This window comes from Nycticebus coucang, chromosome 9 (assembly GCF_027406575.1).
Source record: "Nycticebus coucang isolate mNycCou1 chromosome 9, mNycCou1.pri, whole genome shotgun sequence".
Lineage (NCBI taxonomy): Eukaryota > Metazoa > Chordata > Mammalia > Primates > Lorisidae > Nycticebus > Nycticebus coucang.
Window position 1 is genome coordinate 46,775,379 of NC_069788.1, and position 72,089 is coordinate 46,847,467.

At 39.2% G+C, this 72,089-nt stretch overlaps 2 protein-coding genes across 4 annotated transcripts in view; one reads left to right on the forward strand and one right to left on the reverse strand.

Moving 5' to 3' along the window:
• Positions 1 to 25,837: 25,837 nt before the first annotated feature.
• Positions 25,838 to 43,888, forward strand: LOC128594937 (H-2 class II histocompatibility antigen, E-S beta chain-like). The gene is made up of 6 exons (XM_053603864.1): positions 25,838 to 25,997; positions 32,351 to 32,620; positions 41,729 to 42,010; positions 42,674 to 42,784; positions 43,248 to 43,271; positions 43,565 to 43,888. The coding sequence occupies exons 1-6, from the start codon at positions 25,898 to 25,900 to the stop codon at positions 43,576 to 43,578; spliced, it is 801 nt and encodes a 266-aa protein (XP_053459839.1). The 5' UTR covers positions 25,838 to 25,897; the 3' UTR covers positions 43,579 to 43,888.
• A 27,547-nt stretch (positions 43,889 to 71,435) lies between these two features.
• LOC128594938 (HLA class II histocompatibility antigen, DR alpha chain-like) overlaps positions 71,436 to 72,089 on the reverse strand; it is a 5,668-nt gene continuing 5,014 nt past the window's right edge. For all 3 annotated transcript variants that reach the window (XR_008382661.1, XR_008382662.1, XM_053603865.1), the window contains one exon: positions 71,436 to 72,089. This exon is cut by the window's right edge and continues 660 nt beyond it. The gene's annotated coding sequence lies outside the window, so the exon portion shown is untranslated.

A 72,089-nucleotide genomic window follows, 5' to 3' on the forward strand; every position in this document is an offset into this window, starting at 1 on the left:
TTTATCACCTTCTTAAAGAAGGTAATGGGCATTTGTCACTTTGTGAAGCCCTCTAGTAACTTATCCTACTGTGGACAAAGGGGGTGAAAACCACCTTAAAAAATGAATGGAACAGTTCATTGACTGAGAGGTCAAAGACCAAAATAAAAACTATTCTGAGATGTGAAACAAAATGAAATGGAGTCCAGGTTCCATGTGGGAACTGTCAGCCTTTATTTCTACTTGGGTGCAGGAGAGCTGAATTTGAGAAGGAAGTCAGCACATGGGTTAAGGTGGATGGGAATTTAGAAGGTCAGAGCGGTAGGGGTTGGCACATTCACTCTTTCCAGGGTGGGACATTCCATTCAGGCTGGTTGATTCTATTTGGGTGGGTTCTTACATTTGACTCTATCATCTTGGTCTTTTTAGTCTATTATAAGGAGGTGGGGTGATGGGCTTGGTGTTTCTGTGACTGCTTCCTGCGGAGGAGGGATGGCATGGGGTACCTGTAAGGAAAATGGGAGGGGAAAGGGATTAATGTTTACAGGAACATTCTTGGGTCTTCAGTTTGAACTGGTTGATATCCACATTGGATGAGGATATGACCGGTTGTTTTTTGGGTGACTTCCTGGTCAACAAATAGGGAGATGAGATGGAGGATTACTGGTCTGAAACTGAGAATGAGAAAGATCATAATTAGGGGCCTTATCATAAACAATAACCAAGGAGGCCATGATTCCAAAAAGGTGGAGTAGGCTGAGGACGCAGTAAATTATCATCAATTCCTACCACTGAGATCTATGTTAGTTTTAGAAGACCTTTATAAGATGGCAGCATGGAAAAGTTGTCCCCATGTCTATCAGAAAAGAGACTGGCTTACCTTCCACTAGCAAAAATACCCAGAGTTCAAATTTTGTGATTGTCCAGGGGACATTCTGATTTTCCAGGGAGCATCAGTCTTTTGCAGGTAGGCTTAAAAAGTCAGGAAATTTCACTAGATCCTGGGAATGGCTGCAAATCAGATCTTCAGAAAAACTTGGGCAGTCAGACTTCCAGTGAGGACCTCTGCAGGCTGGACACGGTTTGAGGGGAGTGTTTGGATCTGGGCACTGTTTTGTCCAAAGGCCTGATTTGCTGTAATGAATCATGGTCTAGGGGGACATTTAGTGATTTTGGAGTGCCCAGATGAGTTTTGAGAAGTAGCCAGGTTTTGAGAAGTAGCCAATAGCAGAAGCCAATAACTGGAGTTCTGAGAGGCACTGCTGCTTTAGAGGTCTCTTCTCTGTTATTCAAGACCTTAAAAGCTGGGTCAATGAGATCTTGCTGTGGGGGAGGGGTCTGAGGGCCTTGGGAGGATTTTGGAGTTTTTTCTGAATATAGTTTCTGACTTATGTGGGACAGGTCTGAGTGAGAAAAAGGGACATGAACCCTGATGATGTCTTCCATTCCAACAACCTCTGAGAGTGTGTATAGTGGTTGTGGTAGTCTGGAAATGGAAGACCCAAAGGTGTGGCTGGACCTAGTATGGGGTGAGGAAATTGGGTCTGTCATGTTTCCTTTCTCTCCCAGTTCTGCCATCTTTTCTGTCTCTACCATATGTGGCAGAGGGCAGGTAGGAGGCAGTGGAGAGAGAAAGGGATGGGGTGGAATTCTGTGCATAGAAATTCTGCTGGTAGAAATAAAGTTGGGGGTTGGGAGGGGCAGAAGGAGAGGGGTCTCTGCTGGGCTGAAGAAGACAATGGAGATTCAGATGGGTCAGGAGAAGCTGGTTTGACCTGGGCAAGGAAAACATGAGAGGGTTCTCAAGACAAACCCAGAGAAGGAATGTTTCTGAGGAGGAGCAAGGCCTGGATGTAGGGAATCTCTGACCATCTGCCTAATCTCTGATAGTAATTATTGAGATCAGTGAGTTCTGAGAGGTCAAATCTGTCATTTTCAGGCCATTGTGAGCCATTGTCTAGTTTGTATACAGGCCAAGCAGTATTACAGAAAAAGATGAGGTGCTTAGGCTTAAGGTCACGGTAGAGCTGTAGCGGCTTGAGGTGAGTTAAAAGGCAGTTTAAAGGTGAAGAAGGGTGAATCTGTGCCTGAGCGGTCCACATATTGGAAACCGGAGGTAAAAAATAAATAAATAAAGTTAAAGCAAGAATGTAAAGAGAGCCTGCGAAGAGGAGGAAGGAGGTGGCTGAGGACTGGTGTCAGGGAGGTTACTAGGCCTCTGCATGTGACCTTGAACCAGCTGGAAAAAAATGGAGGAGGAGGAGGAGGAAGGAGGTGTTTGAGGCTGGGATCAGGGAGGTACCAGGCCTCCACGTATGACTTTAACCAGCTGTAGAAAAGTGGCCCAGGCCCACGGGAGGACATTCCCACACATGAGGCACTGGATAGGTGAGTCTGACTCTCTGGGATTGGGTGGCCTGGACCACTGGTTTTTTGGCCCAGAGTGGGGAAAGGGAAGAGAAGTTAAAAACAATCTCAGAGAGAGTCTATGTATGACTGCTTAAGAGGCCCAGAGATGGAGGGAGAGGGAAAGAGGAGTTGGAGTGGGAAGAAGGAAAATGAAGTTTAAAAAGTTCAGAAAGGGGTTCTAGACAAATGCTCACCTCACCATTAATTGGATGAATTTTGGGCAGGGGTCAGAATTTCCGTTTCCCTTCATCTCGTTGAAATAGGAATCTGTCTAGTTGGGTGTGATGGTGTGTATCTTGGCCCCTCAAGGGGCTTCTCCCATCCCAGTTTTCCGCACCAAAATGAGAGGTCAAAGACCAAAATAAAAATTATTCCAAGACGTGAAACAAAAGGAAATGGAGTCCAGGTTCTATGTGAGCAACATTGGCCTTTATTTCCACCTGGGTGCAGGTGAGCTGAGTTCAAGAAGGAAGTCAGCATGTGAGTTAAGGTGGATGGGAATTTAAAAGGTTGGAGGGGTCAGGGGTGGCACATTCACTCTTTCCTGGGTGGAAGATTCCACTTGGGTGGGTTGATTCTATTTGGGTGGTCTGCTCTATTTGGGCTGGTCTTTATATTTGACTTTATCAGTGACTAAAACATTTAACAAGAACTGGAACTATATATCAGAAATACTGACCCAACTTAACCATCAATCACAGAAATATTCCTGGATCCCTCTGAGTGTGCTTCACTCTGTCCTCTCCTTCAACCATCATATAGCTACAAAAACTATATATCACTGTGTGTGCTCATGTTTCCTAGATTTGCTTGCTCCTTTCCTTTCTGTGACATTAAAGAATCTGAGGGCCCACTCCTCTGTCATTCTTATTTCTTTTCCCTAACTACAAATACTAGAGCTCACCAGTGAGAGGCTCCCAGCATCACCATGACAGGCTCATTTATGTCCTCATCAGGCACTTTGCTGGTACATCCCACAGTACCTGCTATTTGTGCCCAATAATTTCTTACTATTCCTATTTAAATATATTTGTGACTGCAATTTAATCTTCTTGTTTATGATTTTAAATTTTGAATCCTTTTTAAATATGTCTTCCTATTTCAAGGTCATGAAGATATTCTCTAATATCTTCTAGAAGTTTTATTGTATTGTTATTCACATATAGAGATACAATTCTATTGGAATTAATTTTGTATATGATGTGAGATATGTACCCAATTTCATTTTTTTCCTATGAGGATAACCAACTAATTGACCAGTGTTTGTTGACTAGCTCATTCTTTGCTAGCTGCTTAGTTGAAAATACTATAATTAGATCATAAATGAAAACATACCATGATTCAATTTTTATAATATTAGCATGTTAGGGATAATTCAACATGTTTTTTGAAGGTGTACTGAGATGCAAAGAAGTGATTGCTATTAGAGCCTGACAGTGAGTTACGTTGGCAGGAGGGAGAGCAGCGTAGATAAGAAGGTGGCCTGGTAGGGCTTCTGTGTGGAGCCTGTGTGCTCTTTCTTGATCTGGGTGGTATTTCCATGGATGTTGGCATGATAATAATTGATTAAATTGCACGTTTATGCTTTCTGCATTTTTCTACATGTGCATTATATTTCACTATGCAGTGTTAAAAATGCAAAATATTTGGCTTCCTGACCAGACCCAGGTAATCAATATGAATTGAGGCACTATGAAGTGATGAACATTTTTCAATATGCTGGAGATGAAGCAGTTAACTGAAAATATAGTATGATACATACATCTATTGCAGATATGATAAGAATTAAATGAAATAAAGTATCTGGAAGTGCATAACTCAGTGTCTGGTGAAAAACAAATAATAATTGATTATTTAATTTCCCCCTCATTTGTCTGTGCTTAAGCCCATGGCAACCAGAGATGGCATAATAAATCTTTCTCATAATCCCCACCTCTTCTGTAACAGGAATAGTTGGGAGATACCAGCATCACAGTTTTTTATTTATGCTTTTAATATTAGCCAAGCATGGACATATAAAACCAGTAATCATGTCTCTTTCCTTCAAAGTGCTTAGCTCCTCTAATCCTCACTTCACTGTTTGCTCTACTCTGTAAATATTTTTTCTTTCATAATTTATTCCACAGAAGGGAATTTTTAGCCTTTCTTATCAACATCTAATTTAGTCTTTCTATTCTCAAATGACTTTTCTCCAAGACATTACATAAGACCTTCTGGTCAGATGTGTCTGCTGGAGACAAGTGATGCTGCCTCACTCTTTATCCCCATTGGTTACAGAAAAAAAATTTTATCTGAGAAGGGATGGGGATTTCCAGTAATCTTTCTTTTTCTTCTCTAAAATATCCCCCCAGAAGGAAAGAAACAGCACCCAGACTGATAGGAGGGTTGTTTCTGGGTTCTACCTCAAAAGGAAAGAAAATAACATTCTTTGGGAAGACCACCTGTTCCTCCATTATTTATCAAATACCAGTTTCTGATGCACGTCTGGAAATCCAAAAGGAACATGCTATTCCTATTGTACATTCCTATTGCCACCACACTTACTATGTCCAGCTCCTCATCACTGACCTTGGATTGATAAAAGTTTTACTAGTTAATATTTTTTTCTGCCATCCTCATCTTTCTCAAAAATGTAACTTCTTTGCCAAAGTTTCAATGCCTTTTCTAGCGTGGTTCAAGTCTGCACATCCTCTCTGTTCTCCCAGCATTAAGGAGGAATGTCAATTCTAGTCAAACAGGACTCCTCTCTGTCTCCATCCCCTGATCTCCTCCACCGCATGATTTTCATTATAGCTCCCGTTTCCCTGCTAATCTCTAGCCTGAAACAGAACCCTTCCTCTAATTTCTGGGTTTCACTTCTTCTGGAACTCACATTTACACAAGTACTTCCTACTTGTAAATATAGGTTTCACCGTTTCACTTATTTTTCACCGTTTTGTTTTGTTTTAAAAGTTAATGGCATAAATTTGTGTTTTTATAGATGTGCATATTTACAAATTGCCACATATTTTATATTAAATTTTTACTATGGACTCTAGATACCTTGAAAGTAGTAAATAATTCATATACATATTTGTATCCCTAGCTTTAGGATAATCTCTTGCAAATAGGAAGCAATCTGTAACCTTTTGGTGAATTGAATATCCCCAACTAGATTGCATGTGTATGGACATCAATATGTGGTGGATCCTCAATTAAAATTTACGGAATGGCTTGGTGCCTGTAGCTCAGTGGCTAGGGGACCAGCCACATACACCGGAGCTGGTGGGTTCGAACCCAGCCCAGGCTTGGCAAACAACAATGATAACTACAACCCCAAAATAGCCAGGCGTTGTGGCAGGTGTCTGTAGTCCCAGCTACTTGGGAGGCTGAGGCAAGAGAATCATTTAAGAGAGTTTGAGGTTGTGTGAGCTGTGATGACACAGCACTCTACTGAGGGCAACATAGTGAGACTGTCTTAAAAAAAAAAAAATAAATAAATAAAATTTAAGGAATGGTAAGTGTGGTTTCCATCATTGGAGTAAAAGATATGAGAAATCAAAGTTTTTGTTTTCTGACCATGAGAATTTAGATATGTGAAAGAGGGACAATCCCTTTTCTCAAATTGCTGTTTACTGTTACCACCCTGTGTGGCTCCCACAACAAATTCTCCTATGTAGAAACATATACCTATTTTTTCCTAGAAAATGGGAGGATGAACTACCAGTGGTCAAGAGGTTAACCAGCCTCCAAATCATGTTCCAAATGATACCAAACAGTTCTCATTTCATAATTTAATTATCAGTCAAAAAAGATCTTACAGATGCTGTTTGTGCCTTTAGGAACTCCTTTATTTATGCTCTTTTCCTCATGACAGTACAAAAAACCCCATACAACCACAATAGTGAATACCACTCAGCAAGACACTGCCTCATGCACACACAAAAAGAACAGTGAGCCACTGATATACCAAGGGTATGAAACCTTACCAAGTGATTGCACAGCGCTGCTGGTGTAAGTGCACGGTGGCAAGTTTGCAAACTTAATCGTTAGAGCCTGGCTATTATAAATAATGCTACAATGAACATGGGAGTACAGGTATCTGTTCAACACACCGATTTCATTTCTTTTGGATCTACACTGAGAATGTGGATCCCTAGATCATACTGTAGTTCTATTTTTAACTTTTTGAGGATCTTCCCTACTGTTTTCCATAATTACTATATTTACATTTCCACCAATAGTGTGCCAGGGTTCACACCTTCACCAACATTTGTTATCTTTTACCTTTTTGATAATAGTTATTTTAACAGACATAAAGTGATATATCATGTATCTTTGACTTGCATTTTCCTAATGATCAGTGATATTGAGTATTTTTTCCAATACCTACCTATTGGCCATTTGTATGTGTTCTTTAGAGAAATGTCTGTTAAGGTTCATTGCCCATTTTTAATAGGTTTGTTTGGTTTTTTAACTAATGAGTTTTTTAAATTCTTAACATATTTTTAATATTGACTTTTTATCAGATGTATTATTTGCATATATTTTCTCCAGATCTGTAGCTTGTCTCTTCACTCTGTTAATCCTTTCCTTTGTTGTGCAGAAGCTTTCTGGTCTGATGTAATTCCATTTGCCTATTTTTTATTTTGTTGCCTGAACTTTTGGGGCCATTCCAAAAAAATCATTGCACAGACCAGTGTTGTATAGTTTCTCTTTCTGTTTTATTCTAGCATTTTTACAGTTTCAGGTCTTGCGTGTAACTCTAATCTATTTGAATTGATTTTTGTATATATTATGAGAGAAGAGTCCTATTTCATTTTTCCGCATGTGGATATCCAGTTTCCCAACATCCTTAATTGAAGAGACTGTCCTCTCCAACTGTGTTCCTGGCACCTTTGTTGAAAATCAATTGAGGGGCGGTGCCTGTGGCTCAAGGAGTAGGGCGCCAGTCCCATATGCCAGAGGTGGCGGGTTCAAACCTAGCCCTGGCCAAAAACCAAAAAAAAAAAAAAAAAGTTTTGGGACTTTACCTAACAATTGCAATCAGTGTAACTGGCTTATTGTACCCTCAATGAATCCCCAACAATAAAAAAAAAGAAAAATAAAATAAAATAAAATAAAATTTGACTCCCTAAAAAAAAAAAAAGAAAATCAATTGATTGTAAATGTGTGGGTTTTTAATTCTGGGCTCTTTATTCTGTTTTGTTGGTTAATGTATCTATTCCCAGGCCATTGACATGCTATTTTAATTATTATAGTTTTGAAATATGTTATAGTTTGAAGTTAGGGAGTGTGATGCCTCTAGCTTTTTTCTTTTTGCTCATAGTTACCTTGGCTATTTGGGTTTTATTTGTGGTTCCATATGAATTTTAGAATTTGTTTTCTATTACTATGAAGACTACCATAGGGATTTTGACAGGCATTGCATGGAATCTTTTGCTTTGGATAATATGGACCTTACAACAATATTAATTCTAATTCATAAACATGGAGTACCTTTCATTTATTCAAATTCCTCTCACCAAATTGTGTAGTTTTCAGTGTGAAAACTATTGAAAAAAATCTGTTATCTTTCACCTCCTTGGTTAAATTTATTCCTATTTAATTTTGTTTGTAGGTATTGTAAATGGGATTGTTTTCTTCATTTCTTTTTCAGATAGGTCATTGTTAGTGTATAGAAACACCTGATCTTTGCATGTTAGTTTTATATGCTACAACTTTAGTATATTAATTAGTTTGAACAGTTTTTTGGTGGGGTCTTAAAGATTTTCTACTTATAAAACACATTTTTCTCAAGCACACGTTGAATTTTCTCAGGATGGATCATAGGTTAGGCCACAAAACAAGTCTGAACAAATTTTGAAGTATGCAATACTATTTTGAAATGTGCAATAGTATTAAATTTCTAGGCTAATTTGTCTTTAGCTTGTGATAAATTATCACAGTCTGTATAGATGAAAGACTATACAGTTTACTGCATTTACAGTAGATCTCTAGAACTAATTCATCTAGCACAACTGAAATTCTGTACCCTTTGAATGAAAATTCTCCATTTACCCCAAACCCCAGACCCTGATAACCACTGTTGTATTCTCACTTCTATGGATTTGAGTATTTTATGTACCTCATATAAGTAGAATCATGCAATATTTGTCCTTTTTTAACTGCCTTATTTCACTTAGCATATATAAGACTGGAAAGCTTTTGCATAGCAAAGAAAACAATGAATAGGATGAAAAAGCAGCCTACAGAATGGGAGGCAGTATTTTCAAACCATATAATGATTAAAAGATCAATTTTAAAAATATATAAGGAACTCCTGCAACTCAATAGTAAAACAAAACAAGAAAAAACCTGATTAAAAAATGGTCAAAGGGCTTGAACAGACATTTTTCTAAAGAAGATGTTGTAGACTTAAGTGTTTGTGTCTCCCCACACCAAATTCATATGTTAAATGAATTGGATAATATGGACCAATTAGGAGGTGGGGCTTGTGGAAAGTGATTAGGTCTTGGGAGTGCAGTCCTTACGCATGAGATGAGTGCCTTCATAAAGAAGATGCCAGAGAGCTCCCTGTCTCCTCTACCATGTAGAGACACAGTAAGAAAATGGTCACCTATGAACCAGGAAGTTGGCCCTTATCAAGCACCAAATCTGCCAACACTTTGATCTGGGCCTTCTCAGGCTCTAGAACTGTGAGAAGTAATTGTTTATTATTTAAACACCCCAGCTCATGGCATTTTATTATAGCACACTAAATAAACTAACACGTAAATTATAAAAATAGCCAACAGGTATATGAAAGAATGCTGAATATCATTATCAGGGAAATGTAAATAAAAACTACAATGAGATATTACTCCACACCTGTTAGGATTGCTATTATTAAAAATAAAAGATAACCAATGTTGGTGTGGTTGTGGAGAAATTGGGACCTTGTCGACTGTGGGTGGGAATGTGAAACAATGAAGTAGCTATGGAAAACAGTATGAAAATTCCTGAAAAAATTAAAAGTAGAACTACCATATGACCCAGCAATCCCACCTCTGGGTGTACAACCAAAAGAATTGAAAGCAGGGTCAGAGAGATGTCTGCACTCCCATGTTCATTGAAGCACCCTCTCCAGCAGCCAAGATATAGAAACAACCCAAGTGTCCATTAAAAGATGAATGGGGGCAGTGCCTGTGGCTCAAAGGAGTAGGGTGGCAGCCCCATATGCCGGGGGTGGTGGGTTCAAACCCAGCCCTGGCCAAAAACTGCAAAAAAAAAAGATGAATGGATTAAAAATATATGGTACATATATACAAAGGGATACTATTAAGTCTTGCAAAAAAAGAGAATTCAGTTTATTGTGATGACAGATGAACTTGGGGACATTATGCTAAGGGAAATGAACCATCCATATGTTTTGTCATGCACAAAATCTTGTATCTTTTTTACTATGTTCATTTTGGAGGTTTTATTTTTCTTATCAAATTTCTCTCTTTTTTACCTGGAACAAGATTTAATTGATTTTACTCACTGTGATAAAAGACTATTCAGTTTACTGTATTTATTCACATGGCTTTTTATTTTTATTTATTTATTTTATTTATTTATTTATTTTTTATTGTTGGGGATTCATTGAGGGTACAACAAGCCAGGCTACACTGACTGCAATTGTTAGGTAAAGTCCCTCCTGCAACCATGTCTTGCCCGCATAAAGTGTGACACACACCAAGGCCCCACCTCCCTCCCTCTGTCCCTCTTTCTGCTTCCCCCCCATAACCTTAATTGTCATTAATTGTCCTCATATCAAAATTGAGAAGGATGAATCCTATGTACTCAATTTTGATATGAGGCTTTTTATTTTTAAAGGTATAAACTCAAGTTATTTGATTGAAGGATAAATACTCTCCCATGCAGAGAAATGAATTAGAAGAAAGAGACTCGTTTTGTTTTCCTACTTCTCCCTCATTTTTCAATATTTAAAAATATTAATTAAGGTCCGTATACTGTATAAGTTAAGAATTTAATTCACCTGCTAATAAGGTAATCTCAGACATGTAATAATTGTATTTTAATATAATAATAATATTTAAAATTATATATTATTTAATGGATTTGCTTTATATTATGTTAAAATATTTTAACAACATACATGCAATTATTGCTTAAATTAATATTTTTGATAAATTACATTATGGAAGAAAATTATCACAGGCTTGGATAAATAGATCACCTTATGAAATGTATTCCCTGAATTATATTTTCACTTCATATGCTAATCTTTCAAAGAATATTGCTACTTTAAATGTTTCTATTATTTCTAAAAAGTAGTTGTGTCATTCTTCAACATTTTGAGTTATTCATATAATATAATTTTAAATTGGAAGCATAAAAATAAATACCCGTTGAAGAACTAATATGTTTCTATGAATGGGAAAATCCAAACTTTGTGAAGTAAAGAGGTTTATTACGAGCCCACATGAATGCCTGCAGCCTGGGGAACATAAGTCTCCAGAGGTCCTGAAAAAATGTGCCCAAGGTGACTCTGTTACAGTTTGATTTTCGACATTTTTAGGGAGACAGAAATTGCAGGTAAAATTATAAATCAGTACTTGTAAGTTATGTTAATACAGTGGTCTGGTCTGAGAAGGTGGGGACATTTTGAAACGGGGCTTGCAGGTCATAGATAGATTCAGAGATTCTTTGATTTGTAATTATTTAAAGAAATAAAGCTTTGTCTAAAGGTTTGGAATCAGTAGAAAGGAGTGTTTTAAAAGATGAGGAAGCTTGTTCATCATAGAGCAAATCACAGTATACCAACTCAAAGTGATCCGTTGAACAAATTGATGGCCTGTAGGTGTGATTTAACCTTTGCCTTGTATGGTTTTAGGTCCTGTTTGTAATTTAGTATCTTATTGCAGCAGAGAAGCTGTTTGTTAGTCTTAAGATACGTATTTTAACATTAATACTGATCACTTGTGTCTAAACCACAAAAAGGAGAGAGAAGGAGGCAAGTCTGAACTCCCTTTTGGTAATGGCCATAAACTCAGTTTTAAGGTTTTTCTGGCATCCCCTTGGCTAGGAGGGGGGTCTGTTCAGTCAGTGGGGAGCTTCTTATGATTTTATTTTTATTTTGTATTTTTTTTATATTTTGGCCAGGGCCAGGCTTAAACCCGCCACCCCCGGTATATGGGGCCAGCGCCCTACTTCTTGAGCCATAGGCACCGCCATGATTTTATTTTTAGTTTAGACCTTCCTTGATAAGAGAATTTTCATAATCCATAATACTTTCCTATTTTATTTGATCCCCACAGATTTAAGAGCTAAAGGCAAGGCTCACATAGTAATTCTATGATCTTTACTTTTACTGTGTTTATGGAGTGGTTCAATAATAAAATTGATGCATGTTCATTGCAATAATGTAAGCAAGTCAGAAATGTGTGATTTAGAACATAAATGCCTCATCCTGAAGTTCTGATTCTGCCTTCTCAGAAGAAAGCATGGCTAAAAGCTGGAGAGAATACATCCTTTTCCCATATACACAATGCCCTCATCAGCCCCTCCCTCCAGCCCGAAGTGTTCTTTAAAGATAATTGTCTTTACCTTGTTTTTCTCAAAATAAAACCAAACATATGTACTGGGTGGTGCCAGTGGCTCAAAGGAGTAGGGCGCCAGCCCCATATACCAGAGGTGGCGGGTTCAAACCTGGCCCTGGACAAAAAAAAAAAAATTACTTTACAACATCTAGCAATATTTATACTGCCTTTTCATTTCTCCCTATTATCTTTTATTTTACAGTAAATATAAGAATCATTTTTCAATATTTTTTCCCACTCATAGAATATTTTTGAGCTCTGTCCCTGTCCCTCACATGCCCTGTAAGTCCGCCCCCACCAAACATCTATTCAAAAGAGAAGGTTAAGCCTGGAGTTTAAGTTGTACAGTACCCCTTTCCAAATGAATAGCTGTTACTGACATTATGCACCAGCCAGATTCCCACAGGAAGGTAAAAGGCCTCAGGTATGTGCAAAGGACTGCCCCCACAGATCATTCTTAAGTAAATTCTTTGCTGGCCTCTTATAAACAAAGGCATGCCAGTTGTTAACTTTAGACCTACAGTCTAAGTTTAGCTTCGAAAGGTTTCTAAAATAAATCCCATTGATTTAAAAAAAAGAAAATAATGACTAATTCTCACATAAACTGGATTTAATTTTGACCAAGGATTTTGAAACACAGATCTATTTTCTTATGTGCGTGAGAAAAAAGCAATCTAAGTTGTTTGTTAGCTGAAATTTGTAAAGTATCATTTGCAAATAAAGAGAAAAAAATCTATTTGTGAACTGTCTTCCAAATAGTTTGACAATTAGACGATTTGAGGAAAAAGATTGGACCATGAAAGGAAGGTCACTTTATTGCTCCAAAGAGTTTAAAAAGAATGAGTTTTTAACTTCTTTTTAAATTTTTAAATTATTATTGGTATATGATAGCTGTGCATTTTTATAGGGTACATTGGATGTTTTGATACAGGTATATGATGTGAGTTAGTCAAATCAGGGTAATTGAGGTATGCGTAATCTCAGGCATTTATCATTTCTTTGTGATAGGAACATTCCAATTCTACTCTTCTAGTTATTTTAAAATATCTCCTAACTTACTGATGCTTATAGTCATCCTGTTGTGCTATCAAATATCGCTCATTCAATTTAACTATATTTCTGCACTCATTAACATCCACACTCCTCCCTGCCCCTGCTACTACCCTTTCTAGACTCTGGTAATAATCATTCTATTCTTCATCCATGTGACATCAATGGTCTTTAATATTTAGCTCCCACATATGAGTGAGAACGTGTGAGATTTGCCTTTCCGTGCCTGGCTTATTTCACTTAGCACAATATTCTCTAGTTCCATCCATGTTGTTGCAAATGGGAAGATTTCATTCTTTTTTGTGGCTCTGTAATCCTCCATTGTGTACATGTACCACAATTTCTTTATCTATTGGTCTGTTGATGGACACTTAGGTTGACTCCAAATCTTAGCCATTGTGAATAGTGCTACAATGAACATGAGAAGGAAGCTATATATATTTTATATACTGAATTCCTGTCCTTTGGATATATACCTAGCAGTGGGATTGTTGGGTCATATGGTAGTTCTATTTTTAGATTTTTGAGGAACCCCATAATGTTCTCCATAGCCTAATTTACATTCCCATCAACAGCATATTAGTGTTATTTCTCTACATCCACGCTATCCACGCCATAGCCTAATTTACATTCCCATCAACAGCATATTAGTGTTGTTTCTCTAGATCCACGCCAGCATTGGTTATTGACTATCTTTTTAATATGTGTAAAAGCTGTTTTACTGGGGTCCGATGAAATCTCATTGGAGCTTTGATTTGCATTTTTCTGGTGGCTAAGGATGTTGAGTATCTACCAGTTGACCGTGTATATGCCTTCCTTTGAGAAATGTCTATTCAGATCCTTTGCTCTGTTAATTGGATTATTTGATTTTTTTCCTTGTCAATTTGTTCAAGCTACTTTTACATTGTAGTTATTAATCCCTTGTCAGATGGGCAGTTTGCAAATATTTTCTCCCATGATGTGAGTTGTCTCGTTTTGTCGATTGTTTCCTTTGCTGTGCAAAAGCTTTTTGGCTTGATGTAATCCCATTTGTTGAATTTTGCTTTGGTTGCCTGTGCTGTAGGGGTATTACTCAAGAAGTACTTGAATAGACCAATGTCCTGAAGCATTTCCGAGTGTTTTTGTTTAGTAGCTTCATAGTATCAGGTCTTACATTTCAGTTTTTAATTCATTTTTATTTGATTTTTGTGTGTGACAAGAGATAAAGGTCTAGTTTCATTCTTCTGTGTATGGATATCAAGTTTTTCCAGCACCATTTTTTAAATACACTGTCCTTTCCCCCCATTGTATGTGGTTGGCACCCTTGTTGAAGATAAGCTTCCTACATAGATGTGTGGGTTTATTTCTGGGTTCTCTATTCTCTTCTGTTGGTCCATGTGTCTGTTGCTCTGTCAGACATACTTTCTTGGTTACTGCAGCTCTGTAATATGATTGGAAGTCAGGTAATATGATGCCCCCAGTTTTGTTCTTTGCATTCAGGATGTCTTTGGCTTTTCTGAGTCTTTCATGGGTCCGTATAAATTTTAGGATGATTTTTTCCTTTTCTTTGAAAAGTGCCATTGGCATTTTGATTGGGAGTGCATTGAACTGTAAATTGCTTTGGGTAGTATGGACGTTTTAACAATATTGATTCTTCCAATCCATGAACATAGAATGTCTTCCCTTTTTTTGTATTGTCCTTAATTTCTTTCATCAATGCTTTACAGTTTTCATTACAGAGATCTTTTCACTTCTTCCGTTAAGTTTATTCCTAAGTATTTTACTTTCTTTGTAGCTATGGTAAATGGGATTACTTTCTTGGTTTCTTTTTCAGATTGTTTCCTGTTGGCATATGGAAATGCTAGTGATTTTTATATGTAGATTTTGTATCCTGCAAATATACTGAATTTCTTTATCCATTCTAATAGGTTTTTTAATGGAGTTCTTGGATTGCTCTAGATATAAGATCATACCATCTGCAGACAAGGACAATATAACTTTGCCTTTCCAATTTGAATCCCTTGTATTTTGTTGTCTTGAATGGTAGCTCCAGCTGGAACTTCCAGTACCATGTGGAATAACAGTGGTGAAAGTGAACATCATGTCTTGTTCCAAATCTTAGGGGAAAGGCTTTCAGCTTTTCCCTATTCAGAATGATACTAGGTGTGGGTCTGTCATATATGACTTCTATCTTGTTTTGGTAAGTTTCTTCTATACTCAGTTTTTCGTGAGTTTTTATTGTGAAACGATGTTGAATTTTATCAAATACACTTTTGGCATCATTTGAAATGATCATATAATTTTTGTCCTTTATTCTGTTGATGTGATGTACCACATTGATTGATTTGCATATGTTGAATCATGCTTGCATCCTTGGGGTTAAATCCTACTTGATCATGATGAATAATCTTTTTAATGTGTTGTTGAAATTGTTTTGCTGGTGTTTTGTTGAGGATTTTTGCATCTATGTTTATCAGAGATATTGGACTATAGTTTTCCTTTTTTCTTATGTCCTTGTCTGGTTCAGGTATCAGGGTGATACAGGCCTTGCAGAGTAACTTTGGGAGTATTCCCTCCTTCTTGATTTTTTTGGACTAGTTTAAGTAGGATTGGTATTAGTTCTTCTTTGAATGCTAGGTAGAATTCAGCAGTGAAATCATCAGATCCTGGACTTTTTTTGATGGGAGACTTTTTATTACTGCTTCTATCTTATTACTTGTTGTCAGTTTATGCAGGTTTTGGGTGAACTGAGAAGAAACCCAGGATGTGTATGTGTCCAGGAATTTATCTGTTTCTTCTAGGTTTTCTTCCGTATTTGGCATATAGTTGCTCGTAGTAGTCTCCAATAATCCTTTGGATCTCTGCCATAGCAGTGGTAATGTACCTTTTTTCATCCCTGATTTTATTTATTTGTGTCTTCTGTTAGATTTATCTTTGCTTATTTGTAAGCAGAGTTGCACATGTTTAAAACAATTGGTTTTAAAGTATTTTATTGCAAGCATCATGGTAATCTTAAATCAAAAACCCTACAAGCGATATACAAAAATAAAATGCAAGAAATTAAAACATATTACCAGAGAAAATCACTTTTAGCAAAGGAAGACAGAAAGGAAGGAGGAACAAAAGAGAGAGGACCACAAAGCAGCAGAAATCAAATAATAACATAGCAGTAGTAAGCCCTTACTTATCAATAATAATACTGAATGTAAATGGCTGTTACCAGTGAGTTGGATACCTTCAGATAATTTCTTATTGTGCATTAGTGTCTTTTTCTTTTAGAGTGAAGAACTCCTTTTAACCTTGTTGTAGGACAAATTCAGTGTGGATGAGATCCCTCAGCTTTTGTTTGTCTGGGAAAGTATTTCTCCTTCATGCTTGAAAGATACTTTTGTAGGATATAATATTTAAGGTTTAGGGTTTTTTTTCCTTTAGCACTTTGAATATGTCTTGCCTGACAGGTAAGGTTTCCACTGAGAAGTTTGCTGCCAGACATGTTAGAGCTCCATTATGTTATTTTTTTCTTTTTTCTTGATTCCCTTAGGACCTTTTCTCTGCCTGTGACCTTTAGAGGCTTGATTATTAAATGCCTTGCTATAGTCTTGTTTAGTTAAGTCTGCTTGGTGTTCAGTAACTTCCTGTGCCTGATTGGTATCTTTCTCCAGGTTTGGAAAGTTCTCTGTTGTTATTTATTTCAGTAAACTTCCTACCCCAATCTCTCTTTTTCTTTCTCTCTCTCTCTCCCTCCGTCCTCTTTAAGGCTAATAACTCATATTTTGCTCTTTTGGGGTTATTTTCTAGATATTATAGGCATGCTTTGTTCTTTATTTTTTTTTTCTCTCTTCTGACTGTGCATTTTCAAAAATCCCATCTTCAGGCTCACTATTCTTTCTTTTGTTTGGTTAATTCTGTTGATCAGAGATTCTGAATCATTCCTCAGTTAGTCAACTGAATTCTTCAGCTCCAGCATTTCTGCTTGATTTATTTTTATTATTTCAATCTTTGTTAAATTTCTCTGATTCCTCTGTGTTGTCTTAAGTTCACTGAACTGCTTCAGGAGATTTTGAATTCTTTTTCTGAATTCTTTTTCTGAAACATCTTATGTCTTCATAACCCCAGGTTTGGTCATTTAGTTGCTTTTTTTTTTTTTTTTTTTGAGACAGAGCCTCAAGTTGTCACCCTGGGTAGAGTGCCGTGCCATCACAGCTCATAGCAACCTCCAACTCCTGCCTCCACCTCCCAAATAGCTGGGACTACAGGTGCCTGTCACAATTCCCGGCTATTTTTTGGTTGCAGCTGTCATTGTTGTTTGGCGGGTCCAGGCTGGATTCGAACCTGCCAGATCAGGTGTATGTGGCTGGCACCTTAGCCTCTTGACTACAGATGCTGAACATTTTTTTTGAGACAGAGTCTCAATTTGTCGCCTTCAGTGAGAGTGTGGTGGCAGGCATCACAGCTCACAGCAACCTCAAACTCTTTGGCTCAAACAACTCTCTTGCCTCAGCCTCCCAAGTAGCTGGGACTACAGGTGCCCACCACAAATCCTGGCTATTTTTAGAGATGGGAGGGGTCTCACTCTGACTCAGGCTGGCCTTGAACCTGCGAACTCAGGTGATCCACCCACCTTGGCTTCCCAAGTTCTAGGACTAAAGGTACGAGCCACCATTCCCAGTCCTCATTTAGTTCATTTGATGAGGTTATGTTTTCCTGGATGTTCTTGATGCTTGTGGATGTTCATTGATGATTAGGCATTGAAGAAGTAGGTATTTATGTTAATCTTCACTATCTAGGCTTTTTTGAACTTATCCTTCTAGAGAAGGTTTTCCAAATATTTGAGGGACTTGCTTCATGTCTTTGGTCACTGTAGTCATATCAGTACTGTGGTTGCCTCAAGCCCAGTAAGATTCCTTGCAGATTCCTGATGGTATTGCCTCGGTGAACTTGTATAAGGTATGAGAGGATTCCCTGGATTACCAGTCTCTCACTCTCCTCCATCATTTTCTGTGCTGGGCTATTGGAATTAGAAGAGGAGTGATGTGGGCATTTCTTCATGACCACCACATCCCTGAAGCCAATCCAGTTTCACCTAAAGCTTGTAGTCACAGTTGTCTGGCTACCTCTGACTTTTAGTGAGAAAGCTCATGGGGGTCTTTAGTCAGCAGGTAGTGAATCCTGCCAGGACTGGGCCCTTCCCTTTGAAGCAGCATGTTTCCTCCTGGCCCAGGGTGGGTCCAGAAATGCCATCTAGGAACCAAGACCTGGAGTCTGTGTCTTTAGGAGTCTCTATGGTACTTTACTTTGTTGTAACTGAGCTGGCACCCAAGTTGCAAAACAAAGTCATCTGTATTTTTCCCTTTTCTTTCCCTCAGTGGAAAAAGACTCTCCCTGAGCCACTCTGCCTATAGTTGGGGGAGAGCTGGTACATACACTGGCTTACTTGCTCATGTGCACCCCAAGTCCACTGACTCTGAGCCAGCACTGCCATAGGAATTGCCCAATGTCTGCCTGATTTGTGGCTTGACTGCTTTGGGGATTTAGTTCAGGCCTCAGGCTGGTGGTGGTATATAGCCAGAACTCAGTTCTCAGGGAGGATAATTTTCTTCTGGCCGGGCTAGTCTAAATGCTCAGAACGTGGCCGCCAGCGTAATTCTGCCCTGTGCTGTGTTTCCCTGTGGCAGGGTGGCCCTAGTTTTAGTGCTGAGTAACACAATCACTTCCCTCCCCCTGGGCACACAGACTCTCCCTCCACTGTGCCTGCTGGGGCAGCGCTGCAGGGCTGGGGAAGGGCTGGTGCACGTAATGCAAGACTGTCCTTCCTGCCTTCTCCAGCGCCTCTTTCCTTAATATCATGTTAAAACCAGGTAGTGGGATTGTTCATGTGATATTTGGTTCTTCTGAAGATGCTTGTTTATGTGAAAGGTGTTGAATTTGTTGCTTTTGTGGAGGATAATCACTGCGGATTTCTATTCAGCCATTTTGCTCCATCCCTTCTCCTAAGGTCATTTTTTTTTTTTTTTTTTTGTATTGAGGTAGTTGCAATTACAAATATTTTTGTAATCTTTTCTATTTTTCTGTATTAACATACTACCATTTTATTTTCCAAACAGCGAATCATAAATCATATTAGGTTATAAACTTATAATATGCATATTTATTCATTATTTTTTGAGTGTAGAGACCCTTGGGCAAAAGTAAAAGAATGAAAGAATGAAACAGTAAGAGGTATGTTGTGTTTGTAAACTTCTATATTACAACTGGTGTCCAGATTGGTTAAAGTTATTTGATTTCTTTTTCTGTTGTATCTATCATTAAAGGACTGATCCATGGAGATGTAGAATGCAGATAAGAATAAGTATAGCTGAGTGATGTAAATATTAAAAATTTCCTTATTTTCTTCTACATGTTAGGGAGTTCTACACTGTTTCAATTTTTGGTGGTCACTGCAGAAAAGACAACATACACATTTGAGTCCAAACTGAATCAGGATCTTTACCCAAATCTTGCAAAACGTAAGGATCTTAGAATGCTTTTACTGCCTATCCATTTATACATTATTGTTTAATAATATATTAAAAATATTTCATTTTATAATGTAATAGTATAATTGCTATCTATGTCATCATATTAATTATATATTATTTTTTAAGTTCCACAGAATAATATTACTACTGCTTTATAAACTGGTGTATTTATAAGTTGATAAATTTTAAAATGACCCACATATTTACCACTTAGTTCTTCATTTCTCATTTCATCCCAGAATTTCCATCTGAGGTCTCTTTTCTTCTGACTAAAGTACATCCTTTAGAATCGTCTTCATTAAAATCTCTTAGTAGCAAATAATCTTGATTTTTGCTCATCTTAAAATGTTTTCTCCATTTTTTTTTTTTTTGAGACAGTCTCACTTTGTCACCCTTAGTAGCCTGCTGTGGCGTCATAGCTCACAGCAACTTCCAACTTGTGGGCTCAAGTGATCCTCTTGCCTCAGCCTCCCGAGTAGCTGGGACTACAGGCACCCCCCAGAACAGCCGGCTATTTTTAGAGATGGTGTCTCACTCTGGCTCAGGCTGGTCTCAAACCTGTGAGGTCAGACAATACACCCACCTTGGCCTCCCAGGGTGCTGGGATTACAGGCATGAGCCATCATGCCCAGGCTTCTCTTCTTGATATATATACGGTATATAGTCTCTGGGTATTAAATTCCAAGTGGGCAGTTATTTTCATTGAGCATACTGAAACTATCACTGCACTATTTTTGGCTTCTATTATTGCTGCTGAAAAGTCATCAGTTAGTTTAAATTTCACTCATTAAAACTAATCCTTACTTCTCTCTCTTTGGCTACTTTTAAGATATTCTCTTTGTCTTAGGTAGTTTTACTATAGGATGTCTAGTGTGTTCTCCTTTTTTTAATACTGCTTGAAATATTTTAAGTTTCTCGACTATGTGAATTGGTGTTTCATCAGGTCTGAAAGCTATTTCCAGAAGCAGTAATCAGCATTGTAAATGCTCATGAAGTGCTCGTCATACTCTTCAGTACTTGGCACTAGCATCTGGCTAGCTGAGGTACAGATTTGGTTTTTTCTAGAAGGACAGTTAACCTATTACCAGCAGTTGGGTGCCATGATACCAAATGGACTTCTGCACCTTCTATTGGATGGTGGTTGTAGATGGCTGTAGGATACCGATATAGCAGGCTTTTTGTGCCACTGGATGGCTCATGGCTCCTGTTTGGGGGTTGGTGCTTTAATGATTACTGGTAACAAATTACCTTGGAGTTTAATGGCTTCTTTTTCATTAAAAAAAAAATGCCACATCTGCTACTATGAAAATATCAGATAACAGGTAAGCTGGATCAAAGAATGACATTTGGAAGTTGAAGAAGCCTCCTGTTACTGACTTAGCTGGTGCCATGGTATAAGGAAACCTGTGAAGAGTTTATTTCTTCACTTTAGAGAAGTTTTATATTCAGATTTCATAGGTGATATTCTAACAGTGATCTGTCAGAGGTGTTCCAAACAGTCCTGCATGCCACAAATTTCTGTCAACATTTCATGACCCACTTGAACATCCTTGAATCCATCTAGCTCACGTAGCAGTTTTAATACTTACCATGGTAGTGACTCTGTCTTGAACTAATTAAGAGAACAACTAGAGGTACTCTTAAAAGGCCATCTAGGTAAACGTGTCAGTGAATTGCCTACATGGAGCACAACAAGTTTGTTTTTGATGGTCTGAAGTTAAGTAGCTATAAAACCATAGTCCAGATTAATGATATTGCAATTTGTGTCAGCAATAGTTAGTACTGGAGGAAATGTTGAGAGTTAAAAGAATTTTCACTGGAGGGAAAATAAAATAGCTGCTATTTATTTTTCCTAGCTGGCAGAACCAGTTGCCTTCAGGACAGATTCCCCTGAGGAAGTAAGTTCTTATTTGACCCCTCTCACATATGACAGAGGTTGAGAGGACTGGTCTGTTCCTTTAAGTGAAGAAGTTCGGCCTAGAGATCATTTGACCTGGAAGAGTGGTGATTTGGTGACAGTTGTTACCAAAAGGATCCCTGAGCCATCCTGACATTGAATTAATAATGAAGAAAATTGTGAAATATTGTTAAAATAGCTATTATAAACTGCACATGACACTCTGTATAATATCTAAAGAAGCACTACCATGGTTTGAATGTGTCCCTTCCAAAGTTCAGGTGGTAGTATCGAGGGGTGAGGCCTTTAAAGGTGATTTATGATTTAAGTCATGCGGGCTCCTCCCTCATGGATGGATCATGACCCTTATAATAAAGACTTCACACGGCATTCAGTTTCTTGCCCTTCTGCCTTCTGCCCCGTGAAGATAGGGTTCTCCCCTCAGGAGGATACAGCGGCAAGGCACCATCTTAGAAGATGCCATGTCCCTCACCTGACATTGAATCTGCCAGCATCCTGACCTTGAATTATCCAGTTTCCAGACCATAAGAAATAAATTTCTTTTCTTTAAAATTACCAAGCTTACAAGGGATCCTCCTACCTCAGCCTCTTGAGCAGCTACGACTATAAGCATGTGCCACCACACCCACTTATTCTTTTATTTTTATGTTTATAGAGAAAGGGTCTCACTGTGTTGCCCACGGTGGTCTCAAACTTCTTGCCTCAAGGAACTTTTCCACCTCAGCCTTCCAAAGTGCTGGAATCGTAGGAGTGAGGCATCATGCCCAGTTGTTTGTAAATTTTCAAAATAAGGTTTATGTTTTTGTTTTTTTGAGACAGAGTCTCCCTTTGTCTTCCTGGGAGCCTAGCTTACAGCAACCTCAAATTCCTGGGCTCAAGTGATCCTCCTGCCTCAGCTTCCCAAGTACGTGGGATTACAGGTTAATGACATGATGACACCCAACTAATTTTTTCTATTTTTAGTAGAGAGGGGGCTGGTTTTGAACTCCTAAACTCAAGTGATCCTCCTTCCTTGGCCTCCCAGAGTGTTGGGATTATAAGCATGAGCCACTGTACGTGGCCTAAATAAGTTTTTAAATGAATAAGTGATTATAAAGTGTTCTGTACTATGAAGAAAACGAATAAAGCCTATGTTAGAAACTAATAAATAAAAGAAAATTAGCGAGCTTATAGTATTTTGTTATAGTAGCACAAACAGATTAAGACATCTTTGTTACCATAAATGTATACATTTAGTTCATAGTTGTTGACCATTCTTTACAAATTTGTATGATTTATAAATTACATGTCAAATTTATAGGAATGAGTTTTGAAAGTGCTCTCTTCATTATTTCAGTATGTTCTTGGTATAGAATTACTACTTTTTGACACTCTTTTGTCCTATAATGCTGAGGTGAACCTTAGCTTGGCTTTCCTAGATTACCACTTATCACAATTAGTTAGTTTCTGAGTAAATTATTATTTTCTGTTTGTTGAATTAAATATGATATTCTCTTACAATATCATATTTAATTATAACTGCACAACTTCTAATAGTGTGAACTATCAATAGGATATAGGGACATAGTTTATTTTCAAATCCAGGAACTACAGTAACTTATACCCAATCTCTTAAAAATTTTTTGAACTTTCGACATTAATAAGAATGTATTAACACTTTCCTAATGTGAGACACTATTCCTACTGCAAGATGATCAAACTTGTGCAACATTATGCTGAGAAATCTGAAATAACGATTGAGAGCAAAGCATTGGATTTGGGAATTTTGAAGCCATTGCTCTCTTTAGTAAGAAAGATCTGTACAGAAGATATGGGTGTCAATGCATAAGATAAATGCAAGTTGTTTCATTTCCAGAAAAGCGTTACTATAGTGATGAGGGGAATCTTTTGAAGGAATGAGAATTGTTATACAGTGTCCACCCCCAAATTATATAAAATTCTGCCATTCATTAAAAGAGTAGTCTTTTGATATGCCTATTCATGAATTAAGGTGATAAAAATAATTTTAATGTAAGGGACATCATTCTCTTAAGAAATTGAATGTGATATACTTATGATTAATGAATGAACGTGAGAAGTTTAGAATCACATGTAACTTGGTTCAATCTGGAGTGTGCCATTTAGCAGCCTTGCATCCTCGCAGAAGTTACTTCATCTCCATCATTTTATTCTCTCCACTTACAGGGAAGAAAAGTTATTTATCTCACTGGACTGAGAGATAAATTTTTTTTCTATGTCATCTATCAGTACTTTATTAGGAATTGACAATTTTCACTAGAGACTGCTAAAGGAAATAAACTTAATGTTTCAATTTTAGAACAAACTTCCTGATAAATTCAATTCCCAAAGGGCAGGTGAAAGACTCTTCAGGACACTGTTTCTCACATTTGGCTCTTTCACAGACATACTGGGAGGGGCGGGCTCCAAGTTTTCAATGATAACGGCCTATACCTTCTGCTTTCATTTTGCTGACGATCTAAATTAGCACCCAGTGGCTCAGGATCACCTGTCTGAATAACTACCTTACACTGACTGTGGCCCCGTGACCACGGCCTCTATGCTGGTGCCTCTGGCCCCCATGGCACCTGTGAAGCCCGACCCTGCTTCACTCTGTATGGTGAAGGACAGACCTTTCACACAATGGTGGGGCATTTCCTCAGGATGTCTCAGAGGGCCAGGTTGCGAACATTGTTTCAGACCCATAATTCTCAAGGTGGGTGGAGGGACCCATGTAGTTTGAAAGAACACATTCAAAATAACCCCCTCCTCCGATTGCATAACGCCAATTCCATAAAGTCAAGCTCAACAACATAGTTGCAGCTGATGGGCAGTGGCAGAAACTGAGCGCAGGTCCCTCCCGGGCAGGTCTGGACAAAGGTGTCTGAGAAATGCTGTCTAACAGGGAGAGGTTTGCCAACACGCAGTACTGATGTGAGAATTAAACAAAGATGTGATGTATAGGAAGCCCTTAATACAATTCTGAGTAGAAAATAAAATGCTCAGAAACCACTCAATAATTTCAATCATTTCTTGCAGCAGGATGACTGTCCTGTCACTAGAAATAGTAAGGCGCATAAAGAACGGCTGCTTATCACCGTTGTGGTAGAAGGTGAATTAATGCAGAACTTCATGCGTATACTTGTCCTTTAAAGTCCACCCTGAATCTGAGACACAACATTTATATTAATCTACTGTGTAATATAATAATTATTTAAAAGTAGATTACATGTTTAAAATTATACGATTACATTAAGCAATTAACTCCTAGTTTTTTCTATAGCATTCTCTTTTGTGAACACTATGTAATTAACTCATTAGCAAAGTCTTCTTATATCGTTCCTTCAGATAAAAGGAGAGAAGGGCGCAGCCTTGATAAAATGAGGAAAATATAATAAGAACCAGGATTAAGGGATTGAACACTTGCAAACATAAAATATTGATTATTTCAAAGCAGAGTTGTGTCAAAGGCTGACTTTGAGTCTTTCATCAATCTCTCAACTCCCTGCATACTTTGATTTGCACAGTTGCCTTATCCTATTGTTTGTTAAGTGCTATACAAAGGTACCTTCAAGCCTCAGCATTTCACATAGATGGCTCTTCTAAGTCCCTCACCTGTGTGTGTTCTGGAGTTGTCACCAAACTTGGTGAAAGCCTCAGGAGACAAACTTGAAAAAACCTGTGTACTCAGATTAAATTATTAACTAACATTCAATTTCCTTTAGCTTATCAGAGACCTCTCAACCTATAAAGAAGTACTGATTGTATTCTCCAATTAGTGGCCATAATTCTGTCGTATCATCAGTTACTAGGGGCTGCTGCTTCTTGACCTGTCCACAGAATCACAACATCTTCCAGTATTGAAATATCTGAAAGATCACAGTGCCTTCATTTCAACTGTGTGAGGTTAAGTAATTTTCCCAAATATAAAACACTAAATAATGGTGTGATAAGGACCAGATGATAGATTTCCCGACTTGCAGTCATTTTTCCTCCATCCCTTTCCTTCTAAACACACACACATATACACAGACATATACACACACAGACACACACATTTTTGTCTGAAGTGTGTCTGTGTGTCTTAGAGTGGGAGATGATTGTTTTTACAAGGCTCAAACTTGTGAACACATCACTGACTAGCCACAGAGCTGGCTCACAATAGGGAGCTCTAAACATCAATTAAAGTGTTTCAGATGCAACTAGATTAAACCTTTAAAGTACTAAATTAAAACAATCCCTTCATGAAGGAAAATCCAAGTTTCAGAAGAGGCTCTTCATACACAATCTCTGACCAGTAACTGCTGATGCTATTCACCTTTGATGCTGATTGGTTCTCTCCCACTGAGATTACCCAATCAAGGAGCAAAGAAATGAATACCTTGGTCCCTATGATTTGGGGTTTGGGTGGAGGAGGGTCATAGTTCCTACTGAGTGAGACTTGCCTGCTCCTCTAGCATCTATTCTTTCCTGTTCTCCTCATGGTGCGACTGTACTTCCCTGGAAGCTCCTGGATGGCGGCTCTGACAGTGGTACTGATGGTGCTGAGCCCTCCCCTGGCTTTGGCCAAGGACACCCAACGTAAGTGCCCACATGGGATGCTGGGCTATTGCGGGTTGGGGAAGAAAGGGAGTTAACTTTGTCTCTGTGTCCAGGTTATGTTCCTTAAAAAATTGTGACATTTTCTTCAGGGACCACCTATCTTTATCATATGGCTCCCAAGTTATTTCCACAACAAGCCTGGCTACTTGCCTTTCCTGTGAGACCTGTGTCTTCTCAAATCTCCTTCAGTAAGACCTCTTCAGCCTGTATCACATTTCCTCAAGGTCTTGAGAGGATTTAAAAAATAATGCTATTAAAATAAAGTCCCCAAGTTATGCTAGAAAAAACAGAGGTTCCTCTGAAAATTGTATGGGCAGTCAAAAGCAACTCAGAAGGTCTCTCCTAGAAGATCCTGAGTTAGGTCCCTGACAGGATCTATGGTGTTGGTGCCTCTCCTTGATGTGTGAGGATGTATGTGTATCAAAGGCCTCTCCCATTATCCCTTTTCTTTTTTCCCCAAATGCCAATGTTTATGAAGCCCTTTATAACTCAAAAAATAGTCACCCATTGGCAATTTCATGTGAAATTTCAAACTACATGCCTTGAGTGGGGTTACAGGGAAAATGAGAAGGTTTTAAGGTTTCATCCCATAGGGCTGAAAGTCAATAAGCAACATAAGGGAGCTCATTGTTCTACTGGGGTCTTGTTCCAAATTTCACAAACTCAGGTTTACTCATCATGCTTTCTATTTTCTATAACTAGTCATGTCTGGTTACCTCTACCTCCGGGACATAACATAGGACCGTCTAGGAGAGACCCTATTTTCTCTATTTTTCCCCCACCTATGCCACCATCATTACTGAAAATCCCTAAAGTTTGCATAGACCCTGAGTGCTATGAGATCCATCAAAAGAGATGAAAATTAAAATTTCTCTCTTCCCTAAAACACCATTTCCTCACCTGTGACTCTTCCTTCCAGTAGAAGGAGGAGAAAGAGGAAGTTTGCCTGAATTTCTCACAGGGAGTGGAAGGGATTTAGTGTGTCATCACAATAAAAGAGTGTTGGAGCTTGAGGCCCTTCTTGCTTTCTAAGATCTTCACATTGATCAATTTCCAGAACCCTAGGTTATTAACTTAGACCACAAATATATTTCTGAGCAACTGTTGTGGTTAGGCTCTGTTCTAGGCTCAGAGAATTCTATTTGAATAAGATAGAAAAGGTCCTTGCTCTAATGGAACTTACCTATCAGAGAAGACAGAAAATAACCCAGTAAATATTCAATAAAATAGAAAATTTCATACAGCATTAAGTTCTCTGAAGACAGCAGGGTGATGGGGCAGAGAGTGTTGGATTCACCCAACTTCAGTTCAGGTGGTTAGTGCGTTCTCCCTAAAAAAGTTACATTTCCCTGAGAGAAGAATAATGACAAGATAGTCATGTGAACTTGTATAAGGGACAAGAGTTCCAGGGAGATGGAGCAGGGGAAAAGCCAAAGTTGTGTGCTGTGTTTAAGAGACAGAAAGAAAGCTAGAGAGGCTGACATGTATGTAGTAAAGGGGTGAAGTGGCCTGAGATGAAGGATGATGGAGAGGAAGCCACGAGCCTCATCACAGTAGGCCCTGATGGCCTAGGTAAGACATTTGAATTATATTTAAACAAACATGGGAAGCTACTGGGACATTACAAGGAAAGTCAACTTATACTCAATTAAAAAGAATAATTTTAGCTACTATATGGAGATTGGATAGTTGGGGATTATAAGCAGACTCAGGGAAACCTTTTAGGAGCACAGCAGAATTCTCTAGGGAAGATAGGCTTGTGGCTTCATTTAGTGTACTAGTGACAAGGACAGATATAAAGATGAAGTGGACATATTCAGAGTAAGTTTTTGTATAACTTGTGAATGGATTAAATTTAAGTGGAGTATAAAAATCAAGCTTATTTCTATGTATTTTGTCTTAATAAATAGGTGGATGGTGGTGCTATTCACTGAGATAGGAAAGAATGTGGGAGGAAATAACCTTAAGTAGGTGGTTAGAAATACAGGCTTTGGCGGCGCCTGTGGCTCAGTCGGTAAGGCGCCGGCCCTGTATACCAAGGGTGGCAGGTTCAAACCTGGCCCCGGCCAAGCTGCAACCAAAAAATAGCTGGGCGTTGCGGTGGGCGCCTGTAGTTCCAGCTACTCGGGAGTCTGAGGCAAGAGAATCGCTTAAGCCCAGGAGTTGGAGGCTGCTGTGAGCTGTGTGAGGCCATGGCACTCTACCGAGGGCCATAAAGTGAGACTCTGTCTCTACAAAAAAAAAAAGAAATACAGGCTTTGTTTAAGTTTCAGGTGATTTTTTTGACATTTATGTGAAGCCATCAGGAGGTCAGTTGCATATAAGAGACTAGAGGTCAGGGTGAGGCCAGGGCTGGCGGTATTTATGATGGCATCATCCTCCCATGTACTGTGTTAAATTCCAGAAAAAAAGAATAGGTTACATAGGGAAATAGATTGTGTGTAGGATAAGAGAAGAGGTTTGAGGACCAAGGTAGTGGCCCAAAGGCCTGCAAAAAAGGAACTGAGGAGTCCAGTGATGCTGAATAAAAAACAAGAGAACATGATGTGTGCAAGTCAAGAAAAATATTTTTTTTTTCAAGGCAAGCGAACGGCCAGTTGTGGTGAGTACCATTAAGTAGGTGAGGTGATAACATGAGACAGAAGTGAGCACTGGGGTTAGTGGACTTGACATTTGCTGTCAATGCACTATACAAGATGAAAACTGGATAGACTGTCTGAAGAGCAATTAGAAGTGAAGGCAAGATTACAGTTAGCTCTTTTGAGTAGCTGGCCTCAGGAATGGAGTGTGCTCTGGGATCAGAAAGCCAGATGGTCCAGATGGTCCTAAAGGATAATAATAAAGAAGCTGAAGAGAAGTGGGTGGACTTGAGACATTGAGGCATTAGCAAGGAAGTGCTGGATGGCCCTTGTAGACAGTGATGATGGGATATGTAAAAGGTCATTAATTCATACACCCAATACATATTAGTGACTTAGAATTCACCAGATGTTACTCTATGTGATGAAAATGGAGTTACGGGTGGCGCCTGTAGCTCAGTGGGTAGGATGCTGGCCACATACACCCATGGTGGCGAGTTTGAACCCAGTGCAGGCCAGATAAACAACAATGACAACTTTAACCAAAAAAAAAAAAGAAATAGCTAAATAGCTGGGCGTTGTGGCAGGCACCTGTAGTCCCAGCTACTTGGGAGGCTGAGGCAAGAGAATCACTTAAGCCCAAGAGTTTGAGGTTACTGTGAGCCGTGACACCACAGTATTCTACCAAGGGCAACACAGTGAGACTCTGTCTCAAAAAAAAAAAAAAAAAAAGAAAAGAAAGAGAGAAAATGGAGTAATAAACAAAATAAACTTTATCTCTATCAGCATGGAATATTGCAGTGACTATATACCAGGCCTATAAGTTTTGGCATGCACTTCTAATAACTATCCTATCTGTTGCATTTAAAAATAAACACATCTGCAGAATCTAAAATTCAAAGGTGTATGTAACTTACCCTGTTCACAAAGTTAGAGGTAGAAACGAGATTGCCATGTAAGTGAGTGTATAGAAAGTCCCTCTCTTCTATGTCAGCCCATTCTTTTTGTGTTAGGTTTAGATATTGCATTGTTATACATAACCAATGTTTGGACCCTTATGTGTTCAAAAAGACAATTAGTGATAAAATAGAAGACAATTGTCAAATCATGGTATCATTTGCTTTAGGGGTAAGAAACAGAAAGGTAATGTAAGCGTGCATTTACAGGAAGTATACAAATTAAAATGGAAATACACATTTGAGTGTATTGTGTGATCAGCACTAGGAAGAGTTACTACTTGATTTTACACTTAATAATAATCTTGTGAGAAATACGCTACTATTAAGTCCATTTTATAGGTAAAGAAAAAAGGCTCATGATTGTGAAAAATTAACCTAAGTAGAAATGATCATGGTTAAATTCATATTTTCTGATTTTAGAGCCTGATATTCTAAACACCATTAGCGAATGAATTACCAATAGAATTTCTGATGTTCAGATGTGCCAAGGTGTGTTTTAGGATATGAGAAAGATGCAAGGGATGCTAGTTCCAATATATAGGAAAAACCTTAATTCATTTTTCATTTATTATTTGAAAAGTTCCATATGGGTTCACGCTATGTGCAGAATGTCATGGGCACGTGTTGAAGAACACAAAGAAGTAGGAAGTTCATTTTTTCTTCTGAGGTTTTGCTATCAAGTTGAGCTAGTGCTGTCAAATAAAATACAGGATGCTCAGTGAGATCTGAACTTCAGATATACAAAAGTTTATTTGAAATGCAAATTAACAGAGCATCCATATTTTTATTTGCTAAATCTGGCAACCCAAAGTTGGGCCCATGAGCATGTCACTACAGTGACAGCAAGTTCACTTATTTTTATTTTTTAATTTTCTCATCTGTGAAGAAGGTACCTAGAAAAGGGCTCGTCTGATCCAGAGAACACTCCTCTTGGCCATCATCTCCACAAAGTACAGGGCCCTGCTCATTTTTTGTAAACTGTTCTATGAAAATGCCAGTGTCTTAGTTTCTCCTCTTTTGAGGGGATTTAACTACAGAAATGAGAGTTCTACATCTGGCCAAAGCTGGTAATTTGATGCCTATTTGTATTGCTGAGAGCAGGAGATTGAAAGTTAGAAAATGACTTAGTTGGAGCCTGGCACAGGAATATAATGGCTGTGGCTGTAGTTTATCACTACAAATAACTAGCAGACCAGCAGCAGAGAAATTAAGAAGGAAAATGATAGAAAAGACAAACTGTATGACTTGGTGAGAGATTGGCAAGGCAGAGAAATCAATGAACCTTGGTTCTGAGCAAATTTATTTTATTGGTAAAAATAGCTCTGCTCTGGGACCAGATTCCTAAAAAATGTAATTTTTATGTAGGACCAAGACTTTTAACAGATGTAAAACTGGCTGATTTTTGTAATTCTCAGCAGCTCCATAACGAATGGCTTGCTCACCACAGATCTTTCAGAGGGTTTACACCAGTGGTTCTCACCAGGGATAGTTACCTTCCGCCCTCCCTTCTTTCCTCCTTCCCCTCCTCCCCTCTCCTGGGGAACTTTGGCAAAGTCTAAAGCCATTGTCAGTTGTCACACCAGGGGTTTCTTCTGACATTTAATGAGTAGAGGCCAGGGACACCGGTAGACAGTTTTCTCCCCAGCCAAAAATTATCTGGTCCGAAATGAGTTCTCCGTCATCACCATTAACTTTCACTAACTTGCCATTATAAGTCATAAATAGTGTTGACTGGTGCAAATATTTTCAGTAGAATGCATCAGATTTCTCAATAATTCTACATACCATAATACTGATGATGCAAGATGCTTCCATGTATTCATCTCACTTTTATTAATCACAGAGATTACTCTTTAACTTTCTGACATTTGCAGTTTGACTTAACATAAAGACAAAAATACAGAACATGTACATACGCATAATTTACACATATACTGAAGCTACAAAAGCACATATGGCCAAAAAAGCCCAGAGACACCTTTGACCCCTCACCTCTACAGGTCAGATTTGCCAAATGAGTCTTGGCACCAAATTAAAAAAACAACAATTGGATTCCTGTGCTTTCTGGATTTAGAAAAACAGAAAGGGATTTGCGGACCTGTACTGGAATCGTGGTTTCAATGTCCTTCAACTTCGTCAGTGTAAATCCAAGATCCTAACACCGCGCGCGGCTTTTTTCCCTAAGCGCCCGTCTTTTCCTCTTTCTGTGATTTCTCGGGTCTGATCTCACCCTCCCGCCCCCTCACTCCGCGCTTCACCGAACTTTCTTCTGGTTTCTGGAAGAAGCGCAGCAATTCTCAGCTTCTGCTGGTGCTTCACCCTCACCCGACGTCCCCGCCGCGCCCCTCCCGGTCCCCCACATCTTCCGGCCGCTCTTCCCAGAGCCCCTCTCGCTACTCAGACACCCCACTATTCTGTCACCCACCGCCAACTTCTCCTTCGGGTCCCTCAGTCCCGAGGGGTTGTGCCGTCACTGTGACCCCGCGGCAGTTGCAATGGCGGGGTCGGGGGTCGATCCCCGGGACCCGGCACGCGCCGGGGCTGAGCGGGGCGGGGGCGTTTGGGAGCCGGAAGGAGGGCGGGGCGGGGGATCCCCCACGGCTCGAGGTCACGTTCCGGGTCGGTGGGTTCCCCCAGTCCCCGTCGAGCGGCCCCGGCCGAGGGGACAAGAGCCCGCGGGGCCCCGAGCCCGTCCTGGCGCCCCCACCCCGCCCCGGGCGCCGGGACCGCGGGCTTCGCCTACGGCGTCTTCCCAGGAGGCCGCCGCGTGACCGGGTCCTTCGTGTCCCCACAGCACGTTACTTGGAGCAGTTTAAGGGGGAGTGTCATTTCTATAACGGGACGCAGCGGGTGCGGTTCCTGGCCAGATACTTCTACAACCGGGAGGAGTACGTGCGCTTCGACAGCGACGTGGGGGAGTTCCGGGCGGTGACGGAGCTGGGGCGGCCGTCCGCCGAGCGCCTGAACAGCCAGAAGGACATCCTGGAGCGGGAGCGGGCCGAGGTGGACACGGTGTGCAGACACAACTACGAGGGCTTAGACCGCTTCCTGGTGCCGCGGCGAGGTGAGCGCGGGGTGTGTCAGAGACCGGGGGGAGAAGGCGGGAGAGGGGGGTCAGCCTCGTGCCTGCTGTGAGAGGTTGGGGTGCGGGGAGGCGGCGGGGTTCCGGCCTGTTCCTGATGGGCCGGGCTGGAGCGGTGACGGGAGGCGGCGGCGGTAGGTCGGAGGGGACCGGGACTGCAGCGGCCCTGAGACATACCGGGAGGGCAACGTGAGGCACTCGGGGCTGGGCTGGGTGTTTAGGGGAGGAGAGAAGAGTTGGGGCTGAGGAGGCGGATCTGGTCCAGACTGTCCCGCACACGCGCCCTTCATGGCCCCGACACCCCCGAAAGGAAGGTGTGCAGAGTCTGTGTGAGCAGGTGGTTCACGGAAGGTGGGAGACTAATTTTCGCAGGAGACTCCTGAGACAACTGTGACCTTTCTGAAGCCTCTTTCACGTCTAAATTCGTCCTTTTTTCTTTTTTCCCCCTAGTGTATACATTTTTTATAGACTGTAGTCGAAATGATTGGGGATCTAGCATTTGGAATTAAAATTTTGTTAACATACTGTTACCATTTTGTAGCAATGCTAACAGTATTTATATAGTTACATGTTATTACTTTATATAATTGTGACAAAACGTGGCTCACATTCCCTTTTGTTGATTTTTTTACAATGTTGCGTAACAGTTGAAAATTTGTCTCTTTTTAATTTTTTTTCTTTTTTTTGATTGTTGGGGATTCATTGAGGGTACAATAAGCCAGGTTACACTGATTGCAATTGTTAGGTAAAGTTCCTCTTGCAATCATGTCTTTCCCCCATAAAGTGTGACACACGCCAAGGATCCATCCCCCTCCCTCCTCCCTCTTTCTGCTTTTCCTCCCCCCATAACCTTAATTGTCATTAATTGTCCTCATATCAAAATTGAGTACATAGGATTCATGCTTCTCCATTCTTGTGATGCTTTACTAAGAATAATGTCTTCCACTTCCATCCAGGTTAATACGAAGGATGTAAAATCTCCATTTTTTTTTTTTTTTTTTGTAGAGACAGAGTCTCACTTTACCGCCCTCGGGTAGAGTGCCGTGGTGTCACACGGCTCACAGCAACCTCTAATTCTTGGGCTTAAGGGATTCTCTTGCCTCAGCCTCCCGAGCCGGGACTACAGGCGCGCGCCACAACGCCCAGCTATGTTTTTTTTTTGTTGCAGTCTGGCCGGGGCCGGGCTTGAACCCGCCACCCTCGGCATATGGGGCCGGCGCCCTACCGACTGAGCCACAGGCACCGCCCCGAATCCCCATTTTTTTTAATAGCTGAATAGTATTCCATGGTATACATATACCACAACTTGTTAATCCATTCCTGAGTTGGTGGGCATTTAGGCTGTTTCCACATTTTGGCGATTGTAAATTGAGCTGCAAGAAACAGTCTAGTACAAGTGTCCTTATGATAAAAGGATTTTTTTCCTTCTGGGTAGATGCCCAGTAATGGGATTGCAGGATCAAATGGGAGGTCTAGCTTGAGTGCTTTGAGGTTTCTCCATACTTCCTTCCAGAAAGGTTGTACTAGTTTGCAGTCCCACCAGCAGTGTAAAAGTGTTCCCTTCTCTCCACATCCACGCCAGCATCTGCAGTTTTGAGATTTTGTGATGTGGGCCATTCTCACTGGGGTTAGATGATATCTCAGGGTTGTTTTGATTTGCATTTCTCTAATATATAGAACATTTTTTCATGTGTTTGTTAGCCATTCGTCTGTCATCTTTAGAGAAGGTTCTATTCATGTCTCTTGCCCATTGATATATGGGATTGTTGGCTTTTTTCATGTGGATTAATTTGAGTTCTCTATAGATCCTAGTTATCAAGCTTTTGTCTGATTGAAAATATTCAAATATCCTTTCCCATTGTGTAGGTTGTCTCTTTGCTTTGGTTATTGTCTCCTTAGCTGTACAGAAGCTTTTCAGTTTAATGAAGTCCCATTTGTTTATTTTTGTTGTTGCAATTGCCATGGCAGTCTTCTTCATGAACTCTTTCCCCTGGGCAATATCTTCCAGCGTTTTTCCTATGCTTTCTTTGAGGATTTTTATTGTTTCATGCCTTAAATTTAAGTCCTTTATCCATCTTGAATCAATTTTTGTGAGTGGGGAAAGGTGTGGGTCCAGTTTCAGTCTTTCACATGTAGACATCCAGTTCTCCCAACACCATTTATTGAGTAGGGAGTTTTTCCCCCAAGGTATGTTCTTGTTTGGTTTATCGAAGATTAGGTGGTTGTAAGATGTTAGTTTCATTTCTTGGTTTTCAATTCTATTCCAAGTGTCTATGTCTCTGTTTTTGTGACAGTACCATGCTGTCTTGACCACTATGGCTTTGTAGTACAGACTAAGATCTGGTATGCTGATGCCCCCAGCTTTATTTTTATTACTAAGAACTGCCTTAGCTATACGGGTTTTTTTCCGGTTCCATACAAAATGCAGAATCATTTTTCCAAATCATTTTTTCCAAATCTTGATGTTGGTATTTTGATAGGAATGGCATTGAATAGGTAGATTGCTTTGGGAAGTATAGACATTTTAACAATGTTGATTCTTCCCATCCATGAGCATGGTATATTCTTCCATTTGTTAATATCCTCTGCTATTTCCTTTCTGAGGATTTCACAGTTTTCTTTATAGAGGTCCTTCACCTCCTTCGTTAGGTATATTCCTAGGTATTTCATTTTCTTTGAAACTATGGTGAAGGGAGTTGTGTCCTTAATTAGCTTCTCATCTTGACTGTTATTGGTGTATACAAAGGCTACTGACTTGTGGACATTGGTTTTATATCCTGAAACATTACTGTATTTTTTGATGACCTCTAGGAGTCTTGTGGTTGAGTCTTTGGGGTTCTCTAAGTATAAGATCATGTCGTTAGCAAAGAGGGAGAGTTTGACCTCCTCTGCTCCCATTTGGATTCCCTTTATTTCTCTGTCTTGCCTAATTGTATTGGCTAGAACTTCCAGCACTATGTTGAATAGTAAAGGTGACAGAGGACAACCTTGTCTGGTTCCAGTTCTAAGAGGAAAAGCTTTCAGTTTTACTTCATTCAGTAAAGTCTTAGCTGTGGGTTTGTCATAGATAGCTTCAATCAGTTTTAGAAATGTGCCACCTATGCCTATACTCTTCAGTGTTCTAATTAGAAAAGGATGCTGGATTTTATTAAATGCTTTTTCTGCATCTATTGAGAGGATCATATGATCTTTATTTTTGCCTCTGTTAATATAACAGAGGATAACGTTTATAACGTTTATGGACTTGCGTATGTTAAACCAGCCTTGCATCCCTGGGATGAAACCTACTTGATCATGATGAATGACTTTTTTGATGATAAGCTGTAATCTATTGGCTAGGATTTTGTTGAGAATAATTGCATCTATATTCATGAGTGTGATTGGTCTGAAATTCCCCTTTTTGTTTGGGTCTTTTCCTTGTTTTGGTATCAGGGTGATGTTTGCTTCATAGAATGTGTTGTGGAAGATTCCTTCTTCCTCAGTTTTTTGGAATAATTTCTGCAGTACAGGAATAAGCTCTTCCTTGAAGGTTTGATAGAATTTTGGTGTGAAGCCATCTGGACCAGGGCATTTTTTGGTTGGAAGATTTTTTATTGTTTCTTTGATCTCAGTGCTTGAAATTGGTCTGTTCAGGAGCTCTATTTCTTCCTGGCTAAGTCTAGGGAGAGGGTGTGATTCCAAATATTGATCCATTTCCTTCAAAGTGTCAAATTTCTGGGCATAGAGTTTCTGGTAGTATTCAGAGATGATCTTTTGTATCTCTGCAGGATCAGTGGTTATTTCCTCTTTATCATTTCTGATTGAGGTTACTAGAGATTTTACTTTTCTATTCCTCGTTAGTCTGTCCAATGGTTTATCTATTTTATTTATTTTTTCCAAAAACCAACTCCTTGTTTCATTAATTTTCTGAATGATTCTTTTGTTTTCAATTTCGTTGATCTCTGATTTGATTTTGGATATTTCTTTTCTTCTACTGAGTTTAGGCTTAGATTGTTCTTCTTTTTCCAATTCCATAATATGGCTTGTGAGATTGTTGATGCTCTCTTTCTGTTTTTCGAATGTAGGCATCTAAAGCGGTGAATTTTCCTCTCAAAACTGCTTTTGCAGTATCCCACAGGTTTTGGTAGCTTGTGTCTTCATTGTTGTTATGCTCAAGGAAATTAATGATTTCCTGTTTTATTTCTTCCTTCACCCATCTGTTATTCAACAGAAGATTGTTTAATTTCCATGCCTTTGGGTGGGGTCGAGCATTTTTGTTAGAGTTGAGTTCCACCTTTAGTGCCTTATGGTCTGAGAAGATACAAGGTAAAATTTCAATTCTTTTGATTCTGTTGATATTTGTTTTGTGTCCCAGGATATGATCAATTTTGGAGAATGTTCCATGGGGTGATGAGAAGAATGTATATTCTTTATCTTTGGGGTGGAGTGTTCTATATGCGTCTATCAAGCACAGTTGTTCTAGGGTCTCATTTAAATCTCTTATATCTTTGTTTAATTTCTGTTTAGAGGATCTGTCCAGCTCTGTAAGAGGAGTGTTAAAGTCCGCTGTGATTATGATGTTATCAGATATCATATTGCTCAGACTGAGTAACGTCTGTTTCAAGAATCTGGGAGCATTTAAATTGGGTGCATAAGTATTTAGAATTGAAACATCTTCTTGTTGTATTTTTCCCTTGACCAATATAAAGTGACCATCTTTGTCTTTTTTGACTTTAGTTGCTTTAAATCCACATGTATCTGAATATAAGATTGCAACTCCTCTTTTCTTCTGAATTCCATTTGCCTGAAAAATTGTCTTCCACCCCTTGTCTCGGAGCTTTAATGTGTCTTTTGAATCTAGGTGTGTTTCTTGCAGACAGCAAATGGATGGCTTGTGTTTTAATCCAGTCAGTCAATCTATGTCTCTCTTCAGTGGGGAATTCAAGCCATTAACATTTATTGAGATAATTGATAAGTGTGGTAGTATTCTATTCGTCTTTTTTGGTGAGAGTCCATTGCTTAATTTTATCTTTTGCATCAGTGTAGAGGTTAGGTTCTGTCCTTTAATTTCTGAGTTCTTACTTTGCTGCTGATCCATTGCGATGGTCAGTATGCAGAACAGATTGAAGTATTTCCTGTAGAGATGGTCTTGTGGTGAATTTCCTCAATGTTTGTATATCCGTAAATGATTTGATTTCTCCTTCAATTTTAAAGCATAGCTTAGCAGGGTACAGAATTCTGGGCTGGAAATTGTTCTGTTTAAGTAGATTAAAGGTAGATGACCATTGTCTTCTTGCTTGGAAAGTTTCATTAAAGAAGTCTGCGGTCACTCTGATGGATTTGCCCCTGTAGGTGAACTGGTGCTTACTCCCGGCAGCTTGCAGAATCTTTTCTTTTGTCTTGACTTTGGACAGGTTCATCACAATGTATCTTGGAGAAGCTTGGTTAGAAATGAGGCAACCTGGGGTCCAATATCCTTCTGAAAGCAGTGTGTTAGAATCTTTGGTGATATTTGGGAAATTTTCTTTTATAATATTTTCTAGTATGGCTTCCATTCCTCTGGGGCATTCTTCTTCCCCTTCTGGGATTCCTATAACTCGTATGTTGGAAAGCTTCATAAAGTCCCATAATTCTGACAGTGAACATTCTGCTTCAGTTCCTTCAGCTCTGCTGTATCCTTTCTGAATTCTTCATATCGTTCATCTCTTATTTGATTCTGTTTTTGGATTTCCTTTTTATTAGTTATTTTCCACTTTATTAGCAGTTTCCTTCATTGTTTCCATCATTTCTTTCATTGTTTTCATCTTGTGTATTCTAAATTCCCTTTCTGTCATTCCTAACATTTCTTTATAGGTGGAATCCTCTGCAGTAGCTACCTCATGGTCCCTTGGCGTGGTTGTTCTGAACTAGTTCTTCATGTTGCCTGGAGTTTTCTGCTGATTCTTCCTCATGAGTGATTTCTTTTATCTGTTTCCTTGCCCTAATTTTCCTTTCACTTCCTCTTGCTCTTTAAGTTCTCGTGCCTATAGACTAAGGGTTTGATGAGACCTTTTGGTACAGGACCAGAAGGATGAGAAGGTTGAAGAGCAAGAAAGGGATGAAAGAAAGGAGGAACGAGTGAAAAGGAAAAAAAATAGAGAAAGGAGAGGAGGTGGGTAAAAGGAATATTGACACAAAGAAGAGAGGCACAGAAAGAGGGAGACAGAGCAATATAGGTGTACAGTAGGGTACTTTGACACAATCTTAAAAAAACCCCACCTTCTGGGGGTGCCTAGTTGGGTGGTTCCCTTGAGGTCAGCAGCTCTTTGCTAACCTGGTCAGACACAGTACCCCACCTCCACCAAGTATAGAGGAAAGACAAAAATGCTACAAATCAAACCAAAACAAGCAAACAGAAAACTTTACGGGATAAAATTGGGTGAAAAACCAAATAATAGCAGTAGAAACACTAGCAAAAATGAAGTTCTAGTTATTGAAAAAGGCAACAATGGGAAATTATAATTAAACTAGAAAAATTGAGGAAGAAAAAAGATCTGTACGGAAAAGGTTGAAACTAAAAAACAAAACAACATCAACAACAGCAAAATAAACAAAAAAAACCGAACCAACCAAACAAACAAAAAAAAACACAACCAAAAACAAAGCAGTATGTATATGTTGTTGAATATTTTCTGGGCAACACATGGTCTTCTGGGGTATGAGATGTTAATCACAGTTCTGATACAACTGGAGGCCGCTGATTTCTCAAACCCCAGCAGGTAGACACCCTAAATCTCTCTTCAGCCCACTTAAAAGGCACTTTGAACTTGTAAACTTGCTGAGCAGAAGCTTTCCCAGGAAAGTGCTTGTTGCTGGAATCACTGCTGAAGTCGCTATCTACTTACCCAGTGTGCCAAAACCGGTCTCACTCTACCCCTGAGGGTTAGGACTGCAAGGTGGCTCAGACCCCACCCTTATGCTACTCAGTCGCTAGGTCACCAGCTCCCACCCGATTCTTGCTCTGCGACCCTGAGGGCAGAGCTTGCCAGGGCAGATCACTCACAAGGCTCCCTGTGGCGGACAGCCAAACACTATTAGCTCCGTCTGGCTCAGCGGCTCAGACTGGGGCCCTAGACAATGGCCAAAGTTCTCCGCACTCCCGCTCAGGCTCTCCCCAAGGCAGTTCAACTGAGTGCCAAGTCCAAAGACACCAAAACAGTTCACAGGTAAGGCTTTTCCGGTTTGCAGTCTCGCTGCTACTGAACTTACAGTCGCGGGCGGGTTTAGACTGATTGAACACACGGGACCACATGCGAGTTTTCCACTGTTTCAGTCTGTCTTGGGGTCCAGAAGTCTCTCGCTGATTCCCTGTATCCTCACAGGGATGATGATAGGCAGATCCCACCAGCCAGAGATGCCTGGAGTCCTATCTCCCCAGACTCACGGTGCCCAGATGCAAGGAAGCTGTTACTCGGCTGCCATCTTGCTGTCTCCCCCCAGCAAGTTCCCCTTTTCAAAATGTGCCTTCACTCAGCTCTCAACTCTAAAAGCCAGTAGTTCCAAAACCACCTTGATGCTCAAGCCACTTCCATGTCTCCTCATTTTCCCTTTTAAGCTCCAGCCAAACTGAGTAGTATTTCTTGGTGTTTACTGCCTGGTACCCTATCCCTCTTTTTAATTTTTAATTTACATTTCTTTGATTTCTAAGGCTCTTCAACATCTTGCACGTATTTATTGGCTGATCATAATTATTGCTGTAAGAAACATCTAATGTATATTACAGACAATAAAATTTGTTATTGTGTGTTACCTCTGAGAACTTAGTACTTTTCTCAGTGATTTTATAGGTTGTCTATACTGTAAGATGATTATTAATACCTTGCTGATATTTGATTTAGCATATTCTCTGCTTTTGTATGTATTTTGAAATTATTTTCCATTTATAGAATTTGAAGATTTTTATTTAATGAAATATGTTGTAACACTTTTGATAATGATTTACAATCCATCTTAAGTCTACCATTCTGTGTTATTGTAAAAATTGTTGTCTCCAGGTTTCTCCTTCTTTCCTTTGAAATGATTGTATTTATCAAGTCCTGCTATATCAAGGACTGTCCTAGGGGTTAAGTACACTTATTAATATAAGTTTCAGACCTTATCCTGGCCTCAAATGCCAGGACAGAAAGACTTCAAAAATAATAGCTCTAATAATAATGATGCTTATCTACTCTGTTTCCCTGAAAATAAGACATCCTCCGAAAATAAGACCTACTCACAGGAAAGATAAGACGTCCCCTGAAAATAAGACCTAGTGCACCTTTGGGAGCACACCTTAATAGGGTAGCAATGGAGACAGATTGTTCAGCTGAATATAAATATAACAACTTGTTTTAACTGAATGACTTTCCTTACTCCTTTCTCTCTCCTTTAGGACTCATGCTGTTCTAGAGACTTAGTTCACCAAGAAAGAATTACTTCTTTCCATTCCTCCTTTCTGGAGGTAGAACCATTTCTGTGGTGTTCTAAGGTGTGAGCACATGGAAGTAGCACTCCTGAAGGTTCCTACTCCATGTCCCCATCTACCCTCCCCTGTCCCCCAGTCCATCCATACTGCTTTCTCTCATAGGAAACAAGGACAATAAATAGCTAACATAAGGTGAAGGCTGCACTCAGTCTTTGGTTTATATATTATAGGTGCATTGATCCTCAATAATCCCATGAGATAAATTAGTATTTAAGCCTTCATTATTGCTGACAAAGTTGAGGCACAGAACAATTGAGAAACTTCCTCAGGATCAACCGGTAGGAGCCTGGGTCTGAACCAGGCAGCCTGGCTCTGAGAATCCTACTGTTAATGAATACGCTACATGCTTTGCAAAGATTTTCAAGTCAATAGTAAATAACAGTTTCAAGCTATGAACAAAACAAACACAATTTTCCTCAACATCTCTGACATCTAATAGGTCCCTGCTGTAGAGATTAAATTCAAGGCTCATGACATTGTTAGATCACATGGCAGCTTTGCTGGAAGCATGCCTGTGACTGAAGCCTGGGTTTGCAGAGAGGCAGAAAGCGCCAACCAGGGAGACTCACCGTGTCTTCCTCACTTACTCCCTCTACATTTTCTCCTAGTTGAGCCTACAGTGACCGTGTATCCTGCAAAGACTCAGCCCCTGCAGCACCACAACCTCCTGGTCTGTGCTGTGCATGGTTTCTACCCAGGCAAGATTGAAGTCAAGTGGTTCCGAAATGGCCAGGAAGAGGAGGCTGGTGTGGTCTCCACAGGCCTGATTCAAAATGGAGACTGGACCTTCCAGACCCTGGTGATGCTTGAAACAGTTCCTCAGAGTGGAGAGGTTTACACCTGCCGAGTGGAGCACCCGAGCCTGATGAACCCTGTCACGGTGGAATGGAGTGAGAAGCTTCCTAACCTCATAGTTTTTTCACCCACCAAGAAGGGGCCTTTGCTTATCTCTTGAGTGTCAGGTTCCTCCACTCCCACGTCTTATTTTCGTTTGTTCCTTGCTTTCCTCTCCTTCAGCACAGGTCACTGACAGGAGCGCTGTGGTAGTTTCCAGACACTAATTCTATCCCCTGGAGAAGCAGTCTTGTCTGTCAGGCAGAAAAGAGGTTGTCCTTGTTTTGAACTTTCCCAACATGTCACAGGTCATGGTCACCCTCTTGGCCCTGGGGCTGGCATGTTGCTCTGAGTTGTTCCTGGAGATCTGAGAAGAAGAGCACGTGGGGACTTCCTCATGGAAGGGGAATCCACTCTCAGCTCTGCCTCTTACTAGCTCTGTCACTCTAAATGAGCTGCTTGACCTCACTGAGTCCCAGGCTTTTAGAAGTCATGTTGAAGCATGCTTTATGTCAGGGCAGTGATGTTTGAATGAGTTCAGTGCCTGAACCTTGTAGTTACTGAGTAGGATTTTTAAATTTCTTTTCTGGAAATGAATAATTATTTTGGTTCTTCCAAAGTAAACTTCTTCCCCCATTCTCAAAGCTCTGAATCACAGGGTCTCAGTTAGAGAAGTTGAATTGGGGATAAAAATCACTAACCCTGGCTTTTTCTCTCAGGAGCACAGTCTGAATCTGCACAGAGCAAGATGCTGAGTGGAGTTGGGGGCTTTGTTCTGGGTCTGCTCTTCCTTGGGGCGGGGCTGTTCATCTACTTCAGAAATCAGAAAGGTGAGGAACCTGCTGTGCTGAGTCCCTCCACCGTCTGAAGGAAGAAATAAGGGTTTGCTGAGGCTGGTTCCCAGTGGATCAGTGGCCTGGTGCAAAGCCTTTCTTTCCACAGTTGAGCTCAGATTTCCTGCAAAGCCTAAAATCAGCAAATCCTGGTTACTGTGTCAAAGCATAAGGGCTTATGGCCTACAGAGATGTGAGAAAGGTTAACATGTGGAGATGGGGGTTGGGGGGGCGCAGATGAAAGGACAACCACCAGGGCTAATGACATTACACAGGGTCTGTGTGACAGACACTTCATGGGTCACAAGCTCTCAGTTTCTGCTCCCTTCTCTGCCCTCCCTGGTGTGGGTTGTGATATTAGAGAAATCTCATGTGGGAGATCTGGGACTGGGGACATTGTATTAGGGGGCAAATTTGATTCCCTATTTTTTAAGTGTGTACCTTTCCCTGTCTTTCCCAGGACACACTGGACTTCAGCCAACAGGTAATGCCCTTTAATTCTTATTTAGAGACAGATTCGGTTTGTTTAGAACAATAGTAAAGATGATAAGACAAGTGACAAGTAATGGGGAGCAGTTTGGATCCGAATTTCTCCTCAGGCAGCTCACAGTAAAGCTGCTCTCAGCTTAATGAAAGTGCTGTGCTCTGAGGGAGCACTGGCTCAGGAAGACTTCATATTTTTGTCTTCTTCCTGCCGTGCTGTGACGTGAAACCCTGCAAGAGGGGAAAGGAAGCTGTTTGTAGAGCCTGAAAAACACTCTCCTTTGTCTCCTGCAGGACTCCTGAGCTGAAGTGAACATGGTGACGCTCCGGGAGGAAACTTCTGTCCCAGCTTCGCAGCATGCAAAGGTTTCCTGCTTGGCTCCTGTTCTTCCTCACAGAGAGCACTTTCTCAGGACTTTGTTTGCTCCTGTTCAGAGACCCTGCAGACCAGTGTCCTTCCTGATGACTTCTCAGCCATGCCGTTGGCCTGGAAGTCCAGTATTGGCTCAGCACCTTATCTCCAGTCTTCCCTGTCCCCTTTGTACCCAGCCCTATTGCCTCCCGTGCAGCTGCAGTCACCTTGTGCCGAATTACTTCATTAAATTTTTCTCAAATAAACATTGAGTGAAGTGCTTCATACAGCTTCAAGGACAAGAAATAGGAAAGAGAAAGGGAAAATCATGTTCTAATACAATAGTGGTTTTCATTTACAGACCATCAGGTTGTTAGTGTTTTAGTAAATTTCCTTATGAAGGCCTATAAATTCTTTTTTTTTCTGAGATTGAATCTCATTCTGTTGCTCTGAGTAGAGTGCCATGGCGTCATAGCTCACAGCAACCTCAAACTCTTGGGCTCAAGCCATCCTCCTGCCTCAGCCTCCCGAGTAGCTGGGACTGTAGACACCTGCCATGATACCTGGTGAGGCTTGTAGATTCTTGATAGGCGTTCTCAGTTTACAGTTCTGAGTCTTTTTAAAAAACTAATTTGTAAATTAAATTCCAGCCTTTAATCAAATTGCAATAAAACAGAAAAGCAAGCAAAATGAATTTCATGCAGTATTCTGGTATGTAATTTTTATGAGGAAAATATACTTTCTAGGGAAAGTATTGAAAAAAAGAAGCATAATAATGGATGACTAGCTCTATAGGATGCTAAAACACAGCATACACCTATCTTAGTAAATACATTTGGGGACTGTACTGATCCATTGTTGATTAAATATGCCAGTAGAAGAGAGTCCAGAATTATAATCTCAAACAGTTGAGATTTAGCTTAAGATAAATGGAGAGTTTTAATTGTTGGTAAGGTATATTCCAAATTCATTACTTTCAACAAAATGGATCACTGGTGAATAAAATTGAAACATGAAAGTACAAAATTAATAAAACAGATATGATTATTTCTCTTATTGTCATTATAATTATGTCAGAAGACAAATAGACTTACTAAGCCCTAATGAGTTGCTGGTAAGAGTACTTTGAACAACAATTTGGGAATTTCTTTAAAAGATTAATATACATTTGTCATGTGATTCTGGAGTTTCACTCCTTGGACTCTATCAAAGATATGTGTGCAAATGGCCACAGCATTAGCCATAATAGGTCCAAAGTGGAAACAACCCAAATATCCTTCAATTAGTGAAAGGCTAAACAAAATGTGCTATATCTGTACATATAATGCTATTCAACAATGGAAAGAAACAACAATATATACTTACCTGGCAGGGGAGACACTGTGATTGTGAAGGTGGTTCTCCCAGGGCAAAGCTTGTCCCCTGCACTCCAGGATGACGAGAGATTATTTAATTATTTAATGTACAGCACACATTGTTTGGGTGATGGATACACTAAAAGCCCTGACACTAAAAGCCACCACACCAATCTATGTGTGTAACAAAAGTACACTTGTACCCCACACATTCACACAAATAAAAAGGAGGAAAGAAATAAAAAGTGACAAAACGATGATACATATGTTACAAAAACTTACACTAAGTGAAGGAAATGGACAAAAAAGACCACATGTCATGATTTCATGTCCATGAAATGTCTAGAAGAGGCCCCTTTATAAACACAGAAAGCAGATCAGCAGGTGCCTAGGGCTTAGGGTAGGAAGGGGAATAAAGTGTAAATAGAAAATTTTGGAGGTGATAGAAATGTTCTAAAGTTGGATTGTGATGGGAGTTGCACATGTTAATTTAATAAAATCATTGACTTTTAAACATTCAGTGAGTCAATTTTGTGGTATGCAAATTATGCCTTAATAAACCTATTACAATAATTCTTTTTGAATTAAATCATAGCTGTGTACATTAATGCAATTATGGGGTACAATGTGCAGGTTTTATATACAATTTGAAATATTTTCATCAAGCTAGTTAACCTCATTTTCTTAGTTATTGTTTTAAGACATTTATATTCTACACTTAGTAGATTTAACATGTAACCTTGTAAAAGGAAGCTAAAGTGCCCATCGACCCATGAATGGATTAATAAATTGTGGTATATGTACACCATGGAATATTATGCAGCCTTAAAAAAAGATGGAGAACTTTATCTCTTTTATGTTTACATGGATGGAGCTGGAACACATTCTTCTTAGCAAAGTATCTCAAGAATGGAAGAAAAAGTATCCAAAGTATTCAGCCTTAATAAAATAATTCTTTTTTAAAAACTAAAGTTCCCAAGCAAGACAGAAAATCCAGAAGACACAAATAAAAAGTATTTGAATAAAATTATTAATTTCTTTGGAGAAAATAACAAAATTAAAAGAAATTTGGGAGGCTCAGGAAAACTTTGAAACATATGTAAAATCCTCAACAAACCAATAAGTAAATTGACAAATACACAACAGAAAATTGGGCAAAGGATATAGACTGACAATTTATAGAAGAGAATATCTTGATATTCTTGATAGTCAATAAATTCAAAATATTTTCTCAAACTCACCAATAACCAGAAAAATGCAAATTCAAATAGCAGTGAGATGAATTATTTTCCCCTCTATATTGGTAAATATAACTGTTTTTTAATCAAGGATTTAGAAGATTCTGTGAGAAGAGATTTTCTCATATTCTGTTAGTAGTACTCTGAGTGGATGGTGGTTTGATAGTATCTATTAAGATTCAAAATGAAAATGTTACATGCTTGATGACAACAAAAATCCACTTCTAGATATCTATCTTAAAAAAACAATCTTACATGTGTTCAAGGACACAAAATTGGCTGTTGGAATAATAAAATTTCTAAAAGGCAAACTGATAACTTAGTCTTGATTACAAAAATTCTGTACATCAGAAAACTATAAAATATTTGAAGTGAAAACATACTGCCAGGTGACATTTGAGTACTGTGTATGGCAATATGAGCACATATTGGTATATCCCTTGGGTAGTTTGAATAATTCAGTACTTCTACTATAGCCATTATACATCTAGATAAAGTCTCATATATATGTCCAATAAATGTATAAGAACTGTAACAGAAGAGGAAAGAAATATTCTGAATTTCTAGATAGGAAAGGTAAATTGTGGCATAGTCATATAAAGGAATAATATATTGTGATTTAAATTACTGAAGCATGGACTGGAAAAAAATCATCAATCATAATGTCAGTAAGTACATAGAAAATTACAAGAATTATTACTGTAACTATAAAAACAAAAAAATGTATAAACTAAACTAAAAGGACAAATTAGGAAAGAATCTTATTTTTAAGGATTCCAAAGAGTCATAGATGAAATGAAGCTTCCAAATTCCAAATCCCAGAGATGGACAGATTCTGTTTAGGCGAGCAGGGACTCTCTTATCCCATTCCTAGGGTCATCTGCTGAATCTCGACATGGGCCTGGCACTGAAAGGGAGATGGTGATGGGGTAAGGAGAAACCAGCAAAGTTTTAAATAGTCTTATGGACCTATGTGATGGATTTAAACCTGTAGAGTCCCCAACATAGTGTCTTTCTACTTTTCTCTGACAGCTAATTCTCCTTCCAGAACTTTTGCTTAGTTCGCAGTGGTGCTGTAGGAAGTTGGGAAGTAGATAGAGGTCCGAAAACATCTCTTTAGTTCTATGCAAATAAACATCAGCAAGGAAATCAAGTCACAAACAACACTACCAATTATCTTGACCTCCTTGGCATTTATAATTGACATAAATGTTGAATCCAGTAATTCCAGAAAATATATTTATTTATATTTCTTTTTTCCACAATCAATATAAAGTCATTTATTTTTAAATGAGCAATAAAATGTAATCAAGATTATATTTTTTAGAAAAGCACAAACAACTAAAAAACTTTCACATGTTGTATTCTAAGCTAAAAGCCCTAGGCCTCAATCTCAGAGGACAGCAAAGGCCTGTGATTAGTTTGTCTCCCTGACTGGGGAGCCAGTCCACCCACAGATGTCATAGCTGAGGGAAGAAGACATTTCCTGGGCTCTGAGTCCTGGATGAGGACTGCAAGTGAGTAGGCTTTGCAAAGGAAGCTAATGGACAGTGCCCGGACTCGGGTGCTCACCCTATCCTAGACAGCGTTATATTTCGGAAAGAATATCCATAAAATAGAACATATACCATAGCTGTTGAACTAGTTTCAATAACTTTCACAAGAGTGAAATGATACATAATACATTCTCTGATCACAATCTTGTCAAATTACATATCAATACGATTGAGAAAATCACCAGGTTTTGAGAATTGAAGCATACATTTCTAAATAATCTATGGCTTGCCAAAGAAATTAGCAAATAATTTATAATAAATAAGGAAATGGATTTTCAAAAGTTTTGAAATGTAACAAAAACTTAGAAGGAAATTTATAAATTTTAATGTGTATACTGTAAAAGGATGAATATACAAAAATCAGAGCTAAGCTTTTTTTTTTTTTTATTGTTGGGGATTCATTGAGGGTACAATAAGCCAGGTTACACTGATTGCAATTGTTAGGTAAAGTCCCTCTTGCAATCATGTCTTGCCCCCATAAAGTGTGACACACACCAAGGCCCCACCCCCCTCCCACCATCCCTCTTTCTGCTTCCCCCCCATAACCTTAATTGTCATTAATTGTCCTCATATCAAAATTGAGTACATAGGATTCATGTTTCTCCATTCTTGTGATGCTTTACTAAGAATAATGTCTTCCACTTCCATCCAGGTTAATATGAAGGATGTAAAGTCTCCATTTTTTTTAATGGCTGAATAGTATTCCATGGTATACATGTACCACAGCTTGTTAATCCTTTCCTGGGTTGGTGGGCATTTAGGCTGTTTCCACATTTTGGCGATTGTAAATTGAGCTGCAATGAACAGTCTAGTACAAGTGTCCTTATGATAAAAGGATTTCTTTCCTTCTGGGTAGATGCCCAGTAATGGGATTGCAGGATCAAATGAGAGGTCTAGCTTGAGTGCTTTGAGCTTTCTCCATACTTCCTTCCAGAAAGGTTGTACTAGTTTGCAGTCAAACCAGCAGTGTAAAAGTGTTCCCTTCTCTCGACATCCACGCCAGCATCTGCAGTTTTGAGATTTTGTGATGTGGGCCATTCTCACTGGGGTTAGATATCTCAGGGTTGTTTTGATTTGCATTTCTCTAATATATAGAGATGATGAACATTTTTCATGTGTTTTTTAGCCATTCATCTGTCATCTTTAGAGAAAGTTCTATTCATGTCTCTTGCCCATTGATATATGGGATTGTTGGCTTTTTTCATGTGGATTAATTTGAGTTCTCTATAGATCCTAGTGATCAAGCTTTTGTATGATTGAAAATATGCAAATATCCTCTCCCATTGTGTGGGTTGTCTCTTTGCTTTGGTTATTGTCTCCTTAGCTGTACAGAAGCTTTTCAGTTTCATGACGTCCCATTTGTTTATTTTTGTTGTTGTTGCAATTGGCATGGCAGTCTTCTTCATGAAGTCTTTCCCCAGGCCAATATCTTCCAGTGTTTTTCCTATGCTTTCTTTGAGGATTTTTATTGCTTCATGCCTTAAATTTAAGTCCTTTATCCATCTTGAATCAATTTTTGTGAGTGGGGAAAGGTGTGGGTCCAGTTTCAGTCTTTTACATGTAGACATCCAGTTCTCCCAACACCATTTATTGAGTAGGGAGTTTTTCCCCCAAGGTATGTTCTTGTTTGGTTTATCGAAGATTAGGTGGTTGTAAGATGTTAGTTTCATTTCTTGGTTTTCAATTCTATTCCAAGTGTCTATGTCTCTGTTTTTGTGACAGTACCATGCTGTCTTGACCACTATGGCTTTGTAGTACAGACTAAGATCTGGTATGCTGATGCCCCCGGCTTTATTTTTGTTACTGAGAACTGCCTTAGCTATACGGGTTTTTTTCCGGTTCCATACAAAATGCAGAATCATTTTTCCAAATCATTTTTTCCAAATCTTGATGTTGGTATTTTGATAGGAATGGCATTGAATAGGTAGATTGCTTTGGGAAGTATAGACATTTTAACAATGTTGATTCTTCCCATCCATGAGCATGGTATGTTCTTCCATTTGTTAATATCCTCTGCTATTTCCTTTCTGAGGATTTCATAGTTTTCTTTATAGAGTTCCTTCACCTCCTTCGTTAGGTGTATTCCTAGGTATTTCATTTTCTTTGAAACTATGGTGAAGGGAGTTGTGTCCTTAATTAGCTTCTCATCTTGACTGTTATTGGTGTATACAAAGGCTACTGACTTGTGGACATTGATTTTATATCCTGAGACATTACTGTATTTTTTGATGACTTCTAGGAGTCTTGTGGTTGAGTCTTTGGGGTTCTCTAAGTATAAGATCATGTCGTCAGCAAAGAGGGAGAGTTTGACCTCCTCTGCTCCCATTTGGATTCCCTTGATTTCCTTGTCTTGCCTAATTGTATTGGCTAGAACTTCCAGCACTATGTTGAATAGTAAAGGTGACAGAGGACAACCTTGTCTGGTTCCAGTTCTAAGAGGAAAAGCTTTCAGTTTTACTCCATTCAGTAAAATAGTGGCTGTGGGTTTGTCATAGATAGTTTCAATCAGTTTTAGAAATGTGCCACCTATGCCTATACTCTTCAGTGTTCTAATTAGAAAAGGATGCTGGATTTTATCAAATGCTTTTTCTGCATCTATTGAGAGGATCATGTGATCTTTATTTTTGCCTCTGTTAATATGGTGGATAACGTTTATGGACTTGCGTATGTTAAACCAGCCTTGCATCCCTGGGATGAAACCTACTTGATCATGATGAATGACTTTTTTGATGATAAGCTGTAATCTATTGGCTAGGATTTTGTTGAGAATTTTTCCATCTACATTCATGAGTGAGATTGGTCTGAAATTCTCCTTTTTGTTTGGGTCTTTTCCTTGTTTTGGTATCAGGGTGATATTTGCTTCTAGAATGTGTTGGGGAAGATTCGTTCTTCCTCAATTTTTTGGAATAATTTCTGCAGTACAGGAATAAGCTCTTCCTTGAAAGTTTGATAGAATTCTGGAGTGAAGCCATCTGGACCAGGGCATTTTTTTGTTGGAAGATTTTTTATTGTTTCTTTGATCTCAGTGCTTGAAATTGGTCTGTTCAGGAGCTCTATTTCTTCCTGGCTAAGTCTAGGGAGAGGGTGTGATTCCAAATATTGATCCATTTCCTTCACATTGTCAAATTTCTGGGCGTAGAGTTTCTGGTAGTATTCAGAGATGATCTCTTTTATCTCTGTGGGATCAGTTGTTATTTCCCCTTTATCATTTCTGATTGAGGTTACTAGAGATTTTACTTTTCTATTCCTCGTTAGTCTGTCCAATGGTTTATCTATTTTATTTATTTTTTCCAAAAACCAACTCCTTGTTTCATTAATTTTCTGAATGATTCTTTTGTTTTCAATTTCGTTGATCTCTGATTTGATTTTGGATATTTCTTTTCTTCTACTGAGTTTAGGCTTAGATTGTTCTTCTTTTTCCAATTCCATAATATGGCTTGTGAGATTGTTGATGTGCTCTCTTTCTGTTTTTCAAATGTAGGCATCTAAAGCGATGAATTTTCCTCTCAAAACTGCTTTTGCAGTATCCCACAGGTTTTGGTAGCTTGTGTCTTCATTGTTGTTATGCTCAAGGAAATTAATGATTTCCTGTTTTATTTCTTCCTTCACCCATCTGTTATTCAACAGAAGATTGTTTAATTTCCATGCCTTTGGGTGGGTCGAGCATTTTTGTTAGAGTTGAGTTCCACCTTTAGTGCCTTATGGTCTGAGAAGATACAAGGTAAAATTTCAATTCTTTTGATTCTGTTGATATTTGTTTTGTGTCCCAGGATATGATCAATTTTGGAGAATGTTCCATGGGGTGATGAGAAGAATGTATATTCTTTATCTTTGGGGTGGAGTGTTCGATATGCGTCTATCAAGCACAGTTGTTCTAGGGTCTCATTTAAATCTCTTATATCTTTGTTTAATTTCTGTTTAGAGGATCTGTCCAGCTCTGTAAGAGGAGTGTTAAAGTCCCCTGTTATGATGGTATTATCAGATATCATATTGCTCAGACTGAGTAAGGTCTGTTTCAAGAATCTGGGAGCATTTAAATTGGGTGCATAAATATTTAGAATTGAAATGTCTTCTTGTTGTAGTTTTCCCTTGACCAATATAAAGTGACCATCTTTGTGTTTTTTGACTTTAGTTGCTTTAAATCCACATGAATCTGAAAATAAGATTGCAACTCCTCTTTTCTTCTGAATTCCATTTGCCTTAAAAATTGTCTTCCAACCCTTGACTCGGAGCTTTAATGTGTCTTTTGAAGCCAGGTGTGTTTCTTGCAGACAGCAAATGGATGGCTTGTGTTTTTTAATCCAGTCAGCCAATCTATGTCTCTTCAGTGGGGAATTCAAGCCATTAACATTTATTGAGATAATTGATAAGTGTGGTAGTATTCTATTTGTCTTATTTTTGAGAGTCCATTGCTTAGTTTTATCTTTTGCATCAGTGTGGAGGTTAGGTTCTGTCCTTTAATTTCTGAGTTCTTACTTTGCTGCTGATCCATTGTGGTGGTCAGTGTGCAGAACAGGTTGAAGTATTTCCTGTAGAGCTGGTCTTGTTGTGGCAAATTTCCTCAATGTTTGTATATCTGTAAATGATTTGATTTCTCTGTCAATTTTTAAGCTTAGCTTAGCAGGGTATAGAATTCTGGGCTGGAAGTTGTTCTGTTTAAGTAGATTAAAGGTAGACGACCATTGTCTTCTTGCTTGGAAAGTTTCATTAGAGAAGTCTGCGGTCACTCTGATGGATTTGCCCCTGTAGGTCAACTGGTGCTTACTCCTGGCAGCTTGCAGAATCTTTTCTTTTGTCTTGACTTTGGACAGGTTCATCACAATGTGTCTCGGAGAAGCTCGGTTAGAGTTGAGGCGACCTGGGGTCCGATATCCCTCTGAAAGCAGTGTGTCAGAATCTTTGGTGATGTTTGGGAAATTTTCTTTTATAATATTCTCTAGTATGGCTTCCATTCCTCTGGGGCATTCTTCTTCCCCTTCTGGAATTCCTATAACTCGTATGTTGGAACGCTTCATAAAGTCCCATAATTCTGACAGTGAACGTTCTGCTTTCTCTCTCTTTTCTGCCTCCTTTACTATCTGAGTTATCTCAAAAACTTTGTCTTCTACCTCTGAAATTCTTTCTTCTGCATGGTCTAACCTGTTGCTGATACTTTCCATTGCATCTTTAAGTTCCCTAATTCACTGTTTCAGTTCCTTCAGCTCTGCTATATCCTTTCTATATTCTTCATATCGTTCATCTCTGATTTGATTCTGTTTTTGGATTTCCTTTTGGTTATTTCCCACTTTATTAGCAGTTTCCTTCATTGTTTCCATCATTTCTTTCATTGTTTTCAACATGTGTATTCTAAATTCCCTTTCTGTCATTCCTAACGTTTCTTTAGAGGTGGAATCATCTGCAGTATCTACCTCATGGTCCCTTGGCGGCGTTGTTCTGGACTGGTTCTTCATGTTGCCTGGAGTTTTCTGCTGATTCTTCCTCATGAGTGATTTCTTTTATCTGTTTCCTTGCCCTAATTTTCCTTTCACTTCCTCTTGCTCTTTAAGTTCTCGTGCCTGTGGACTAAGGGTTACAGGACCAGAAGGGTGAGAAGGTTGAAGAGCAAAAAAGGATGAAAGAAAGGAGGACCGAGTGATAAGAAAAAAAAAAGAAAAATAGAGAAAGGGGAGGAGGTGGGTAAAAAGACTATTGACAAAAAGAAGAGAGGCACAGAAAGAGGGAGACACAGCAATATAGGTGTACAGTAGGGTACTTTGACACAACCTTAAAAAAAAACCCCACCTTCTGGGGGTGCCCAGTTGGGTGGTTCCCTTGAGGTCAGCAGCTCTTTGGTAACCTGATCAGACACAGTACCCCACATCCACCAAGTAGAGAGGAAAGACAAAATGCTATAAATCAAACCAAAACAAGCAAACAGAAAACTTTACGGGATAAAATTGGGTGACAAACCAAATAATAGCAGTAGAAACACTAGCAAAAATGAAGTTCTAATTATTGAAAAAGACAGCAATGGGAAATTATGATTAAACTAGAAAAATTGAGAAAGAAAAAGGATCTGTATGGAAAAGGTTGAACTTAAAAAACAAAACAACATCAAAATAAACAAAGAAAACCAACCAAACCAACAAAACAAAACAGAACCAAAAACAAAGCAGTATGTATATGTTATTGAATATTGTCTGGGTAACACGTGGTCTTCTGGGGTATGAGATGTTAATCACAGTTCTGATATGACTGGAGGGTGCTGATTTCTCAAACCCCGGCAGGTAGACACCCTAAATCTCTCTTCAGCCCACTTAAAAGGCACTTTGAACTTGTTCACTTGCTGAGCAGAAGCTTTCCCAGGAGAGTGCTTGTCACTGGAATCACTGTTGAAGTGGCTATCCACTTACCCAGTGTGCCAAAACTGGTCTCACTCTGCCCCTGAGGGTTAGGGCTGCAAGGCGGCTCAGACCCCGCCCTTAGGCTACTTGGTTGCTGGGTTACCAGCTCCCACCCCATTCTAGCTCTGCGACCCTGAGGGCGGAGCTTGCCAGGGCAGATCCTCACAATGGCTCCCTGTGACCCACAGCCAAACACTATTAGCTCCGTCTGGCTCAGCGGCTCAGACTGGGGCCCTAGACAACAGCCAAAATTCTCCGCACTCCCGCTCAGGCTCTCCCCAAGGCAGTTCAACTGAGTGCCAAGTCCAAAGACACCAAAACAGTTCACCGGTAAGGCCTTTCTATTTTGCAGTCTTGCTGCTACTGAACTTACAGTTGCAGGTGGGTTTAGACGGATTGAACACACGCGACCACTTGCCAGTTTTCCACTGTTTTAGTCCTCCTCTTGGGGTCCAGAAGTCTCTAGCTGACTCCCTGTATCCTCACAGAAGTGATGATAGGCAGATCCCACCATCCAGAGATGCCTGGAGTTCTATCTCCCCAGACTCATGGTGCCCAGATGCAAGGAAGCTGTTACTCGGCCGCCATCTTGCTCCCCAGAGCTAAGCTTTTAATTTAAGAATCTGGGAAAAAAGCAAATCTAACTAAAAAAAATAGAAAGAGGAAACAAAGATGAAAGGAGATTAATAAAATTGAAAAAAGATATATAATAAAGAAAATAGAGCAAACGTAGCACAAAGTTCTCTTTTTCTTTCCTTCTTTTTTTTTTCTTTTTTGATAAATCACCTGAAAGACTGAAAAGAAAAACAGGAAGAAAGAAAAAAATTCCAAATGATGAGCAGTCAATATCTGGAATGAAAAAGATGACATTACTATAGATCTATAGACATCAAAAAATGCCAGGAGGATGCTATAAAGAACTTTTTTACCACAGGATTTCACATGTTAGGTGAAAATTTTAGAAAAAAATTATTTTCATTAACTACTTTTGTCTAAGAAATTTTCCCAAAACTTAGTGGCTTAAAATTTTAGCCACGTCATGACTTCTCAAAGCTCTGGGAGTTTATTGAACTCAGCAGGTGGCTTTCACTGGAAATCCTTCCCGCGGTGCAGTCAGATGGTAGCTGGGGCTGGGATCCTCTGCAGGCTCAACTGCATCACTGGGACACTCTCTGCGTATGTTTCCAATGTCTCTAACATGCCCCAAGTGGAGGTGTTCCTATCAGTAATGAGGACAGACTTCTTTTTTGAAGAACCAGGAGGTCTCAAGAGCATGTTTTTGAAGAGAGAAAGGTAAAAGCTGCAAGACTTCCTTAGACTTAGCCTCAGAATTTGTGAGTCATCATTTCTAGTATGTTCTATCTGATCAAAGTATGTATAGTGCCAGACCAAATTCAAGGGGATGGGAAATATAATCTACCTTTCCATGAGATGAATGGCAAATAATTCGAACACTTCTTTAATCCATGGGTTAGATAAATTTTCAAAACTGAAAGAATGAACAATCTGTACAGCCCTACATGTGATAAATTGTAATTTTCGTCTCAGCACCCGTATCTCAGTGGTTAGGGCTCCAGCCACATACATCGGGGCTGGCAGGTTCAAATCCGGCCCAGGCCTGCCAAACAACAACAACTACAACAAAAAAAATAGCCGGGTGTTGTGCTGGGTACCTATAGTCCCAGCTACTTGGGAGGCTGTGGGAAGAGCATTGCTTAAGCCCAAGAGTTGGAGGTTGCTGTGAGCTGTGACACTACAACACTCTACTGAGGGTGGCGACATAGTAAGACTCAGTCTTAAAAAAAAGGAAAAAAAAAAAAAGAAATTGTAATTTTCTTAAACTATCCATCAAGGGCAATTAAAGGCTTGGCTTGCTTCAGTGTTAGATTCTACTAAGTAATTTCGGTCCATCTGGCATCTATTGTTGATTTGATTAGGTGTCATATAAATTTTTTCATGGGTAGTCAAACAACTTAGAGGCTTTTACTGAAAAGACTATTTTCCCCTCTTTCCCTGCAGTGCTACTAAATCAGAGCATTGTGTTTTGGAGAGGGCTGTTTCTTGCATTCTGTTCTGTGGTCCAGTTTGTTCGCACTTGACACTACACTATTATAGATAACATACTATATAGTAGGTCTTGTTATCTTCTCTTGTCAGTTAATATATATGAATTCATATATATATATATATATATGAATTGCATGAACTCATTCTCAAATGTTAGAACAACCTTGTTCCTGTAATAAATTCTACTTGATCATGAAGTATCCTTTTTATGATCACTGAATTCAGTTTGCTAACATTTTCTTAAGAATCTGGAGAAATAAACACATGTACCTAATATCAGGTTGGAACTGATTCATCAACATAGAAGTGCACACATGGAAGTAAATCTCAATGAGAAGCAAGCTGGTAGAGAGGAGGGCGGGGAGGGGTGAATTCACATCTATGGGGTGAGGTGCACACTGTCTGGGGAGGGGCCATGCCTAAGGCCTTGACTTATTATGGGCAAAAAAGTAAGTATGTAAACAAAACGTGTGCACTGCCTAATATTCTGAAATTAAAACACATAATTTGGCATCATCTATGTTTATAAGAGTAATGAGTCTATAAACTTATTTTTGTTACACAGTTCTTGTCAGGTTTTGAAGTAAATATTACACTGATCTCATAAAAAGTGTTTGTAAGCAAGTGTTCTCTCTTTTCCTTCTCTTTTTTTGAAGTTTGCATAAAATTACTGTTATTTATTCCTTATATATTTTAAAATAATTACTGAAATGAGATGAATCTGGGTTTTTGCTGTGGGAAAGTTATACAGAATGGATTTACTTTCTTGATTAGATGAGGAACTCTTCATATTTTATATTATTTGTCAGCTTAGTACATTGTACATTTGAGAAATTTACCCATTAAACACAAATCTATTTTGTGATGGTTTTCATAAATTTCTTATTATTTCATATTGAAGAATCTGTGTGATAACAAAAGGCCTTAAATTCATATCATTGGAGTCCCAGAAGGAAATGAGAAATGGGTGATGCTGAAAGAATGTTTGAAGGAATATTGACTAAACATTCCTTAAATTTGACAAAAGACTTAAATTTAAAGATTCAAGGTGTGAAAACCCCAAAGAAAATAAATCCAAATAAATACCAAAAATATCTTGAGAGTAAAAAGAAAGAAATGATATCTCATGTATAGGGGGAAAAGTAAATGAAATGACAGTAGATTTCTCATCAGAAATTATGAAGTTCAGAAAGAAATAGCCCAAGATTTTTCAGTTGCTGAAAGAAAACACAAACCTGAAATATATATCTAGTAAAAATATTATTATGGAGTAAAGTAGCTAGCATGACATTCTTAGAGGAAGGAAAAGCAAGAGAATTCGATGCTAGCAGACCTACTCTAAAACAGTGGCTAAAAGAAGTACTTGAATTGGTATAGAAATGATACTGGAAGAAATCTTGGAACATCAGAGGAAAAGAACAAACAATAGAATGAGTAAAAATATGGTCAAATATAATAGACTTCTCTTCTTCAATTTTTATTTTTTTTTTTATTAAATCATAACTGTATACATTGATATGATCATGGGGCATCATACACTCGCTTCATAAACCATTTGACACATTTTTATCACAGTGGTTAACATAGCCTTTCCAGCATTATCTCAGTTACTGTGCCAAAACATTTACATTCTACATTTACCAAGTTTCGCAAATACCCCTGTAATATGCACCACAGGTGTGATCCCACCGATCCCCCTCCCTCTACCCACCCCCCCTTTTCCCACTTCCCCCTATTGTTAAGTTGCAGCTGGGTTATAGCTTTCATGTGAGAGTTCCAAATTAGTTTCATAGTAGGGCTGTGTACATTGGGTACTTTTTCTTCCATTCTTGGGATACTTTACTAAGAAGAATATGTTCCAGCTCCATCCATGTAAACATGAAAGAGGTAAAGTCTCCATCTTTCTTTAAGGCTGCATAGTATTCCATGGTATACATATACCACAATTTATTAATCCATTCGTGGATCGATGGGCACTTGGGCTTTTTCCATGACTTAGCTATTATGAATTGGGCTGCAATAAACATTCTGGTACAAATATCTTTGTTATGTTGTGATTTTTGGTCTTCTGGGTATATGCCCAGCAGAGGAATTACAGGATTGAATGGCAGATCTATTTTTAGATCTCTGAGTGTTCTCCATATCTCTTTCCAAAAGGAATGTATTAATTTGCATTCCCACCAGCAGTGCAGAAGTGTTCCCTTTTCTCCGCATCCACGCCAACATCTCTGGTCTTGAGATTTTGTGATATAGGCTAGTCTCATTGGAGTTAGATGATATCTCAAAGTAGTTTTGATTTGCATTTCTCTGATGATTAAAGATGATGAGCATTTTTTCATATGTCTGAAGGCCGTGCGCCTGTCTTCTTCAGAGAAGTTTCTCTTCAAATCCCTTGCCCAGCCTGCGATGGGATCCCTTGTTTTTTTCTTGCTGATGCGTTTGAGTTCTCTGTGGATTCTGGTTATTAAACCTTTGTCAGAGATATACCCTGCAAATACCTTCTCCCATTCTGAGGGCTGTTTGCTTGCTTTACTTACTGTGTTCTTGGCTGTGCAGAAGCTTTTTAGTTTGATCAAGTCCCAGTAGTGTATTTTTGAAGCTGCTTCAATTGCCCGGGGGGTTCTCCTCATGAAATACTCACCCAGACCGATTTCTTCAAGGGTTTTCCCTGCATTCTCCTCTAGTATTTTTATAGTTTCATGTCTTAAGTTTAAATCTTTAATCCAATGAGAGTCTATCTTAGTTAATGGTGAAAGGTGTGGGTCCAATTTCAGTCTTCTGCAGGTTGCCAGCCAGTTCACCCAGCACCATTTGTTAAATAGGGAATCTTTTCCCCACTGAATGTTTTTAATTGGCTTGTCAAAGATCAAATAATAGTAAGTAGCTGGGTTCACCTCTTGGTTCTCTATTCTGTTCCATACATCTACCTCTCTGTTTTTGTGCCAATACCATGCTGTTTTGATCACTATCGATTTGTAGTAAAGTCTGAGGTCTGGTAGTGTGATTCCTCCTGTTTTGTTTTTATTTCTGAGTAATGTCTTGGCTATTCGAGGTTTTTTCTGATTCCATATAAAACGAAGTAATGTTTTTTCAAGATCTTTAAAATATGACAGTGGAGCTTTAATAGGGAGTGCGTTGAAATTATATATTGCTTTGGGTAGTATGGACATTTTGATAATGTTGATTCTTCCTAGCCATGAGCATGGTATGTTTTTCCATTTGTTAACATTTTCAGCTATTTCTTTTATTAGAGTTTCATAGTTCTCTTTATAGAGATCTTTCACGTCTTTTGTTAGGTAAATCCCCAAATATTTCATCTTCTTTGGCACTACTGTGAATGGGATAGAGTCCTTAACTGCTTTTTCAATTTGACTGTTGTTGGTGTATATAAAGTCTACCGATTTATGAATGTTGATTTTGTAACCTGAGACGCTGCTGTATTCCTTGATCACTTCGAGGAGTTTTGTAGTAGAGTCCCTAGTGTTTTCCAGATACACAATCATATCATCTGCGAAGAGCGAGAGTTTGATCTCTTCTGACCCTATATGGATACCCTTGATCGCCTTTTCTTCCCTAATTGCGGTGGTTAAAACTTCCATTACAATGCTGAAAAGCAATGGAGACAATGGGCAGCCTTGTCTGGTTCCTGATCTGAGTGGAAATGATTCCAGTTTAACTCCATTCAATATGATATTGGCTGTGGGTTTGCTGTAGATAGCCTCTATCAGTTTAAGAAAAGTCCCTTCTAGACCAATTTTCTTGAGTGTTCTGATCATGAAGGGATGCTGGATATTATCAAAAGCCTTTTCTGCATCAATTGAGAGAATCATATGGTCTTTGTTTTTTAATTTGTTTATGTGCTGAATTACATTTATAGATTTACGTATATTGAACCAGCCTTGAGACCCTGGGATAAAACCCACTTGGTCATGATGTATAATTTGTTTGATGTGTTGCTGGATTCTGTTTGTTAGGATCTTGTTGAATATTTTTGCATCTATATTCATTAGTGATATTGGTCTATAATTGTCTTTTCTTGTTGGGTCTTTTCCTGGTTTGGGGATCAGGGTGATGTTTGCTTCATAGAACGTGTTGGGTAGTCTTCCTTCTTTTTCTACATTTTGGAACAGGTTGAGTAATATAGGTACTAATTCCTCTTTAAAGTTTTGGTAGAATTCTGACGTGAAACCATCTGGTCCCGGGCTTTTCTTTTTAGGGAGGTTTTGTATAGTTGATGCTATTTCTGAACTTGATATGGGTCTGTTCAACGTTTCCACTTGATTCTGGTTAAGTCTTGGAAGGTGGCGTGCTTCCAAGTATCAGTCTATTTCCTTCAGATTTTCATATTTCTGAGAATAAGGTTTCTTGTAATATTCATTAAGGATTTTTTGGATTTCTGATGAGTCTGTGGTTATTTTGTCTTTGTTGTTTCTGATTGATGATATTAGAGATTTTACTCTTTTTTTCCTGATTAGGTTGGCCAGAGGTTTATCTATTTTATTGACCTTTTTAAAAAACCAGCTTTTTGATTTATTGATCTCTTGTATTATTCTTTTGTTTTCAATTTCATTTAATTCTGCTCTAATTTTGGTTATTTCTTTTCTTCTACTGGGTTTGGGGTTGGAATGTTCTTCCTTTTCCAGTTGCGTGAGATGTCTCATTAAGTTGTTAACTCTTTCCGTTCTCTTGAGGAAGGCTTGCAGTGCTATAAATTTCTCTCTTAGAACTGCCTTTGCAGTGTCCCAGAGGTTCTGATAGTTTGTGTCTTCATTGTCGTTTTGTTCCAAAAAATTGGTGATTTCTTTCTTAATCTCATCTCTGACCCAGCTATCATTCAGCATAAGGTTATTTAACTTCCATGTTTTTGTATGGGTATGCAGATTCCTGTTGTTACTCAATTCAAGTTTTATTCCATGATGGTCCGAGAAGATGCATGGAATAATTTATATTCCTTTAAATTTACTGAGGTTAGACTTGTGACCTAAAATGTGGTCAATTTTGGAGTATGTTCCGTGGGCTGATGAGAAGTATGTGTATTCAGTTTTGTTGGGATGAAATGTTCTGTAGATGTCTACTAAATCTAAATATTGGATGGTTAGGTTTAAATCTAAGATTTCTTTGCTCAGCTTCTTTCTGGAGGATCGATCCAACACTGCCAAGGGAGCGTTGAAATCTCCGACGATTATGGAGCTGGAGGAAATCAAGTTACTCATGTCTGTTAGAGTTTCTCTTATAAATTGAGGTGCATTCTGGTTGGGTGCATAGATATTAATAATTGAGATCTCATCATATTGAGTATTACCCTTAACAAATATGAAGTGACCATTCTTGTCCTTCCTTACGTTTGATGGTTTAAAGCCTACTGTATCTGCAAATAAGATTGCAACACCTGCTTTTTTCTGATTACCATTTGCCTGAAATATGGATGACCATCCTTTCACCCTGAGTCTGTATTTGTCTTTTAAGTTGAGATGTGACTCTTGTATGCAACAAATATCTGGCTTGAGTTTTTGTATCCAGTCAGTTAACCTATGCCTCTTTAGAGGACAGTTTAAGCCATTCACATTGATGGAGAGTATTGATAAGTCTGGTGGAATTTTGGGTATCGAGTTTTTCAAAGGTCCAGTGGACATTTTTAATCCTTTCGCCAGTGTGGAAGTTGGAGTTTGATCTGAAGTTTCTGAGTGAGTTTACTTTTGTGGTATAGGATTGGGTTGGTCATTGTGGAGGATAGGTCTGAGAACATCCTGAAGAGCTGGTTTACTTATGGGAAATTTTTTCAACATATGAATGTCATTGAAGTATTTAATTTCTCCATCATAGATGAAACTCAGTTTAGCTGGATACAAGATCCTGGGTTGAAAGTTTTTTGCTTTAGGAGATTAAAAGTTGATGACCAGCCTCTTCTGGCTTGAAAAGTTTCAGCAGAGAGATCTGCAGTTATTCTAATATTCTTACCTTTGTACATTATAGTTTTCTTTCGCCGGGCTGCTTTGAGAATCTTCTCTTTCATGTTAACTTTAGTGAACCTAATTATGATATGTCTGGGGGATGACTTATTGGGGTTGAATCGTGCTGGGGTTCTGAAGCTGTCTGCTATCTGAATTTCAGATTCTCTAGGCATGTCTGGAAAATTTTCTTTCATAATTTCATGTAGAAGGGCCTCTGTGCCCTCGGAGGTGACTTCATCGTTCTCAGAAATTCCTATAATCCTTATGTTGCTTTTTTTCGAATTATCTGAGAGTTCTCTGAGTGAGTGATCCATTTTTGCTCTCCATTTCTCTTCCTCTTTGAGAGATTGGGAGCGTTCGAAGACTTTATCTTTAATGTCAGAAATCCTTTCTTCTGCTTGCTCCATTCTGTTACTGAGGGATTCTACTGTATTTTTCATATCTTTGAGGGCTGTAAGTTCTTGTTTCAGTGTGTCTAAGTCTTTGGTGGTTTTGTCTTTAAATTCGTTAAATTCTTGAGACAATTTTTGAATTTCTCCTTGAATTCCTAATTCCATTTTATTAATCTTGTCTGCAAACCAAATTCTGAATTCGATTTCTGACATCTCAGCCAGTTGTTTATGAATGGGATCTTCGATCACATCTGCCGTATCTTTTCTTGGGGGGGTTGATCTATTCTGGTTATTCATGTTACCAGAGTTTTTCCGCTGATTCCGCCCCATGGTTATTTTACTCCCTTTGGTTTTTCCCCTGGGGTTTTATTGAGGGCCCGTACAGTGTTGTGGCCTGAGAAACTGGGGCCCTGTCTGGTGTGGTGGAGCAAAGTGGTTCTGTCTTGTTTTCAGCTGGTTTCTGTTCAATCCTATTGCAACTTCTACTCTGACTTGAAGTCTCAGCTGTGTGGAAAAATCAGCAATTAAGTCACCCCGCCTGCCCACCTCTGGCCCCAGTTGGAAAAGGAGAATCAAACCTTCCTACAATCGCACACCCAGGGCACCGCCTGAAAAGTCCTCAGTCTATTAGCCCAGTTCAAAAGGTCCAAATCAGCTGTCTCAATCGGCACTTGCCTCGGGTGGGAGAGTTCAAGAGGTCTCTGGGAACTGGATCACAGGGGCCTGGTGACTCCTCTGACACGGCTCACCCCAGTGCAGCGTGGAGTCAGGAGGAGCCACCCAGCAAGCAGAGCATTCTAGGAAGGTTGACGTCTCCTTCCCCACTTTGCCCCTCCGTCGGACCCAGTCACTGGTATCTCTGCAGATGGCTAACCCAGTTGCCTGCAGTGAACAGACACTCCAGGGGTTTGCACCTGCCTGAATCGCAAGGAAGTCTGCCAGGCCCCCGCAGACTGCCGCTATCTAGCAGGAGGAGATGGGGCCTGACATCTTTGAGTGTTTGATGCAGGTAATGGGAAGGAGGTGTTCACTCAGGCTTAGCCCCATCCCTGATGGATGCTGCTAACAGAACAGAACAGACAACTTTGCGAGGTTCTGTCTCTGTTCCTGTCGTCGCCTACAGAAGACGGGCTGTTTTGAGTTCAAACGTCTTTGCTGCTGGAGAATTGCGTCCGAACACCTCTCTGGGTCGGCCCGCCCTGGAAGCTTCCCGGGTTTGTGAGCAGTGCAAGGAAATCCCCCGCTCACCAGTGGCCTCCTCTGGTTGCCCAGGGAGACAGGGGGTGTGGCCTCAGAATATCCAGAAGTGAGTGTTCTGCCGTTAAAGAAAAAACGGCTGTTGATCTACCTCCAGGGAACTGCTGCTCTGGTGTGGGCACTCAGGCGACCCTTTTCTCCTCTGTCCCGCGCCCCAGAGTCAGCACTGAGCGGCTGCAGTTTGTGCTGGGTCCACACCCCTTAAGAGATCCCCCAAGAATCAGAACTCTTGGGGGATGGGCCCCCAGACCCCGATTGGGAGTGGGGGGGGAAGCTAGAGTTTCTTTCAGTTTTACGCAATACTACGGTCCGGGGAGGGCTCCTGCACTGCACCACAGGGAAGTGCCGCCAAGGCTTGATTTCCCCTCAGCAGAGTGCCCTCTCCTCGCTCACGTGTCCCAGAGTCAGTGCTGACCTGACGCAGCTCAGGCACTGTGTACTCCCCTCGAGAAATCACCCAAGGATCCGAACTCCTGGGGGATAGGCCCTCAGACCCCAAGTGAGAGTAGGGGTTCTCAGCTCTCAGCGGGGAGGCTAGAGTCTTATTCAGTCTTGGGCCCCGTATGCCCGGGGAGGGTTGCTGCACTGCACCGCAGGGAAGTGCCGCGAGGCGTGACTCCCCCTCAGCCCGGTGCCCTCTCCTCACTCGCGCGCCTCAGAGTCAATGCTGACCAGTCGCAACTCGGGGACTGTCCACTCCCCTTGAGAAATCACCCAAGGATCCGAAGTCCTGGGGGACAGGCCTCCAGACCTCAATGGGCGGGAGGGGAGCGCCAGGAGGGTTGCCCGCGAAGGATTCCCAAAGTTTTACTCAGTTTTATGCCTGGCAGGAGAACGCCACGACACCCCAGTAGGGGAGGTAGGTCCAGTTTTTAGAAGGTCTCTCCCATGGAGTGTAGTGGGAGGGCCTTTAATTTCTGCCCGCTTGTTTAATTGTGGGGCTCTTGAGCCGGTCTCATGGGGGAGGGGGACTCCCGTCCACTTGGTGGTGAATTTTGTACCTTTTGTTTGCGTCCTTGTGATCACAACTTGCCTCAGCAGTGTTGATGTGCGTTCTTCAACCTTCTCTCTTGGTGAGGCTCAAGTCCACCAGGATACTTACTAAATTCCTGTCCCTTAACTCTCCTTCTGGACGGGAGCCTTTGTTGAAAGCTGGCTTCAGTCCGCCATCTTGTCTCCCTCCTCTCTTCTTCAATTTTTAAAATAAATGTGATGGTTGACACAAAAATTATGACATTGTCAGATGTGGGTTTTGCTGCAGGTAGAGAAAACATTTAAGACAAATGTATTATAAATGGGGGAGGATAAAGGGACTAAAGGAGGTAAAGTGTCTACATTTTACTCAAACTGGTGAAACATCAACAACAGTGGGCTTTGATAAGTTATGTCTTTGTAATGTAATGTGATACTTAGATAAATCACAAAAACTGTACAGTGAGATACACTAAAAACATGATGGGTCAAAAATTGGAATTCCAAAACGTGTTTAAGTAACCAATAGAAAAATAGAGAAAGAAAACAGAGAAGGAAAAAGAGAGAAAACAAAACAAAATGCAATATGGCAGACACAAGCCTTAACATACTAATAATTACATTACACAAAAATCCTCTAAATCATCAAAAAGACAAATGTCAGAGTGGAAAAAATGAATCATATATATATTACCTATATACGTAGATACACTTTAAACACAACAACAGTGGAAGGTTGAAGTAGAAGAAAAGAAAAAATGATGCAATTATTTATCAAAGAAAGCACAAAAGGCTATAATGTCAGATAAAGTAAACTTCAGCACAAAAATTACAGTGATAGGTATTCCTTGATGGATACACCAAAAGCCCTGACATCAGTCCTATACAATTCATCTATGTGACAAAGAACCATGGGTATCCCTTAAATCTACTGAAATAAATTTTTAAAAATACTATGAGAGACAAAGAGAATCATTACATAATGATTACAGTGTTAATCCACAGAGAGACACAGCAACCCTACATGAGTATGTACAAACAACTGAGTTGCAAATAAGTAAAGCAAACTCTGATAGAATTTAAGGGAGAACTAGACAAATTCACAGTTATACTTGGAGACTTCAGCACCTCTCTCTGAACAATAAATGAAACAACTGGACAAAAATTCAGCGAGAATAATAAAACTCAACAATATCATCAACCAATATGAGCTAATTGACACTCATAGACCACTCCACCCAATGATAACATTCTTTTCAAGTAGCCATGTAACATTTACTAAGGTAGATCATATCCTGGGCCATAGGAGGAACTTCAACAAATGTCAAAGAATTTAAATCATACAGACTGTTTTCCATGAACACAATGGAATTGGACTAGAAATCAAAAACCTAAAAGATAACCAGTATAGCTCCCCAAACTTGGGAACTAAATAACATACTTCTAAGTAATCCATGCATCCAAAAAAAGGGTAAAAAGAAAAAAAAGCATTTCTTAAGGGAAATAAAAAATACCAAACTAAAGGAAAATTAAAATACAATATATTTATGGGACATGACAAAAGCAGTGTTTGGAAAAATATGTATAGTACAGTACTAAATGTACACATTGAAAAAGAGAAAAGATCACAAATCAATCATCAATTAAGTCCCTACCTCTAGAAATCTATAAAATAATCTAGAAAAAGAAGAGCAAAATAACCTAATGCAAACAAAAGGAAGTAAATAATAAATACGAGAGTAGAAATCAATGGAATTGAAAATGAAACACAATAGAGAAAATTAATAAAAGAAAAAGGTTGTTCTTTAAAAAAGATTAAAGGAATTACCAAATTACCAAAATGAGAACGAAACAAACGCTTTAAATATCAACACTACACTAAGGAGTACAACAAACAAAAACTTAGATGATATGGACAAATTCCTTCAAATGCACAAACTATTATAAACAATTCAATATGCAATAGACAAATTGAATAGCTACATTAATTATTAAAGGAATTGAATTTTTAATTTAAAACCTGCAGGAGAAATCTCCAGCTCCATGTGGTTTGCTGGGAAATCTAAAAAACATTTTAAGTAGAATTAACACAAGTCTACAAAATTTTTTCTCAAAAATAGCAAAAGAGGGAACACACCCCAACTTATTTTATGAGGCCAGCATTTTCTGATATCAAAAACAGAGAAAGATAGTACAGCAGAAAAAAATGAAAAAGCAATATACCTTTATGACTATAGGTGCAAAACTCTTTAAAAAATATTAGCAAATAAAAATCAACCTAATTAAAAAATACATATATTTAGTCTGATATCAGGGTTTCACTGAAAAGTAAAAAAATTAAAAATATAAACTCTGATACATGGGATTTGTTCTGGAATAATATACAGGAATGCCAGGCTGGTTTAATGTTTAAATGAATATAATCCATCATTTTAACAAGCTAAAGAAGAAACATCACATGATTATAACAATTGATACAAAAAAAAAATTAACAAAATTCAACATAGATTCATAATTAAAAACCCCAAAATAGTAGGAATAGAGGAGAATTTCCTTGACTAGATAAATAACTTCTGCAAAAATCTTTCAGATAAATCAAACTTAACAGTGAAAGACTGGGTGCTTTTCCTCTTCAGCTCCAACTAATAAGTGAGTTCAGAAAGGTCACAGGATTAAAGATTAACCAAAAAATTAATTTCATTTCTATATGTAGCAATGAAAAAATAAAAACAAAAATTAAAAGTACAACATGAATTATAATCACTCCAAAAAAGACACACAAGCATAACTCTAACGGAATGTATATCGGGCTTGTGTGCTGATAAAAGATCTAAATAAATGGAGAGACTTACTGTGTTTATCAACAAGAAAGTGAACAGAGTAAAATGTCAGTTCTCCCCAGGTTGATAGTCAGGTTTATGCAATTTCTACTAAGATACCAGAAAAATTGTTAATAGTTGTAGACAGTTATTCTAAAATTTATGTGGAAAGGCAAGGAAACTAGAATAGACAAATTTGATAAAGAAAAAGTTGGGGAAGTAACTCTAATCAAGTAAGAATTTCACACTGCGATAGTAATCAGGGCTGATTGATACTAATGCAGAGATAGACACACGGATTCCTGGAGTGTACAGAGAATCCAGAAATTCTCACCAAGTCATTTTTGACAGAGATACAAAGCAATTCAGTGGAAGAAGTACAGTCTTTTCAAGCAATGGTGCTGGAGCAAGTGGCTGTCCATAGGTAAAAACAAGACTGAACCAAACCAAAAAGGAAAAAAGAGGGGTAGGCGGAGGAGAAGAAGAAAGATACTTAGTAAATTCTCTCTTCTTCATTATAGAACAATTTACCCCAAATAGATCATAAGTGTAAATGAATAGATAAATTTGAAACTTTTACTAGAAAATACGTGAGAAGATTCTTCAGGAGCTGGGGCTTAGTGAAGAGTTCTTAGACGTGATACCAAAAGTACTATCTTAACAAAAAAGACCTCGACAAATTGGGCTTTATCAAAATTAAAAACTTTTGTTCTGTAAAATATCCTTAAGGATGAAAAGATCAGCTACAGATAGTGAGGACATGTTTATGAGCCACATATATCACATAGCACATGTTGTCTGGAACATATAAAGATCTATCAAAACTCCACAGTACAAAAAATCCTGATTACAAAATGGGCAAAAACACAAAGAGACTTTTTTTTGAGACAGTTTCATTTTGTAGCCCTCATCATCTCCACCCGCTGGTCACAGGAAATGCACTTCACTTGGTTGAAGAGCTCAGTAGGGTGCTGGGGCATCATAGCTCACAGCAACCTCAAACTCCTGGGCTCAAGAGATCCTCTTGCCTAGCATTTTCTATTTTTAGTAGAGACAGGGTTTTGCTCTTGCTCAGGCTGGTCTTGTACTCCTGAGTTCAAGCAATCCACCCACCTTGGTCTACCAGAGTGCTACAATTATAGGTGCAAACCCCCACACCCGGCCTGACATGAAGAGACATTCTTATCAAAGAGATGTGGACGGATGGCAAAGAAGCACACTGAATTCTGTGCAATCACAGTCCATTAGGGAAGTGCAAATGTCACTGCACACCTACTAAAATAGTTAAAATAACAGATTCTGACATTGGTAAATGTGTGAGAATGCAGAAAAACTGGATTTCTCATACACACTCATGGTGGCAATTTCAAATGGGAGGTCCTTCCAGAAAACGGTTTGGTTTAAAAAACTAAACAAATACATGTATTTGACACATGACCCAGTAATTATATTCCACAACATTTATATCAGAGAAATGAAAACTCGTCTTTATACAAAAAGCTTACATGAACGTTAGTAACAGCTTTATGTATAGTAGCCTCAAATTAGAAACAGTCCGGATGTCCTTCAATAGGGAAATAGTTAAACAAATTGTTGTATCACACACGCATACCATGGAATACTTACTACTCGGCAAGAAAAAGAGCGCATTGTTGATACATGTACCAGCTTGCATGGATCTCAAGGGTATCATGCTGAGTGAAAATGCCAGTCTCCAAAAGTCACATGCTGCGTGGTTCCATTTATCTAACGTTTTCAAAGTGACAGTGTTGCAGAGATGCAGAAGAGGTCAGTGGCTGTCAGATGTTAGGATGATGGGGTGGGCAAGGGAGGTTGTGACTAAAGGCTGGCACAACGGGGGTCTCTGTGGTGATGGGATTGCTTTGCACTTGACTACAGTGGTGGTAACTCAAGTCTACAAATGTGATAAAACAGGCACAGAATGACACAGACACATATTGCAACAATGTCAGTTTCCTGATTTTGATATTGTACTATAGTTACTGAAAATACAAACATTGGAGAAACTGGGTGATGGGATGTGCAGAATCTCTCTGTACTCTCTTTACAATTTCCTGTGAATCTATAATTATTTCAATGTAAAAACTGACTCTCTGGCTGAAATCTAAAACTCTCACAACACCAAATGCTGACAAAGACGTAGAACAACAGGGACTCCATTCGTTGCTGGTGGGAATGGAAAATGGTACAGCCACGTTGGAAGTCATTCTGGCAATTTCTTATGAAGCTAAACAACTATTTTTATCATGTGATCCAGAGATTGGACTCCTAAGTATTTACTCAAATGAATGGAAAACTTATGTCTGCACATAAAACATGGACATGATTGTTGATAGCAGCTTTATTCATAATTGCCAAAAATTGGAAGCCACCAAGATATCCTTCAATAAGTGAGTAGATAACTGTGGTACATCCAACACAGAGTATTACTCAATGTTAAAGAGAAATAAGGTATCAAGCTATGAAAAGACATGGAGGAAGCTTAAATGTATATTGCAAGTGAAAGAAATGATTCCAAAAAAGCTGTATATTATATAATCACAATTACATGACATTCTGGAACAGGCAAAACCATAGACAGTAAGTAGATCAGTGGTCACCAGGAGTTCAGAGGAGGAGAGAAGGGTGAACAGGTGGAGCGTGGGGGTGTTTTTAGGTCAGTGAAACTATTTTACTGCAATGGTGGATACATACCATTATGCATTTGTCAAAATGCAGAGACCTGTGTAATTCAGGGTGAACCCTAATGTAACTATGGAATTAAGTTAATAATAGGTATCAGTACTGGTTCATCAATTGTAACAAGTGTACCCCTCTAATGCAGATGTTAACAATGGGAGAAACTGAGGGGCGGGTGGTTTTAGGGAAGGAGTTGTATGAAAACTCTGCACTTTCTCTAAAATTTGTCTATAAACTTCTCTATGATTGCTTGAGGTCAGGAGATCCAGACCAGCCAGAGCAAAGTGAGACCCTGTCTCTACTAAAAATAGAAAAACTAGCCAGGTATCATGATGGGTGCCTGTAGTCCCAGTTACTGGGAGGCTGAGGCAGGAGGATCCCTTGAGCCCAGGAGTTTGAGGTTGTTATGAACTAACTGAGGCCATGGCACTCTAGCTGGGGCAACAGAGTGAGACTGTGTCTCAAAAAAACAAACACAAAGACCTGCTCAAAAACATAAAGGATATTTTAAAAGTTATTTTCTCATATTGGAGAATATGAGCTTACTTTTTGCTTTTTTATTCCATATCTGTCTGAGTTTTATTGTATTCTCTATTATTCATCTATTTATTTTATAATGAAAATTGTAGACATGTAATAAAAAACACTTCTGCCTAATCTACATTCAACATTCTCAAGATTCTGCTTTGGGGGCGGTGCCTGTGGCTCAGCGGGTAGGGCACCGGCCCCATATGCTGAGGGTGGCGGGTTCAAACCCACCCCCAGCCAAACTGCAACAAAAAAAATAGCCAGGCGTTGTGGCGGGCACCTGTAGTCCCAGCTACTCAGAAGGCTGAGGCAAGAGAATTGCCTAAGCCCAGGAGCTGGAGGTTGCTGTGAGCTGTGTGACGCCACAGCACTCTACTGAGGGCGATAAAGTGAGACTCTGTCTACACACATACACACACACACACACACACACACACACACAAAAAAAAAGATTCTGCTTTGGTTCACTGAACCACATGGAGAGAATCTTGTTATTGACGCATGAATCTTACAACACCATGATGCTTTAGTTTGTGTTTATGTCGCTTCTGTTTAATCATCAGGCTGTAGAAATTTTGAGAAAAACAATGGAATGTATAATTTTTGAAATATTTTATTACCACTAAGCATAGTACCTAATTGCTTTGCTTACATTTTCCCTTTAATTCTGAAAATGACTCAATGCAACAAAAATTAACATCAATATTTTCATGAGGAATCTGAGGCTAAATTAAGATACCCATGAAGTCATAGTCAGTGGTAGAGCCACTTATTTGCAGTCTATTCATGCTGTCACGAATACTCTTTATGATTTTTGGTAGGTTCTCACAACCATTTTAGAAAAACTAAATTTATAAAAGAGCAATAATAGCTCACTGTGTTTCACATACTTTCCTCTCATTTAGTGCCATATCCTGTCCCCCCTCCCCTTTCACTTTCCACTCAAACAAACACATCCAAATATAATATGGTTCCAAGCATACGTCAGCCTATTCTCCCGGGAGTGAAGTGGGCATCTGAGGCCATGTTTAATTGAATGGCTAATGACAGTCTTTAGTGTCCAGTCTCATTCCTGAGTAAGTCTGAACTGGGTGGTCTTGACCTGCACATCCCATAATGTATGTGGACCCTCTTCTTCTGCTCCGCACTCCACCCTCATCTGCTCCCCTCCATCTGGTGCACCCATTTGCAGAGGCTAAAACCCGGGGTTTGAAGTTCACTCTACTGAGGATACAGATATGTCATTGAC

Coding starts and splice junctions, on each gene's coding strand:
- LOC128594937 (XM_053603864.1), top strand. CDS start 25,898: ATGGTGCGACTGTACTTCCCTGGAAGCTCCTGGATGGCGGCTCTGACA. Junction 32,621..41,728: donor CTTCCTGGTGCCGCGGCGAG/GTGAGCGCGGGG, acceptor ATTTTCTCCTAG/TTGAGCCTACAGTGACCGTG. Junction 42,785..43,247: donor CTACTTCAGAAATCAGAAAG/GTGAGGAACCTG, acceptor TGTCTTTCCCAG/GACACACTGGACTTCAGCCA.